The following is a 72,089-nucleotide window of genomic DNA, read 5'->3' as shown; positions in this document are numbered from 1 at the left end:
CATGTCCCTCTTCAAGGCCAATTCCACATGTCACTCCTTTGTCATTTCAGCCGGCACACTCCTCCTTTCTGCTGCGTCAATGGTTTTCCTCTGTGACTCATCGTTCCCACGAAAGCACACATGTCATAGTATCTTGTATCTTAGCAAACAAAAAGACTTGGACCAAATACCCCTTTCAACCTTATTCTATTTCTCTGCCTCCTTTAGGGCAAACTCCTTGAATAGTTTGTACCTGCCACCTCCAGTTCTTCTCTCCCCATTCTCCACAGTGGTCACATTTTGCCCCCAGAATGCCACTGAAACTCCCCTTGTCAAGGTCACCCTTAACCTCCCTGGTGCTAAATGCAATGCTCACATCTCTGTCTAGTCTTGTGGCACTATCTGGATACTTGACAGTTCATTTATGAAGACCTACAAGACCTTTTAGAACTAACACCCAAAAAAGATGTCCTTTTCATTATAGGGGACTGGAATGCAAAAGTAGGAAGTCAAGAAACACCTGGAGTAACAGGCACATTTGGCCTTGGAATGTGGAATGAAGCAGGGCAAAGACTAATAGAGTCTTGCCAAGAAAATGCACTGGTCATAGCAAACACCCTCTTCCAACAACATAAGAGAAGACTCTACACATGGACATCACCAGATGGTCAACACCGAAATCAGATTGATTATATTCTCTGCAGCAAAAGATGGAGAAGCTCTATACAGTCAACAAAAACAAGGCCAGGAGCTGACTGTGGCTCAGATCATGAACTCCTTATTACCAAATTCAGACTCAAATTGAAGAAAGCAGGGAAAACTGCTAGACCATTCAGGTATGACCTAAATCACATCCCTTATGATTATACAGTGGAAGTGAGAAATAGATTTAAGGGCCTAGATCTGATAGATAGAGTGCCTGAGGAACTATGGAATGAGGTTCGTGACACTGTACAGGAGACAGGGATCCAGACCATCCCCATGGAAAAGAAATGCAAAAAAGCAAAATGGCTGTCTGGGGAGGCCTACAAATAGCTGTGAAAAGAAGAGAAGCGAAAAGCAAAGGAGAAAAGGAAAGATATAAGCATCTGAATGCAGAGTTCCAAAGAATAGCAAGAGATAAGAAGGCCTTCTTCAGTGACCAATGCAAAGAAATAGAGGAAAAGAACAGAATGGGAAAGACTAGAGATCTGTTCAAGAAAATTAGAGATACCAAGGGAACATTTCATGCCAAGATGGGCTCGATAAAGGACAGAAATGGTATCGACCTAACAGAAGCAGAAGATATTAAAAAGAGGTGGCAAGAATACATGGAAGGACTATACAAAAAAGATCTTCACGACCCAGATAATCATGATGATGTGATCACTAATCTAGAGCCAGACATCTTGGAATATGAAGTCAAGTGGGCCTTAGAAAGCATCACTATGAACAAAGCTAGTGGAGGTGATGGAATTCCAGTGGAGCTGTTTCAAATCCTGAAAGATGATGCTGTGAAAGTGCTGCACTCAATATGCCAGCAAATTTGGAAAACTCAGCAGTGGCCACAGGACTGGAAAAGGTCAGTTTTCATTCCAATCCCAAAGAAAGGCAATGCCAAAGAACGCTCAAACTACCGCACAATTACACTCATCTCCCACGCTAGTAAAGTAATGCTCAAAATTCTCCAAGCCAGGCTTCAGCAATACGTGAACTATGAACTTCCTGATGTTCAAGCTGGTTTTAGAAAAGGCAGAGGAACCAGAGATCAAATTGCCAACATCCACTGGATCATGGAAAAAGCAAGAGAGTTCCAGAAAAACATCTATTTCTGCTTTATTGACTATGCCAAAGCCTTTGACTGTGTGGATCACAATAAACTGTGGAAAATTCTGAAAGAGATGGGAATCCCAGACCACCTAACCTGCCTCTTGAGAAATCTGTATGCAGGTCAGGAAGCAACAGTTCGAACTGGACATGGAACAACAGACTGGTTCCAAATAGGAAAAGGAGTACGTCAAGGCTGTATACTGTCACCCTGCTTATAACTTCTATGCAGAGTACACCATGAGAAACACTGGACTGGAAGAAACACAAGCTGGAATCAAGATTCCCAGGAGAAATATCAATAACCTCAGATATGCAGATGACACCACCCTTATGGCAGAAAGTGAAGAGGAGCTAAAAAGCCTCTTGATGAAAGTGAAAGAGGAGAGCGAGAAAGTTGGCTTAAAGCTCAACATTCAGAAAACGAAGCTCATGGCATCCGGTCCCATCACTTCATGGGAAATAGATGGGCAAACAGTGGAAACAGTGTCAGACTTTCTTTTTTTGGGCTCCAAAATCACTGCAGATGGTGACTGCAGCCATGAAACTAAAAGATGCTTACTCCTTGGAAGAAAAGTTATGACCAACCTAGACAGTATATTCAAAAGCAGAGACATTACTTTGCCGACTAAGGTCTGTCTAGTCAAGGCTATGGTTTTTCCTGTGGTCATGTATGGATGTGAGAGTTGGACTGTGAAGAAGGCTGAGCACCGAAGAATTGATGCTTTTGAACTGTGGTGTTGGAGAAGACTCTTGAGAGTCCTTTGGACTGCAAGGAGATCCAACCAGTCCATTCTGAAGGAGATCAGCCCTGGGATTTCTTTGGAAGGAATGATGCTAAAGCTGAAACTCCAGTACTTTGGCCACCTCATGGGAAGAGTTGACTCATTGGAAAAGACTCTGATGCTGGGAGGGATTGGGGGCAGGAGAAGAAGGGGACGACCGAGGATGAGATGGCTGGATGGCATCACGGATTCGATGGACGTGAGTCTGGGTGATCTCCGGGAGATGGTGATGGACAGGGAGGCGTGGTGTGCTGTGATTCATGGGGTCGCAAAGAGTTGGACACGACTGAGCGACTGAACTGAACTGAACTGACAGTTCCATCCTCCCTGACACGCATTCCTCACCTTTCTTTCAGACCACCACACCCTCCTGGTTTTCCCTTTCCTGTTTGGCTCTCCTCCTCAGCTCCTTTGCTAGTTTGTGAGTACAGTGGAAGGTCTGAATGATCAGAACCTCCTTCTTAATATCCCATTCAGTGGTACTAGGCAAGTCAAGTCAACATATCTGAAATGGAATCCTGATTTTTCCCCATCCGAAAGATGTTCCACCCACCTCGTCTTACTATACAGCACATATCTACCTGGTAATAGTGTGGGCTACCATCCTGGTTTGCCTGAAACTATCTGAGTTTTACTATAAAAATCCCACAACATGGGGATAAATTTATGCACTATTAAAACAGATATATAAACACTATAACGATAGATAGTATTTAGACTGGTAGCAGATGGGCCAATTTGACCCCAGTTAGTGTATTAAGTGCTATTCCCTTATTGATGCTACCCACATTCTTCCTTATGATATTCTTGCAAACACCAATATATACTTATGGCATGAAATGTCTATGGCCCCTCATTATTTACAGCACCCCTGCCTGGGGTGCACACTTTACCTACAGATGATCAGATGCCCTCCCCCTGCTGCCCCACGCTGCTCAGGCAGAAGCCTAGCAGCCCTGGTGCCTGACATCTCCCCACCCAAAGTTCTGCAGCCCTCACCACTTCAGAACTAAGCTGAATTGAAAAGTTGGGCCATAATCTTGGCACAGTTGTAATGATGACAGATATCAAACTTTCAGAAGAGAAAAGGCCTGGCATATTATTCAAAGAAAAAGCTCTCTGGGGTCCAGTGGGATCTCTTCAAGAGGTACAGGAAGTTCTGGGAGGATCTGAAGAGCAGCGAGGGAAGGAGATGGGGACAAACACGTCCTATTCCTGTGGGGAGCTCAGCCCTTAACAACAAAATCGAGCGGCTCAGAGGCAATTATAGAGAACACAGAGACTCCAACCAGAGAAAAGCCTGTGAGGACAGGACAGGGCAAGAACTGGGAGAGCAGGGATGGAGCTGGGCGCAGGCAGATGGCTGTTGTCTGTGTCCTCAGTGTGAAGTAAGCACCTGACAGTTTTGGGGATGGTAAGGTCACTTTCCTGTAAGGTGCAGACTGGTCAGATGCCACGTGCTGTGATGAGCATCCTATTTCAGGAATTGCCGGTGAGGTTCCTGGGCATTTATCTGGGGATCTGAGTATCTACTGTCTGCGAGCTATGTCTGTCCTGGTCATCTGGTCATTTCTCAGGTGCTTCATTCTTCCCTCCAGGTCTAGTCTTGCAGCTCCACCACCTGACCTAGACTTTGGGGGAAAAATTAGACAAATCCACTTCAACCTGCTTCAGTATCTCCCCATACTGAAGGGAAAAGCCCTCTGTCCTGGAAGCTTCTTACCTCCTCTCCTCCCTCCAGCTCTGCAGCATGCTGCAATCACTTGGGGACCTCTAAAATCTACTGATGACTGGGTTCCTTCCCCACTGGAGACTGTAAAAGTTGGGTTTATAGCCAGGGCTGTGGGGTTTTGAATAGAAGCCAGGGTAAGAAGCACTGCCTTAGTTCTTGAGCTGCAGGTGTCCTCCTTGACTTAAGTAATAAAAAGATATCTTTAGCAATAGACATCAAAATATCAAAATGAGTTTGTTTTTTAATACGAAAAACCCCAGACTTGATTTTTAAATATATCCCCAATTATTAACAGTCTTCCGTTCAGTTCAGTTCAGTTGCTCAGTCGTGTCCGACTCTTTGTGACCCCATGAATTGCAGCACACCAGGCCTCCCTGTCCATCACCAATTCCCAGAGTTCACTCAGATTCACGTCCATTGAGTCAGTGATGCCATCCAGCCATCTCATCCTCTGTCGTCCCCTTCTTCTCCTGCCCCCGATCCCTCCCAGCATCAGAGTCTTTTCCAATGAGTCAACTCTTCGCATGAGGTGGCCAAAGTACTGGAGTTTCAGCTTTAGCATCAGTCCTTCCAAAAAAGTCCCAGGGCTGATCTCCTGAATGGACTGGTTGGATCTCCTTGCAGTCCAAGGGACTCTCAAGAGTCTTCTCCAACACCACAGTTCAAACGCGTCAATTCTTCGGTGCTCAGCCTTCTTCACAGTCCAACTCTCACATCCATACATGACTACTGGAAAAAGCATAGCCTTGACTAGACGGACCTTAGTCGGCAAAGTAATGTCTCTGCTTTTGAATATGCTATCTAGGTTGGTCTCGCTTGCTAATAATGAGGGTTTCCTCTCCACATACCCAGACTCTCATGAATTCTCCATACATCTTGTTGTAGTAATTTCAGAAACTGCCAATCCCCATCCAGAGAAACCTGCTGTAGGAAATGAGGGGCCCAATTCCCAGAAAGTAGCTGAGACCTAGGAAAGTCATCAGATCACAATCAGTATTTCAGCACCACTCAAAAGAGCAATTGCTTAAGATACTGCTGTTCTTGTTCCTATAAATCCAAATGTCCTTTTACATCTTCTGATGTATGTAGGTGAGTCACACACACAAAATAATTAAAACAACAACACAAGTTAACATGAGGCTCTTCATAGCTCTATGAATGAAAAGTAGTTCAGATTCTATACCATACCACCTCCTTTTGATCTTAATAATTTCAGTCTGAATGGACTGTAATAGATGTCTACTCGACTCTTGCTGTGTTAAATGGTATCAGTGGTGTCAGATACAAATCAATCAGTCCCTCCGAGAATAGGAATGAAAATGAGGACAAGTGACCAGCTGACAGATTTGTGTGGCTGCCGAGTTTTGTCTGGAAACTTTGGATTTGAAAGCACCAGTGAATGGAATGGGTAGGTTTGAATTAATTTGTGGTTTTGGTGTCATCTTTTTAACTGTGAGAAATATGGTCTGCAAAGACAGTGTCCAAACAAAAGGCATCCATTTCTGTTTTTTGGGGTTTTTTCCAGAAAGGTTTTGGTTTAAGAAGAGAATCGTAAGTTAAACCTCATTAGACAAAATAAAACGAAGCATTGAGTAACGAGGCAGTGGGTCTGATCAGTGTCTCGACCAGAGTCTGAGTCTGGTGACATGGTTTTTCTGAAGAGCAGTGGCCCTCATACCCTTGCTGATGTAGATGGTGATAGAATGGTAAAGAGTGTGAATCTGGTGAGCAGCCAGGGGATTTGCTGTTGCTTATATCAGAGAACAAGCCTGGTAGCTTGATTTCAGGGGTGATGGTGAAAAGTTAATCAAAAGCTTGTTGAAAAGATTTTAGGAGTCCTATTGTAAGGTAATAACATTTGTATATCTTACTCCTGAATTCCATTCTGTTGGTGACTTAGTCTTGGGGCCAAAACTTACTCAACTGTCTGAGACAGTACAATGATGGTAATTTAGATAAGTTTTTGTGTGAATTATTTAAAGTGGATGTCAAAGCCCAAATCTGATAAACAAGATTTATTACTTAACTTTGAAGTAGCTGAAGTAATGTGGAAAAGTCGGTCAGGGTTTTCTTTTTGCCCTTAAAATGGAAAGTCTTTGTTAATGTCTATATAACAAAAACAAGTTTGGGAGTCTTAGGTCAAGAAGTCTTAATCTTATTATTGTTCTAATAACACTATGAGCAGTTGACTGATAGAATTTTTTACTGGACTGGGGACACATGCCTGCTATGAGGAATTTTCCCTGAAAACTACAAAACAGTCTGATATTTCTGAGAATTCTGTTAATCCAATTGTGTAGAGTGGTGGGGTTTCTATTAGAATTATCTGGATAATTATATGCTTTTAAAAAATTTTTTATTTTTTAAAATTAATTATTTTAATTGGAGGCTAATTACTTTACAATATTGTAGTGGTTTTTGTCATACATTGACATGAATCAGCCACGAGTGCACATGTGTTCCCCATCCAGAACTCCGCTCCCACCTCCCTCCCGTCTCATCCCAGTGCACCAGCCCTGAGCACCCTGTCTCATGCATTGAGCCTGCACATGTGATCTGCTTCACATATGATAACGTACACATTTCAACACTACCCTCTCAAATCATCCCACCCTTCCCCTCCCACAGAGTCCAAAAGACTGTTCTTTACATCTGTGTCTCTTTTGCTGTCTCGCATGTAGGGTCATCGTTACCATCTTTCTAAATTCCATATATATGTGTTAGTATACTGTATTGGTGTTTTTCTTCACTCTTTACTTCACTCTGTATATTAGGCTCCAGTTTCATCTACCTCATTGGAACTGATTCAAATGCATTCTTTTTCATGGCTGAGTAATATTCCATTGTGTATATGTACCACAGCTTTCTTATCCATTCATCTGCCGATTGATCCACAGAGCTTGTTGAAGATTCTTTCAGGGTGTGATGTTTCAAAGGATCCACAGTCCACAGTGGTTGCCATTTTTCTTCCACTGTCCAAGGCCTATCTAGCCCTTATGGTAGCCCCACCATCACCACCACACCCAAGAATAAAAGAAACTAAAGGGTGGGATGACAAGAAGGAATAAGTTCAAGAAGGGAGAGAGTGGAAGGCAAGGATGAGGCAAAGTGGGAGGGAGACAGGACAAAAGGCATTCCAGAGGCATTTTGACCTTCAAAGCAAAGGTGGAATGAATTTGAATCAGAAGAGCAATCCTGGAATTTTACCTTGTTTTATTCCATCTTAAACTTATTTTAAAGGATACTTCTACCAAGTATATTTTACCAAAACAAAATGCAAACTAGAAGGGATTATCTAAGATATTTTTAATGCTTTTACTTAACATGTACATAACATGTACATACATGTGATGATTGTTGTAGAAATACTCACCTGAGTTCATTTGCTAATATATTGTGGCTTCAACCATATCCTCAGGTTTACTCTTTGTCATTTTCAAAATTGTTTTACCCTCATGGACCAAAACCCCAAGAAAACATTCTCCTTAGATATAGAACTAAATGGCTATAATACCTGGTATTGAGGCTGTGTTTTTAGAGTTCCAAACAAACAGAAGAAAGCCAGTGAGCAGCAGGATTGCAATGCTGGCAACAGTCACACCCTTGGCCACCATGCCGGTGACATCATACTGCACTGAGTTCAGCACTTCCAAAACCATTTTAAGGTCCTTGATCTCAGGGGAAGCAATTTAAAGTCCTGTAGAAATCAAGGGGCAGGAAAATTAGAGAATCCCCCAAAGGTACATCTAGGACTTCTATTGCTTCAGAGGATGCTGTACTATTGAGATGGGTGCTTTGTTTGATAATGTGCTGGGACATTTAGACAAGACAAATTTGTGATTTCAAGTCAGAACAACCAATCCCAAGAGAGAGCTTTTGGTTTGAAGTGCGACATTCCTGACCTTTGCAAAGTATCAGGTTCTTTTAGATGCTTGTTCTAATAGAACCTTATCATCTTGCCCTTGAGTAGGTAGAGTGACTGAATGCTTAATTAAGAGCCAAATTTCTTACTGAAATACATGAAAATGTAACTTATTCCAGAGATGGAGTCATTCTGTGACTTCATCAGCATTTTGTTTAGGCAATCTTTTCTCTGGAGGCAACCTTTTTTTTTTTTTTTAAAGCAATCCCTCATCCCCTTCCTGCTGAAAATTACTTTCCCCAGAGTAAGCTTTTTACAGTAATGAGAACTTTTAATTTCTCACTCTTCATTCTTCTTCTGACTCTGATCATGTTTATGATCATTACCTCAAACTCTTCAGCATGTAGATTGCTTATTTCTACTTAATTATTTTTGGGGGAATTTATCTTATTCTTTGATTTGAAACAGATTTCTTTATAGCCTCATTTTGCCTAATTCACTGTTTTTATTCCTATGTATTTGGTATGTTGATTTTGCTTCTGATCTTGGAGATTTCTTTATGAGGAAATGTCCTGCGGGGCCCAGCAGTACACTGCCCTCTGGTCACCTGAGCAATATACTTTAGGGGTGCCCTCTGTGTTGGCTGCGTGAGTCTTTCTGTTGTGGCAGGCTGACTATTGTGGGTATGGTGATTGACGTGGCTGCACCAAGGTCAGGTTGGTTGGCAGGCCCTGCATTGTGCATAGACTGCCACCTGTAGTGGGCAGGTCCAGGTCATGAAGTGGCTTTGAAGTCCAGGAAAGGGGATCCTTGGGCTAATGCTGATCTGGTGGTGACAGAGCTCGGTCCTGGGGTGGCTGCTTGTGGGTCCAGGACTCCTAGAGTTGGGCCAGCCTGTTGATGGGTGAGACCATGGCTCAGAAGTGCTAGGCCTGATGTCCCCCTACTGGTGGGCAGGGCCAATTCCTCGCTTGGAATTGGGTGACTGTGCAGTCTGGGGTGACCCAGAGCTGGTGACAGGCCACTGGTGAATGCCCCAGATCCTAACACAGCTGGCTGCAGGGCATGGTTTTCCCAGGGCTAGTGTTCACCTACTGATGCATAAGGCAAGATCCCAGGTCTAGGGCTGGCCCACTGGTTGAGTGGATCTGCGTCTCTGGCTGGAAGGTCCTTAGATTTCCTTAGCTCCTTAGGTGTTAGCCTGCTGGTGGGCAGTGACAAGGCAGGGGGGGCTTTTCAAGACTAGTGCTGGCCCCCTGCTGGGCAGAGCTGGGTCCCAGGGTCTCTGGCAGCAGGGCCCTAGTTTGACACTCAGAATTTGTGTCAGCCGGAAAGGGTTAGGGCCTAATCCCTTGTGGGTGAGGCCAGATTTAGCGCTAATGGGCTCCAAAATCACTGCAGATGGTGACTGCAGCCATGAAATTAAAAGACGCTTACTCCTTGGAAGAAAAGTTATGACTAATCTAGATAGTATATTCAAAAGCAGAGACATTACTTTGCCGACTAAGGTCTGTCTAGTCAAGGCTATGGTTTTTCCTGTGGTCATGTATGGATGTGAGAGTTGGACTGTGAAGAAAGCTGAGCACCGAAGAATTGATGCTTTTGAACTGTGGTGTTGGACAAGACTCTTGGGAGTCCCCTGGACTGCAAGGAGATCCAACCAGTCCATTCTGAAGGAGATCAGCCCTGGGATTTCTTTGGAAGGAATGATGCTAAAGCTGAAGCTCCAGTATTTTGGCCACCTCATGAGAAGAGTTGACTCATTGGAAAAGACTCTGATGCTGGGAGGGATTGGGGGCAGGAGAAGAAGGGGACGACAGAGGATGAGATGGCTGGATGGCATCACGGACTCAATGGACGTGAGTCTGAGTGAACTCCGGGAGATGGTGATGGACAGGGAGGCCTGGTGTGCTGCGATTCATGGGGTCACAAAGAGTCGGACACAACTGAGTGACTGAACTGAACTGAACTGAACTGAACTGAGGCCTTCTGGTGGGTGGTCTGGGTCTGATGGCTAGCTTCAGAATCCTGGAGGTCCTGGGGCTTTGCTGGCCTGTTGGTAGGGAGGGCCAGTTCTTGGGCTGCTGGGTACAGAGGGTGTCCTACAGCAGCAGGCCTGCTGGCCAGTGGGACAGTATCCCCAACCAGCTGATTGCCTGTAGTGGGACTTCCTGTGACTGGGGCAGACTCGCAAGTGCGTAAGAGCAGGTCCCTGCACTGATCATCTAGGCAGAAAATTTCACAATGGTGATTACCAGCACCAGTGTTTCTTGGTAGGATGTTCTCTCATTAATGCCTGCTGCCAGCGTCTAAGTCCCTAGGCTGAGTTTCAGTTGCTTCCTGTGTCTCTGGGAGGCTCTCCAAGGTCAGCAAGTGGGTCTGACCCAGGCTCCTTTCAAATGATTGCTTCTATCTTTCGTCTGTGAGCTTGTGAGATTTTATGTCCATCCTTTATAACTGGATTCTCTACTTGCCACAGACCTCTGGCTCTCCCAAAAGTGGCCCTCAGTTCAGTTCAGTTGCTCAGTCGTGTCCGACTCTTTGCGACCCCATGAATCGCAGCACGCCAGGCCTCCCTGTCCATCACCAACTCCCGGGGTTCACTCAGACTCACGTCCATCGAGTCCGTGATGCCATCCCGCCATCTCATTCTCTGTCATCCCCTTCTCCTCCTGCCCCCAATCCCTCCCAGCATCAGAGTCTTTTCCAATGAGTCAACTCTTCCCATGAGATGGCCAAAGTACTGGAGTTTCAGCTTTAGCATCATTCCTTCCAAAGAAATCCCAAGGCTGATCTCCTTCAGAATGGAGTGGTTGGAACTCCTTGCAGTCCAGGGGACTCTCAAGTGCCTTCTCCAACACCACAGTTCAAAAGCATCAATTCTTCCGCACTCAGCCTTCTTCACAGTCCAACTCTCACATCCATACATGACTACTGGAAAAACCATAGCCTTGACTAGATGGACCTTAGTCAGCAAAGTAATGTCTCTGCTTTTGAATATGCTGTATAGGTTGGTCATAACTTTTCTTCCAAGGAGTAAGCATCTTTTAGTTTCATGGCTGCAGTCACCATCTGCAGTGATTTTGGAGCCCAAAAAAAGAAAGTCTGACAGTGTTTCCACTGTTTGCCCATCTATTTCCCATGAAGTGATGGGACCAGATGCCATGAGCTTCGTTTTCTGAATGTTGAGCTTTAAGCCAACTTTTTCGCTCTCCTCTTTCACTTTCATCAAGAGGCTTTTTAGCTCCTCTTCACTTTCTGCCATAAGGGTGGTGTCATCTGCATATCTGAGGTTATTGATATTTCTCCTGGGAATCTTGATTCCAGCTTGTGCTTCTTCCAGCCCAGCGTTTCTCATGGTGTACTCTGCATAGAAGTTATAAGCAGGGTGACAATATACAGCCTTGACGTACTCCTTTTCCTATTTGGAACCAGTCTGTTGGTCCATGTCCAGTTCGAACTGTTGCTTCCTGACCTGCATACAGATTTCTCAAGAGGCAGGTCAGGTGGTCTGGGATTCCCATCTCCTGAAGAATTTTCCACAGTTGATTGTGATCCACACAGTCAAAGGCTTTGGCATAGTCAATAAAGCAGAAATAGATGTTTTTCTGGAACTCTTCTGCTTTTTCCATGATCCAGCAGATGTTGGCAATTTGATCTCTGGTTCCTCTGCCTATTCCAAAACCAGCTTGAACATCAGGAAGTTCACGGTTCATGTATTGCTGAAGCCTGGCTTGGAGAATTTTGAGCATTACTTTACTAGCGTGTGAGATGAGTGCAATTGTGCGGTAATTTGAGCGTTCTTTGGCATTGCCTTTCTTTGGGATTGGAATGAAAACTGACCTTTTCCAGTCCTGTGGCCACTGCTGAGTTTTCCAAATTTGCTGGCATATTGAGTGCAGCACTTTCACAGCATCATCTTTCAGGATTTGAAACAGCTCCACTGGAATTCCATCACCTCCACTAGCTTTGTTCATAGTGATGCTTTCTAAGGCCTACTTGACTTCACATTCCAGGATGTCTGGCTCTAGGTGAGTGATCACACTATCGTGATGATCCAGGTCATGAAGATATTTTTTGTACAGTTCTTCCGTGTATTCTTGCCACCTCTTTTTAATATCTTCTGCTTCTGTTTGGTCCATACCATTTCTGTCCTTTATTGAACCCATCTTTGCATGAAATATTCCCTTGGTATCTCTAATTTTCTTGAACAGATCTCTAGTCTTTCCCATTCTGTTGTTTTCCTCTATTTCTTTGCATTGGTCGCTGAAGAAGGCCTTCTTATCTCTTGCTATTCTTTGGAACTCTGCATTCAGATGCTTATATCTTTCCTTTTCTCCTTTGCTCTTCGCTTCTCTTCTTTTCACAGCTATTTGTAGGCCTCCCCAGACAGCCATTTTGCTTTTTTGCATTTCTTTTCCATGGGGATGGTCTGGATCCCTGTCTCCTGTACAATGTCACGAACCTCATTCCATAGTTCCTCAGGCACTCTATCTATCAGATCTAGGCCCTTAAATCTATTTCTCACTTCCACTGTATAATCATAAGGGATGTGATTTAGGTCATACCTGAATGGTCTAGCGGTTTCCCTGCTTTCTTCAATTTGAGTCTGAATTTGGTAATAAGGAGTTCATGATCTGAGCCACAGTCAGCTCCTGGCCTTGTTTTTGTTGACTGTATAGAGCTTCTCCATCTTTTGCTGCAGAGAATATAATCAATCTGATTTCGGTGTTGACCATCTGGTGATGTCCATGTGTAGAGTCTTCTCTTATGTTGTTGGAAGAGGGTGTTTGCTATGACCAGTGCATTTTCTTGGCAAGACTCTATTAGTCTTTGCCCTGCTTCATTCCACATTCCAAGGCCAAATGTGCCTGTTACTCCAGGTGTTTCTTGACTTCCTACTTTTGCATTCCAGTCCCCTATAATGAAAAGGACATCTTTTTTGGGTGTTAGTTCTAAAAGGTCTTGTAGGTCTTCATAGAACCGTTCAACTTCAGCTTCTTCAGCATTTCTGGTTGGGGCATAGACTTGGATTACTGTGATATTGAATGGGTTGCCTTGGAGACGAACAGAGATCATTCTGTCGTTTTTGAGATTGCATCCAAGTACTGCATTTCAGACTCTTTTGTTGACCATGATCGCTACTCCATTTCTTCTGAGGGATTCCTGCCCACAGTCGTAGATATAATGGTCATCTTAGTTAAATTCACCCATTCCAGTCCATTTTAGTTGGCTGATTCCTAGAATGTTGATGTTCACTCTTGCCATCTCCTGTTTGACCACTTCCAATTTGCCTTGATTCATGGACCTGACATTCCAGGTTCCTATGCAGTATTGCTCTTTAGCATCGGACCTTGCTTCTATCACCAGTCACATCCACATCTGGGTATTGTTTTTGCTTTGGCTCCATCTCTTCATTCTTTCTGGAGTTATTTCTCCACTGACCTCCAGTAGCATATTGGGCACCTACTGACCTGGGGAGTACCTCTTTCAGTATCCTACCATTTTGCCTTTTCATACTGTTCATGGGGTTCTCAAGGCAAGAATACTGAAGTGGTTTGCCATTCCCTTCTCCAGTGGACCACATTCTGTCAGACCTCTCCACCATGACCCGCCTGTCTTGGGTTGACCTGCGGGCGTGGCTTAGTTTCATTGAGTTAGACAAGGCTGTGGTCCTAGTCTGATTAGAATGACTAGTTTTCTGTGAGTATGGCTTCAGTGTGTCTGCCCTCTGATGCCCTCTTACAATACCTACCATCTTACTTGGGTTTCTCTTACCTTGGGCGTGGGGTATCTCTTCACGGCTGCTCCAGCAAAGCGCAGATGCTGCTCCTTACTTTGGATGAGGGGTATCTCCTCCTGTCGCCCTTCCTGACCTTCAACGTGGGATGGCTCCTCTAGGCCCTCCTGCGCCCGCACAGACACCACTCCTTGGGCGTGGGATTGCTTCTCCCGGTCGCCGCCCTGTCCTCGGGCGTGGGGTTGCTCCTCCTGGCCTCTGTCCCTGGCCTCGGGTGCCACCCCTGGCCTTGGACGCCGGGTAGCTCTCGCTTGCGCTTAGTGCACCGGCTGGCCGCTGCCGCCGCCGCCTGTGCTTAGTGCACCGCAGGACCGCCGCTGCCTGCCACCGCCACCTGCTGCCACCTGCCGCCGCCTGCGCTGAGTCGGCGGCCGCCGCCTGCGCTTAGTGCGCTGCCACCGCCGCCTGCACTTAGTGGGACCTAACTGAACTTAAAAAGTTTTTACACAGCAAGTGAAGTGAAGTCGCTCAGTGATGTCCAACTCTTTGGGACCCCATGGACTGTAGCCTACAAGGCTCCTCTATCCATGGAATTTTCCAGGCAAGAGTACTAGAGTGGGTTGCCATTTTCTTCTCCAGAGGATCTTCCCAACTCAGGGATCAAACTTGGGTCTCCCGCATTGCAGGCAGACACTTTACCATCTGAGCCACCAGGGAAGCCTCACATAGCAAAGGAAACGAAAAACAGAACAAAAAACCATTTATGGAATGAGAGTAATATTTGCAAACGATGTGACTAACAGATTAATTTCTAAAATATGCAAACAGCTCATGCAGCTCAATTTTAAAAAACTAAACAACCCAATCAAAAAATAGGCAAAAGATCTAAATAGACATGTCTCCCAAGAAGATGGACAGATAGCCAATAGGCACACGAAAAAAATTCTCAATATTGCTAATTATTAGAGAAACGCAATGAGGTATCACCTCACTCCAGTCAGAGTGGCTATCACAAAGAAGTCTGCAAATGATAAATGATGGACAGGGTGTGGAGAAAAAGAAACCCTCTTACACTGTTTTTGGTGGGAATGTGAATTGGTGTAGCTCTTGTGGAAAGCAGTATGGAGATTCCTTTAAAAACTAAAAATAGAGGTACCATATCGTACAGCAGTCCTCTGGACATAAGCCCCAGAGGAAACTATAATTCAAAAATATACATACACCCCTAGAGAAGGCAATGGCAACCCACTCCAGTACGCTTGCCTGGAAAATCCCATGGATGGAGGAGCCTGGTAGGCTGCAGTCCTTGGGGTCGCTGAGTCAGACATGACTGAGCGACTTCACTTTCACTTTTCACTTTCATGCATTGGAGAAGGAAATGGCAACCCACTCCAGTGTTCTTGCCTGGAGAATCCCAGGGACGGCGGAGCCTGGTAGGCTGCCGTCTATGGGGTCACACAGAGTCGGACACGACTGAAGCGACTTAGCAGCAGCAGCAGCATACGTGCACCCCAGTGTTCATAACAGCACTATTTAGAATAGCCAAGACATGGAAGTATGCATGAAGAAGTGTGGATAAAGAAAATATGGTATATATACTCAATATTGCTCAGTGATAAAAAGAATGAAATAATGCCATTTGTAGCAAGTGGATGAACCCAGAGATTATCATACTAAGTTAAGTAAACCAGACAAAGACAAATACCATGTGATATTGCTTTTATATGTGGAACTGAAAAAAAAAAAAGATACAGATGAACTTATTTATAACACAGAAACAGGATGATAGACATACAAAACAAACTTATGGTTTTCAGAGGGGAAAGCAAGGGAGGGATCAATCCCAAAGGGGAGTTTGGGATTAAAATATATACATTATTATATATAAAATAGATGATCAACAAGGACCTACTTTAAAGCCCAGGGAGTTATACTCAATATCATGTAATAACCTATAATTGAAAGGAATCTTAAAAAGTATGTATGTATATTTATTTGTAAAACTGTAACTGAATCACTATGCTTTACACCTGAAACTAACAACATTATAAATCAACTATTTCAATAAAAGTTAAATGGATTTTAGCTATTAAAAACCTACAAAAGTGCATGGGGCTCATCTTCCCTGTACAGAATGACTGGCTGAGGAGTCCAGTGTGGGGTTCAGATCCCTGACTCATAGGGGAGCACCTCAGCAATTATAATTATCTTCTCATTAGTAGATTGCCCACCCAGCGTGTAGGAATCTTAACCAAGTCTCCTGTCGCTCCTACCTGTCTTGTTGTGGTTCCTTCTGTATATCTTTAGTTGTAGAAGATCCTTTCTGCTAGTCTTCAGATCTTTCTCATCAGTAGTTGCCTGTAAATAGTTGTAATTTTGGTGTGCCTGTGGAAGAAAGTGATTCTGGGTCTACTTGGCTACACCCTCCATCCTATGAGATTGAAGGACTGTGTATGGCTTCTGTAGGCATTCCTCTTGCTAATTTCACTGTGGGCTCTGGGACTGGCAGCCCTAAGCAGCCTGAGGGCCACTGGGAAGAACGCAAGAATGTGCAGGATTCAGGCAGAGATGTACAAAGTGTGAGTGAAAAGTATGTTGTACTCATATCCTCAAATTTTGTTCTTTTCAAAAATCTTAAATTATGGCATATGTGTGCACACACATGCAGAATATTTTGCCAACCATGGATACCCTTCCTATTTGCTGCTTTAGAATACCTACCTGTAACTTTAGAGAACTAGAACTGTACAAATAAGTTCCCAAGTCCTCACCTTCTCTTCTATCTGCCGAAGTGTCTGCATTCCAGAACCCAGTGCTCATCCCTGCGTGCATGGTTTCTAGTGTGCCCCCGTCCTCTGTGGGCACTCTGATAGGAGTGTCCATAATCAGAGCCTGTGGCACTGCAGAGGGAGACAAGGTGGACACACAGGTTTAGAGACACGTGCTTCTGAGTAGGAACAGTTGCTTAGGACAAGGGAGCCTTGGGGAGCTCTAGCACCTGAGAACATGAGGAAGAAGCAAAGAGGTCTTGAGGGCTGGTGCTGGGTGCAGCTAGGGCTGTGGAATAGCTACAGATGGATGGATTGCAAGGATGGATTATCCCAGAAACGTGCTGGGAGGTTGTGGTATGACCCCCTCCTGTGACCCATGGCCATCAGGAAAATGGCAAAGATAGTGAAATGCCTTAAACCAGTGAAGGGTCAGCAGTGTGCGTGTGCTGGTTGGTGTGGGTGGTCAAAGGTATGGGGAGGGGTACTGTGGGCTTCTGGGACTGAACTGTAGAGGGTAAGACTTGCACATGTGTGCAATAATTAGACAGTTCAGTTCAGTTCATTCACTCAGTCATGTCCAACTCTGCAACCCCATGGACTGCAGCATGCCAGGCCTCCCTGTCTATCACCAACTCCTGGAGTTTACTCAAACTCATGCCCACTGAGTTGGTGATGCCATCCAACCATCTCATCCTCTGTCGTCCCCTTCTTTTCCTGCCTTCACTCTTTCCTGGCATCAGGGTCTTTTCAAATGAGTCATCTCTTCACATCAGGTAGCCAAAGTATTGGAGTTTCAGCATCAATATCAGTCCTTCCAAAGAATATTCAGGACTGATTTCCTTTAGGATGGACTGGTTGGATCTCCTTGTTGTCCAAGGGACTCTCAAGTCTTCTCCAATACCACAGTTCAAAAGCATCAATTCTTCAGTGCTCAGCTTTAGTCCAACTCTCACATCCATACATGACCACTGGAAAAACCATAACCTTGACTAGATGGACTTTTGTTGGCAAAGTAATGTCTCTGCTTTTTAATAAACTGTTTAGGTTATTCATAACTTTTCTTCCAAGGAGCAAACATCTTTTAATTTCATGGCTGCAGTCACCATCTGCAGTGATTTTGGAGCCCAAAATATAAAGTCTGTCACTGTTTCTACTGTTTCCTCATCTATTTGCCATGAAGTGATGGGACCAGATGCCATGATCTTAGTTTTCTGAATGTTGAGACAGCTACCCAATTATTCCATTTTATTGACATTTTAAAGACACCAACACTGTGTCAGGCACTGGGAAGGGTACAGAGGTGATTAGTTCAGTGTTTCTTGCACCAGGAGACTCACAGTGTTTGGAGACACAGGCTTGGGTCCCAGCCCCAGTCATAGTCTTCTATGAGACAGAGATCCAGGCCAGCATGAAGGACCATAAATGTGTACAAGGTTCCAGCTGATGAGGTGAGAAGAGCTTCCTCCAGGAGGGGCATTGAGATAGGAGAAGGCTTCCTTGGGTAAAAGTTGGCTTTTTTTTTTTCTTTTTAAAATTAATTAATTAATTTTAATTGGAGGCTAGTTACTTTCAATATTGTAGTGGTTTTTGCCATACATTGACATAAATCAGCCATAGCTTTTAAGCGAGAGTCAGAGGAGCACAGACAGGAGGGTTGAAAGGTACGTGGAGGAGAGTGAGTGAGAGGTAAGCTGGAAAGGAGCGGCTTTGGTGACAGAAATAGCCAGTGGGCTCTTCTTGGAGTCCCCCACCCTTAGGGGCTCCTGTAGACTTCTTCCTTGTGTTATGTGGGGTGAGAGGCAATTGCAGTCCTCAGCAGCCTGAGGAGACCAGGAGACCCCACTGATAGGAACACATGGATTTTACTACTGATTCACATCCCTGCTGGCCCACAGGTTCTCAGCAGCAATTTTATGTTTCCCTCTTCCCTCAAAGATTTCTGGACATCCTGGGCGTATCTGATGTGAACCCAGGCCTTTGCTGATCCAAAATGAGGATCCCTTCATGCTTCTCCCTATCCCTTCCCACTGAACCCCAGTTTGGCTGTCAGTCAGAACCTCAGCTATGTACGTAGTTAAAGTTTCTTCTCATAAGGTCTTCAGATTAATGTTTTTCAGGAGATGCAACTAGCTGCTGGGATGCTCCACCTCACATCATCCATGACTAGTTTCCAAATCTGCCTGTGGTCCCAGCTGGAGCTCCTGATGTAGAGGGAGAGAGGGAGGGTGGGCAGGACACAACCTTGATGAGCACGTGCTCTAATGGCAGGATCGCTGAGCCTCTCAGGCATCTTATCTCACTTCATCTTTTAGGTGGGGAGACTCTATTTAGGTGGGGAGACTCTATTTCCATGGCAGCAAAATTTGCACAGCTGGAAAGCAGCAGATCTGGCCAGTCTGTCTGGCTCAGAAGCCCCTTCCATCAAGCCATCTTCCCTTTCTTTGCTTACCTCCCAGTGTTGTAGAGAAGGAAGTACAGCTGGCAGTAGGGTCCCACTCAGGTTCTGAGCCAAAACTGGTATTTGGGGGACTTGTCTACTAGCAAGCCTTGGTTCTTCTCCCAACTCGCCACAGCCCTTCGCTGCGCCTTGGGTCGCTTATCTGTAGAATGGAAGTGTTGTTCTCATCTCCATGGTCCTTTCAGCAGTGACAGTTCATGATTTATGCTCTGAACCCCTGACCCTCATCAAGGATGGTCAAGAGACCCTTGAAAAGAGGTCTCCTTTGGTCTTTATTTGAACCAGGTTTGATAAGCATTTCATGACCAGTTTGTTCCAAGGTGCCAGGAAGCTTTATTCCCATGTCAAGGGTGGATTTTATTATTACTTATTACTGGAGTAGGCCTTTGGACTGCCTGTTTTACTAGCCTGTTATGGTCCAGGAAATAGTTTCCTCTTGGTGCTTCTTCCCATATCCAGAGCTTCATTGTTAAGATGGTTGATCTTATAAGACTATATATTTGATAATAGTTTCAGGTTGCCTAATCATCATTCATTTTGTCTTAGGTTCAGATACACATCTAGTAATACCAGGAACAATAATCTTGTAAATTTATGTGTGCACAGTCACTTTAGTCATGTCCAACTCTTTGTGACCCCATGAACTGTAGCCCATCAGGCTTCTCTGTCCTTGGGATTCTTGAAGCAACAATACTTGAGTGAGTTGCCATGCCCTCCTCCAGGGGATCTTCCTGACTCAGGGATCCAACCCAAGTCTCTTATATCTCTTGCATTGGCAGGTGGATTCTTTACCTCTAGCACAACATGGGAAGCCCAATCTTGTAAATAGGCAGATACAAGTCACATAGCTAATAACATTGGTGAAATCATAAATAATTATTTAAATTCTTATTTAAAGAATTTCCATTAGGTTTGGTCCATTATCCCCAAAGGCTGTCTGACCAGTGTGACCTGCACCAACCACTATGATTAAGGGAAATTATATGTTGGCATTGTATATAAAGATCACCAAAGATGTCTACATCTACATGGTGAGTTATGGGTCTTTGTGTCCATTATGGGATTAAGAGAAACTGTTATCTTCTAAGGAGCTACCTGATTGGTGTCAGAAGGAGAAAAATTGATCTTTATGGCTAAGCAGGAATTTCTTCCTTTGAGGGGTGGTTTGGTTAACGTAAATACAGATGCACAGTGCACAGTAGACAGGAGGAAAAAGGCCAAAGAGAAAAAGCTATATGTTTAAATTTTTCTGGTGTTTCCTTAAAAATTGAATTTTTATTTTTATCTGCATCACTCAGTTTACTGTTGAGGTTTTGAAGTGAACTCAGAAAGCAGTTATCAGTGAAACTATCTCCTTTATTCCAAGGAAATTACTTTTACAAATCTTGCTTTAATATACCAACTACATGTCCTTACAGGAGGGCCTTAGTCATGTTTCATTCCTTGGGAAATTCTCAATTCTTTTCCTTTCCTTTGCTTGTGAAAAATCTCTTCAACCTCCAATCAGTCATCTCCCCTGACATTTGAGGTAAAAGAGGTCTGTTTCCTAGTGAGTTTGGTCTGAGAAGGGGCTACATGGGGAAAGCAGAACTGTTTCTGTGTTCCCTCTGAACTAAGTCTAGAGACTTTTGAAAGTCTAGCTGACATATCATAAGAAGCAGTGGATTGTCTGTCCACTGAGACACCCCCAGAAGGTCATTGCCATGGTGGACTGACCATCAGCCAAGCTTTAGGCTCTGCTTTATGGGCTTGCAATATGTCTCCCTCACCATCTCGGCATCAATAAACCCACCCAGGCTGATGGAGTTTGTGGAGACAAGCTCCAAGCCTGAAAGTCAATGTGCTGATGAAAATAAGAAATTGTAACTGCCAGATGGACTGCACATTCAGGACTCTCTGTCTGCAAGTGCACAGAAAGGCAGATGAGAATCCCAGTATCTATTGCTCAGCATGAGAACTGGGAGAGAGGATTTAATTACAGGATGTGGGTTCATTTAATGGCACCAAATCTCGGCAACCCTCTGTCCCCAGGAGGGAAGCATCCTTCCAGGTGGAACAGAGCTGGTGAGGCCTTAACAAGGCTCCTTCTCCCAGCACAGAGCTTGGGTGAACCTCTCTAGGCTTTCCATGGCTGACCAACTTCCTTCAGATCAGTACAGTCTTTCTGAAACTATTTAATACCATCTGGTTTGTTTGCATTGGAACCAAGTCACCTAGGGTATCTGTTGTGGATCAGGTTCTCTGGAAAGCAGACTCACAGGCAGAGATGTACGTGCACTGGGGGTACTCTTGGGATGAACACCTATGGGGGTATGAAGACAGCAGGGAGGGAAGAGGGAGTTGAAGTGCCATGCAGATGCGACAGAGGTCAGCCAATCCCACGGGAGGCCCTGGAGCTGGAACGGCCCTTTCAAGTTGTTCTGTATAAAGGTAGGAGGCCCAGGCTTTGTTCCCTGCATCCATCACTGGATGTGGGTTATCTGTGGGAAGGGGTCATGACTTTGAATGAGGCTGTTCTCTTCAACTGAGAGTACATCCGAGAGGAAAACTCATCTGAGCCGTCAGATGGCAGCACTCCTGCAACTGCTCATCGATGCCTCAGTCTAGTACGTACACCAGCTCAGTCCACACTGTGACTTGTGAATATGAGCCTTGATCCCAGAGCCTGATTCTCAGTGACTGCTGAGCCCCATACAAGCCCAGCCATATCGGTGCAGTGGCGTGTGAAATGAGTCAGAAGTGGCTGCATGGGATTTCATTCATTTGAAACCTTATTATTAGTTGTTATTGCCTCAGGCACCCTCAGGAATGATAAATCTGCCCGGTGGAGGGAACATATGGCCATCATGACCATTCTGAGGTGGTCAGAATCTGGGTCATTACCCCACTAACTGTGCACCTCCTCTCCCACCATGGAGAGGGACTGCAGTTACAGACCCCTCCGTTTGTTCTGTGTCTTTCCACTTGCAGCTCCCTTTGCCTGGGATGCTCTCTGCCTAGCCTTCCCCCACGTCTAGCTGTAACCTCCTCATCTTTCAGGGTCCAGTGTGAATGTCATCTTCTCCTGGAAAACAAGGCCCCCCCAGTCCAGCTCTTTCTAGTGCCTAGCAGAACTCCTTATGCCCTCTCTGGGTCCCTAGAGCACCTGTTATCCCTGCCTCAGACAGCTCCGTACTTGTGGTTCTGTTGGTCTTTCTCCTTCTGAACTCCTTAAGGCCAGGGACTGGATTTCACCCCATCTGTATCTCTGAGCACAGAGCGAGACAGATTCGGTGGATGAGCTGCCTGGATGAAGGAGGGAACCTGAAAGCTTTGACTCAGGAATGAAAGAGAGCAGTCAGGCTGAAGAGAAGTTATGGTGGATTCAATTAGAAAGAGTTCATGTCAAGAAGCTCAGCAGGGAAGCTCCTCATCCTTCTCGACTTGCACAGTTTCACCTGAAACCCTCTGTGAATAAGCCCTCTCCCCGGTCCGTAGGTGGTGCTGCCTCCTGTCCCTACCCCCTGCCCAGTGTGTGGCTGAATATACCAGCAGTCAGTGCCTGGCCAAAATGTGTTGAATAAATGAGAATCTAGAATTCAGGGATAAAGGCCAGGACTGGGATGTTGCAGTAGGAAGGAAGTGTTAATTTAAAAATAGTTTAAATGTAGAAATGATAGCCTTGGATGACAGGCTGTAGAATCTGGAGAACAAGGAGGGCTTGTGCCAGAGCAGAAGGCAGTTTTGAAGGTGGAAGAGTCAAGTAAGTAAGGTTTGAACTTTGCGTTATGGTCAGCTCACATGGTCCATCCACTGAATATGAATACTTAAGTCAAAAAAGCAGGACTCTGGATAAGAGAAAATGTGAAAATTATATTGTATAGCAGAAGAGAAGCATGGTACATAGGTCAGGTCAGAGCTCCTGTTCTGTTTGTGATGCTTCACTTTAAATACTTTGAGCAGTTTTTCAAGATTTTTCCATTCAGAAATGACAACTATGGGTTTCCTGTCTAGACTTCTCTATCCTCTCAGTGGCTGTCAAATGGAACCTTCCTTTGCTGTTTCCCATTCAGAAATGTTTCCTAAGTCATGAGAGAGACTCACTTGCCTCCCTGCAGTTGTTCTTGAGTCCCTCAGTCACATCCAACTCTTTGCAACCCCGTGGACTGCAGCACACCAGGCTTTCCTGTTCTTCACCATCTTCTGGAGTTTGCTCAGTCTCACGTCCATTGAGTCAGTGATGCCATCCAGCCATCTCACCCTCTGTTGTTCCCTTTTCCTCCTGCCCTCAATCTTCCCCAGCATCAGGGTCTTTTCCAGTGAGTTAGCTCTTCGCATCAGGTGGCCAAAGTATTGGAGCTTCAGCTTCAGCATCAGTCCTTCCAATGAATATTCAGGGTTGATTTCCTTTAGGAGTGATCCTGATCTCCTTGCTGTCCAAGGGACTCCCTGCAGAACACTTGCTTTTTGATAAACTACAAAATTAGCCTCATTGTATTTCAGCTCCATAAAAACAAATTTCTCTTTGTAAAATACCACTGAAAGCTTCATTATATACAACAGTGGAAAATTTATCAAAGATGTATTTAAGGATTGTAAAACCATCCAGAATAAACCTACAAATAAATGTAATGACCATTTTTCTCTAACCAGGCATTATCCACTATCCTGCCTGACTTTCCTGAGGAACTCATTCATATAGGAGTTCTAGGTGGCTCTTTTCCTGAGTTCTGCCCATCTATCTCAGCCTCTTTTCTAGGATTTTATGAAGTTTATCTCTGCCTCTTCTAAGGCTTGAAAGAAACTACTTTTTTTCCTTTTCTTCCTATATAGGTTTCCACACACAGTAGGGACCAAGCCTTGTGATAGTGGTTACTTGATGAACCAGCTGGAGACAGACAGAGAAATTTGTTGAAGCTGACTGAGCAGAAGCATTGACTTTGTAGAGGTCAAGGAAGCCATACAACTGTGCTGATTTTATATTTTTTGAAAAGTTAGAGTTATCATAATATCTCCCTCATGAGGTCGTTTGAAGAATGGATAAGAAGAGGACAAAAAGTGGTCTTCTGCTTTTGTGTGGAGCCCTAGATTCATTTCCTACTTAGTGTGTTGGTGATTGATGTTGAAAGAAATAATATGCTCTTCCATTAAGTGATACAAACTTATGAAATGTATAAACTCTTGAAGTACTTATAAACACTCAACTATATAGAAGCTGCAATTAGAAGATAGGGTGGGAAAAAATAATTCACTTATAAAAGTGAGAAGCAGATAAAATATTCCCCAAATAAATGTTATCATGAAAGTAATATATTTCTGGATTAATTTAGGGAGACTTTACATCTTTTCACACAGATGTATCAGTATCAAAGTCTTTTCAAATCCATAGAAGTTCAAACATATCAGACCTTTCTACTGCTCAAGACTTTTATGGTATCCTCTTTGGTGTGGCTTAACATAGCATTCTAAATGTGTTTTTGATGTATATCTGTTTATATGATTAAATTCATATTTTTCTGCATATAACCTGAATCTAAGTTCACATGAAAAAAAAGCATAGTCTTAGAAAAATTATAATGAAAAGATACTGGAGAGACCAAATATTAAAAATTATAAATATGATAATTAAAACATGACTATATCACTAATATAGACTAAAAAGTAAGGTAGACATATGCTGGAATTTATTACATTATAAAAGTTGTATCAGGTAGGGAAAAGGTAAATTATTCATTTAATGATGTTCAGACAACTATTAAATACATCATTATATGAAAAGAGAAGTTGGATCTCTAACTTACTTTTAACAACAAATTCCAGATAGACCAAAAAAAAATTCATAAAGAATAAAATAATAAATGTAATATGTGAAAATATGAGTGATTTAACTAATAATAGCAGAATGTGAAGTAATCTTTTAATAAACTACATACATACAAATTAGTAAGTTCTACTACATAGAAATAACAAAAACAAGTGTGCATGAGAAAGAATTTTCAAGCAAAATTAAAAGAGAAAGGGCAAACACAAAGCTGAGAAAAATACTTGCCACCTGTGTAACTGATAAAGGGCTATCTTTCATAATATATTTTTATATAATAATTACTTCTGCTTATATAAAAGTGAGTGAAAGTCACTCAGTTGTGACTGACTCTTTGCAACCCCATTGACTGTATAGTCCATGGAATTCTCCAGGCCAGAATACTGGAGTGGGTAGCCTTTCCCTTCTCCAGGGGATCTTCCAAACCCAGGGATCAAACCCAGGTCTCCCGCGTTGCAGGTGGATTCTTTATTAGCTGAGCCACAACAGAAGCCCAAGAGTCCTAGAGTGGGTAGCCTATCCCTTCTCTAGTGGATCTTCCTGATCCAGCTATCGAACCAGGGTCTCCTGCATTGCAGGTGGCTTCTTTACCAACTGAGCTATCAGGGAAGCCCATATATAAAAAGCATCCTGCAAGTTCACATGAAATGGAAAAATGATATGAACAGTTATCAAAAGGGAAATATAAATGGTTCAAATATGAAAAGATGCTCAACTTCGGTGTATAATAATAGAAGTGTAATTAAATGTATAATGAGATATCATTTTTGGTAGCCTATTGGATTAACAAAGATTGTCAAACTAGAAAAACAAGAGGCTTTATCAATGATGAAGTTTTGTGAGCAAGAGGGATTCTATGTCTCCGAGATTTAACCTGTAATCTGTTTGGATTTTGAGCTTCTTGAAGAAATGTAGTTGTCTGTGAAGTGAACTGGCATTTAAAAATAGAGTTTGCAACAATAGTACATGAATTACTGTAGGCATATATCATCAGTAGATGCTAAAAGTAATGAAAAAGTTATGATTGAGATACAGAGTTTTTATTCAGTCTCATACTATCTCCCTATAAGCTACTTAGTAATAACAAAGTGAGAAGAAGTAACTGTATAGTAGTTAACCCAGGCAGCCACCATCCTGTGAGGAAGCCCACTGGCCACATGTATGGGATCTGAGGCTTCCAGGGGCAGATGTATGTGGCGTATGTGAGTAAAGGAGCCTTCAGAAGATTTTAGCCTTTGGGCTTCAAGTTTTTCAGCTACCTCCAACAACATCATGGAGCAGAGACAAGCCATTCTTGATGTACCTTGTCTAAATTCCTAAACCCCAGAATCCATGAGCATAATAAATGACTGACTGATGGTGGTGAGTTTGGGGATAATTTGCACAATAAAGGACAGAGATGGTATGGACCTACAGAAGTAGAAGAGATTAGGAAGAGGTGGCAAGAATACACAGAAAAGCTGTTAAAAAAAAAAAAGTCTTTATGAGCCAGATTACCACAATAATGTGGTTACTCACCTGGAGCCAGACATCCTGGAGTGTGAAGTCAAGTGGGCCATATGGAAGCATTACTATGAACAAAGTTAATGAAGGTGATAGAATTCCAGCTGACCTATTTAATATCCTAAAAGATAATGCTGTTAAAGTGCTGTGCTCAATATGCTAGCAAATTCAGAAAACTCATCAGTGGCCACAGGACTGGAAAGGGTCAGTTTTCATTCCATTCCCAAAGAAAGACATTGCCAAAGAATGTTCAAACTACCATGCAATTGCACTCATTTCACATGGTAGCAAGATTATGCTCAAAATCCTTCAAGCTAGGCTTGCACAGTACACGAACTGAGAACTTCCAGATGTACAAGCTGGATTTAGAAAAGTCAGAGGAACCAGAGATCAAACTACCAAAATCCACTGGATCATAGAAAACACAAGAGAATTTCAGAAGAACATTAAATTCTGTTTCACTGATTTCACAGTCTTTGACTGTGTGGATCACAGCAAACTTTGAAAAATTCTTAAAGATATAGAAATAACAGACCAATGTCAAGGCTGTATTTTGTCACCCTGCTTATTTAACTTACATGCAGAGTACATAATGAGAAATGCCGGGCTGAATCTCATCCTGATTCCAGGATGAATCACAAACTGGAATCAAGGTTGCCAGGACAAACATCAACAACCTCAGATACGCAGGTAATACCCTAGTGGCAGAAAGTGAGGAGGAACTAAAGAGCCTCTTCAGGAAGGTGAAAGAGGAGAGTGAAACAGCTGGCTTAAAACTCCACATTCAGAAAACTAAGATCATGGCATCTGGTCCCATCATGGCAAATAGATGGGGGGAAAATGGAAACCATGAGAGACTTATTTTCTTGGGTTCCAATATCACTGTGGATGGTGACCACAGCCACGAAATTAAAAAATGCTTGCTCCTTGGAAGAAAAGCCATGACAAACCTACTGCTGCTGCTGCTGAGTTGCTTCAGTCGTGTCCGACTCTGTGCGACCCCACAGACGGCAGCCTACTAGGCTCCCCCGTGCCTGGGATTCTCCAGGCAAGAACACTGGAGTGGGTTACCATTTCCTTCTCCAATGCATGAAAGTGAAAAGCGAAAGTGAAGTCGCTCAGTCATGCCCGACTCTTCGCGACCCCATGGACTGCAGCCTACCAGGCTCCTCCATCCATGGGATTTTCCAGGCAAGAGTGCTGGAGTGGGGTGCCATTGCCTTCTCCATGACAAACCTAGACAGCATTTAAAAAGCAGAGGCATAACTTTGCAACAATGGTCCGTATAGTCAAAGCTATGATTTTTTCAGTAGTCATGTATGGATGTGAGAGTTGGACCATAAAGAAGGCTGAGCACTGAAGTATTGGTGGTTTTGAACTGTGGTGTTGGAGAAGACTCTTGAGAGTCCCTTGGACTGTAAGGAGATCAAATGAGTCAATCCTAAAGGAAATCAACTCTGAATATTCATTGGGAGGACTGATACTGATGCTGAAACTCCAGTACTTTGGCCACCTGATGCAAAAAGCCAAATCATTGGAAAAGACCATGATGCTGGGAAAGATTGAGAGAAGGAAGAGACGGGGACAACAGAGGATGAGATGATTGGGTGGCATCACCGACTCAATGAACATGAATTTGAGCAAACTCCAGGAATAGTGAAGGTCAGGGAAACCTGGTGTGCTGCAGTCCATGGGGTTGCAAAGAATCGGATATGTCTTAACTGATTGAACAACAACAACGAGTAGTAAACGCATGCAGCTATGTTTGTGGAAGGTGGTAAGCTTGCCTGAGGGAAAGTGTTGATGGTCAGGGAAAGTGTTAATTTCCCATGGGAAGGGAGGTACTAGTGAGCCGGTCTAGGTCATGGATGACTTGGTTTGGTTGACACTGTATTTCAGAATGTTGAACCTCTGTTCAGTGCCTGCAGGTGAGACATGCTCCTTTTTCCCCACAAGCTCTACTTACAGATCATAAGTGCCTTGCTCCTCTAGACATTCTGACTGGGGAACCCTTGTAACCTAGACTGTACAGGTAGGACCAGCCTCATCTTTAGGTAAAGGAAATGCTGTTGTTTTAGGGGTATCTGGAAGGCAGAACCTCCTTTCCTTCCACAAGTCCTGCTTGCTGATGCTTATAATTTTCTTAAGCAATTCTTTGGGAAAATAGCTATGTTTGAAAGGAGGAAAAGATTTTGGATTTATGTATGTTTTATAACTGAGGTAGATAAGTTCAGCAGATCAAGAAAAACTGGAGGGGGCAGGTGTTGATAAGAGAACCTGAGACACGGAGAATGTATGCTGAAGTTTGTATGGGGAGGTTTGAGAAACTCTATGAAGCAAGCATTTCAACATGTAAAGAATCTGCCTGCGGTGCAGAAGACCCCATTTCGATTCCTGGGTCAGGAAGTTCCCCTGGAGAAGAGATAGGCTATTCACTCCAGTATTCTTGGGCTTCCCTCGTGGCACAGACAGTGAAGAATTTGCCTGCAATGCAGGAGACCTGGGTTTGATCCCTGGTTTGGGAAGATCCCCTATAGAAGGCCAAGGCAATCCATTCCAATATTCTTGCCTGGATAATCCCCATGGACAGAGGAGCCTGGCAGGGTCCTGTCTATGACATCACAAAGAGTCAGACACAACTGAGTGACTAAGCACAGCGAACAGCTAACAAAGCTAGTAGCAAGATTTTAATGGCTGAAAGGGCAGAATTAATCTGTAAAATGGGGGAGATATCTGCTTTGTAGTATTGTTAGAAGAATTAAATGAAATAATTTTGTAAAGGGCTGAATACAATAAGAAAGTGCCTACAGTTATGATTGCTTTCTTGGTGTGAAAAAACACACTTCACAATAAATTGAAATAAGAAAGGCTGAAGAATGACGTGTTCTCAGCTCCTAATCTATCCAAGCTGAACTAGGCTAGAAGAGGAAACCCCCATGCCTATGTCTGGCTGGGTTAAATATCTGGATATTTGGAAATAACCAGATGAGGAACTGTTTCATTCATATCTGACATCTTTGCCAAAAGAAGAGTTTGCCTGATATCTGTCTCCATCATAATGGGTTTCTTCATTTCAGTTCAGCTCAGTCGCTCAGTCATGTCCGACTCATATGACCCCATGAATCACAGCACGGCAGGCCTCCCTGTCCATCACCAAATCCCAGAGTCCACCCAAACTCATGTGCATCAAGTTGGTGATGCCATCTAGCTATCTCATCTTCTGTCGTCCCCTTCTCCTCCTGCCCCCAATCCCTCCCACCATCAGGGTCTTTTCCAGTGAGTCAACTCTTCGCATGAGATGGCCAAAGTATTGGAGTTTCAGTCTCAGCATCAGTCCTTCCAATGAACACCCAGGACTGGTCTCCTTTAGGATGGACTGGTTGGATCTCCTTGCAGTCCAAGGGACTCACAAGAGTCTTCTCCAACACCAAAGTTCAAAAGCATCAATTCTTCAGCGCTCAGCTTTCTTCACAGTCCAACTCTCACATCCATACACGTCCACTGGAAAAACCATAGCCTTGACTAGATGGACCTTTGTTCGCAAAGTAATGTCTCTGCTTTTCAATATGCTATCTAGGTTGACCATAACTTTCCTTCCAAGGAGTAAGCGTCTTTTAATTTCATGGCTGCAATCACCATCTGCAGTGATTTTGGAGCCCAAAAAAATAGAGTCAGCCACTGTTTCCACTGTTTCCCCATCTATTTGCCATGAAGTGATGGGACCAGATGCCATGATCTTCATTTTCTGAATGTTGAGCTTTAAGCCAACTTTTTCACTCTCCTCTTTCACTTTCATCAAGAGGCTTTTTAGCTCCTCTTCACTCTCTGCCATAAGGGTGGTGTCATCTGCATATCTGATTCCAGCAATCTTGATTCCAGCTTGTGCTTCTTCCAGCCCAGCATTTCTCATGATGTACTCTACATATAAGTTCAATAAGCAGGGTGACAATATACAGCCTTGACATACTCTTTTCCTATTTGGAACCAGTCTGTTGTTCCATGTCCAGTTCTAACTGTTGCTTCCTGACCTGCATATAGGTTTCTAAAGAGGCAGGTCAGGTGGTCTGGTATACCCATTTCTTGAAGAATTTTCCACAGTTTATTGTGATCCACACAGTCAAAGGCTTTGGCATAAAGCAGAAATAGATGTTTTTCTGGAACTTTCTTGCTTTTTCCATGATCCAACAGATGTTGGCAATTTGATCTCTGGTTCCTCTGCCTTTTCTAAAACCAGCTTGAACATCAGGAAGTTCACAGTTCACGTATTGCTGAAGCCTGGCTTGGAGAATTTTGAGCATTACTTTACTAGCGTGTGAGATGAGTGCAATTGTGTGGTAGTTTGAGCATTCTTTGGCATTGCCTTTCTTTGGGATTGGAATGAAAAGTGACCTTTTCCAGTCCTGTGGCCGCTGCTGAGTTTTCCAAATTTGCTGGCATATTGAGTGCAGCACTTTCACAGCATCATCTTTCAGGATTTGAAACAGCTCCACTGGAATTCCATCACCTCCACTAGCTTTGTTTGTAGTGATGCTTTCTAAGGCCCACTTGATTTCACATGGGTTTCTTAGCATTTCTCAATTTGGCCAAAATAGAGAGGATTTTATGGCCATCTTGAGGTTTGGTTTTCCCTCTGATAATAGTAAATTACTACTTTTTTCCTCCACTCTTTTTCTTGCAATACCACATGAATTGAGATTATGCAAAACTAAGAATGTTCCTGATGGTTAGGTAATAGCTTAATGGAATCTGATAATTTCCAGCTGAGGCAGCTGGTGCAATCCACATGTTAATACCATCACCTTATACTAAGTGAAGTTTTACAGCACTTTCCCATGAAATACCTATCTTGAGCATGAGCCTCCAAGCATTAATGGGAAGTGAGTAAGGCAGGTAGAATCATCCAAATTTTATGGATGAAGAAACCAAGATATTTCCTGACTTATTTTCTTTGGGTAATGAGATGAACATGAGGTGAAATGAGACTTGAAAAGGGTTTACCCAGCATCACATGGGTGAGAGCCCAGAACCTGGGACTAGACTCCTCAGCCTTCCAGCAGTGAGTCCTGCTGCAGAGAGGCAGCATGATGGAGGGGCTGAGGGTTTGGAATGAGAAATGGGCAAGAATCTAACTCCTTTACTGGCTGAGTCCTTATGGGCACGTCTCCCTTGTCTTGTCATCAATACAGTGTGGGCCTTCCCAGGCAATCATACTAATGTGAGAGTTGTCAGGAAATTTAAAGTGAGATCATGAATGCAGAAGCATCTGGCACATCTTCTGCCCCCCCTACTGCATGAAAAGAGGTTTCAAGTGTCATCATCAGTCTAACTACTGAGCATCCCCATTATCAGGTGCAAGGCTTACTGAGAGGTTGCCGTATACCAGACACTGTGCTGAGAGCGGCACCTAAATTATCCCTTGTAACTGCCACATCAACCTTCTGAGGAATTTATTATTCCTATTGGATTGATGAGAAAACTGAGATATGAGAAAGTAAATAAACATTTGACCCACGTATACATTTGTAAAAAGGCTGGACCCAGAGTCAAGGCTTTACTGCCTCCTTATTTGTAGATTTGTAGGTAAAGAAACATTAAAAAACACTTGGACTGCAGGCTCAGCTTCCAGGTCTTGTGACTTACAATTTTTATTACAAGAAATGTTTTATCAATAAGTTAAAATGCTAAAGTCTGTGAAAAATTTGCTTTAGGCTGTAAGTACAGTGCATTTAAGATTATTCTTGCAGTAATCATTCATAAGAACTTTAATTTAACTTTAATTAACTTTAACATAAAAACTCTCATAAGAATTTTAATTTGTTTTGTAGTCTGTAATGTTTTTTCTTTTCATTTTTTTATTTAAGAATAATTGCTTTACAGAATTTTGTTGTTTTCTGTCAAACCTCAACATGAATCAGCCATAGGTATACATATATCCCCTCCTTTTTGAACCTCCCTCCTATCTCCCTCCCATCCCACCCCTCTAGGTTGATACAGAGCCCCTGTTTGGGTTTCCTGTAATGCTTTATGTTCTTGATGGAACATAAAAGAGGCATGTATGCCTGATGGGCTGGGTTTGATGACCAGATTGCCTTATCCATATGCATTCCTTTTGTCTTGTTGACCTGGTGGAAATGGTATGGCAGTGACTCCCTAGACATAGGTCAAAACCTGCTAAAAACTTCAGTAAGAGAATGACTAATATCTTGAGATGAGCCACGGAGAGTTTGTCTTTGCCCTTAGCTCTTGACTTTGTTTTTGAGCTGAGTTAAAGTACCACAAATTCCATTCAACTCCATACTTTGACAAAGTTTAATTTAGCCAGTCTTTTTGCAAATACAGATGAGAAATTCAGTTCCAGAGATCAACTAATACAGGAGATTGAGGAGGGCCCAGCTAGCACTCTTTCCAGTGGACCAGTTCCCCACACTTCTGTGGAATATTAGCACCATGAATGGTGAGGGGTGCTGCTTAGAAATAAAAAGAGACAGCTTCCAACTGGCATTTCCCATTATGTGGAGTCTTTCTAAATGAGATGATTTTCCATTTGGGGGAGGGAAAAGTAAGAGGTCAATGAAGGCAGAGGCAGGTGTCTGGAACTTCCAAAGATGGGAAACTACAATTTTCCTCATAGGTTGAAAATGATAGAGCCCTCATGTGTATGCATTTCACTAATAATTTATACATTCCAGTTCTTTGAGAGTTGGTGAAGACAGAATACACAGCACATTCAGAGTCACAATTAAGTACTTAACAATAAGGCAAAATTCTGAAGCGAAAACAGGAGTTTCAAATATATGTTCATCAACCCAGTGTAAAGTCAATGACATTCCATATCCTTAAGTCAAGTCTGTACATACTTATGAGGTTTGTCAATACCGGGAAAAGAGTGACAAGCTGAACAGTTACCCAGATAACTTGTTTCTAGGAGAGTTTGCTTAGATAATGCTAACCAATATTTTCCTTCTCCCCTTGCCCCCACCCCACCCCAGATTTCCCCAAGCATATTTTTGTATCTGCATTATCTATATACAACTATATTCACCTTCCATTTCACTTTGTATAGGCAGAGTATGACCTTGGCTGCATATATGTATATTAAATACAGTAGGTGTCCAAGAGAATTAGATGGATGAAGTACAGGGATCCAAAGTCTGTTTTGCTCTACTATGTAGCTCCAGCCAGCCAAAGTAAACCATTAATAATCACCAAGTGAATTAATGAGGATACATTAAGTCTAAAATTCTTTTCTTTCAGGCTTTTGAAGTGTTTGGATACTCATCTAGGCCTGGCTGCTTCCCTTGTGGCTCAACTGATAAAGAATTAGCCTGCAATGCGGGAGACCTGGGTTCGATCCCTGGGATCCCTGGGAAGATGCCCTGGAGAAGGGAAAGAATACCCACTCCAGTATTCTGGTCTGGAGAATTCCATGGACTGTATAGGACTGTATAGAATTCCATAGGGTCACAAAGAGTTGGACATGACTGAGCAACTTTCACTTTCTAGACCTGACTACACAGATATATGCAGATACACAGATATATTTCTGCATATGTTTATGTCATATAGATGATCTAGATAATTTCAATTTCAAATATTTGCTTTATTAATGCCCATCTTTTAATTTTTAGGATACCTGCTTCTCCTTTACTTGATTTCTGGGTCAATTAGAATATCTCTGGGCCAGAGTGTCAATTCAGTATTGATCTTGAAAACAAATATGGGGAGTAAGAATAAGGGACAGGCATGGATTACAAAAGAAAAGAGCTTCCACTCTCAGGAGCTTACATTCTCATTTTATACTCAGCTATTGCCCTACTGCCAAACAGCAGGATGAGAAGAATATTCAGGTTGACTCAATGGCAAACATTTACATGTTTGTAAATGAATTTAGTTTTTTAGTTTTTATGTGGCATTCAGCAGATACACTTGTAAGGTCATATCAATAATACACAAGGAAAGTACTGTTATTACTTGGAAAATTCACTCATCTGTTTGATTTGGCACTAATTCCAAGATGTGCATTTTTCCACAGTTACATATAGTGGTGATTCAGTAAACCAGGTTAACTGTTAAATCTCATAGGTAACTGTTAAATTGGAGCTAGGATAAAATGTGATTGTAGGGGTCCTACCCTGGCTGTATTCTCTCCTGATATGCTTGTTGCTCTTGGCTTGGGGTCATGGAAAGAAAGAGGAGGGAAGAAATGGTGAGAGAGAAGGATAATGGTAGAAGGAGCATTCCTTAGAAGTTTGAACCCACTGGGTTGTAGATTTAGCTATACACTCAAGAGTCTTACCCTCACTGAAAATCACAGAAGCTTCAGTAAGAGTTAATAGGTGGCATTATCTAAATTTATCTCTTGGTTACTACACTCCTGGAGCTAAGCAACTATGCAGACATGAAAAGAGGAATTTTATTTAATTTAAAATGCATTGTGTGAATTTTTTAGTATGGCAGATGAATGGTACTAATTATATCTTATTCAGGCTATTAATAAGTTACTTTGTATTCATATACCTGAATCTACACCTGTTGTATCAGAGGTAAGAGATGAATAAATTGAGAAATTGGGAAAGGATAGTCTTCAATTTAACTTTTTCCACAGACAAGTCACATGTAGATAAACAAGAGTTAATTGAATATAGTTTGTAGGAAAAATCAAATGCTGAATTTGTAAGCATTTCTCCAAGGGTATGGATGTTGTAGTCCCCACCCCACCAAAAAGCAAATGAAAACTCTTTGATCCAAGGTACGCAGATGTTGGCCTGGCCTTTGTAATCAAATTGAGTGCTTCTGCCCCAGATGTTAAAAAGCTCCCAATTCAGTGCAGGACAGTAAGGAGCTGGAGTAAGTTTTGCTGGTGACTTGTCTTTTCCAACGGAGAAGGCAATGGCAACCCACTCCAGTACTCTTGCCTGGAAAATCCCATGGACGGAGGAGGCTGATAGGCTGCAGTCCATGAGGTCGCTAAGAGTCAGACACGACTGAGCGATTTCACTTTCACTTTTCACTGTTTTGTGGAATTGGGTCTTTGGGGCTGCCATTTCTGGTACAAACTCTTGGCCTCTGTTTTCTCTTGCAGTCTGCTGTCTGGTTTGGATCTGGTCAGGTGAACCGTGTCTCCTGGCTAGCTGACAACCCACAGGAGGTAAGCCTATAAAATGGCACAGGCCATGGTTGTTCATGTGAGGAGGACCACCTGGCAAAGATGGGTGGTTCCCATGTGGAATTCTGTTGAGCAGTGCTCTGGGGCAGGGACTGACCAAACTTCTTTAGCGCTCGAGGCACTTGTCTGAATTTCTCGGGATGAAAATCATTTCCAGCCGGTCGCTGGTCTCGTCTGGATGCAAGGATAAGTCATTTTTCTTCTGCATCTTCTCAACACACCGACCTTGCAAAGTCTGCACGTGGAAGCGTCTCAGAAGGGTGACCAGGATGACCTTCATCATCACCATGGCGATGTACTTTCCCGCACAGGCCCGGGGCCCAAAGCCAAATGGCTGAAAGTACCTGTAAGGAACCTGGGAAAGAGATCAGACATTAGCCAGAGTAGTAAAGCTGAGAGTCATGCACCTCCATTTGATTCACCCTGAAACCAGTCAGTCAGAATGCTCGGTTTTGGTGATTTAGCCATACTGCTTCTTCACAGACAGGAGTGGCTATGACTCAGATAAGACTTTCTCCTTCCAGTTTGATTCACCCTTTGTGATACAGACACAACCTCAACAATCCCCAGTTACGTTTTCATGTAAAGTACCTGGCTAGCTCTGTGGGAAGGCCACATCTTTACTACTGTTCTGCCAGTCACTGAGGCAAAGACTATTGTTGTGCCAGGCCATATAACCTGATGACAAGGACAAATTTAGGCAAAAGTGTGGATTCCTGTCCTTTTAATGCCAAGAATCTAAATATTTTTTGTTATACAAATATTTAAAGGGACACACCTCTCTGTCTTGTCCCCATTTGGATTCTGGCACCTAATAGATGCTTAGTTATTTTAGACCAATTGGCAACATGGCATGGGTTGCTTATATAGAAGCAGAACAAATTAGAGAACTGGTTTAACTTAGATCATATCTCTTCCCTATATGGCAATGGAAAAGGGGGCACAGAGGGAACTATATAGATAATTCAGATTTTTTAAAAAATTGCCTAGAATTTGATATAACAGAGGCAGAATCTCTAGTACACCTCAATTAAGAACAAGGTGGGAGTTCTTCTGATTACCAAGTCCTGTTTAGAATAGAGACTAGTACTTGTGAGGCCATTTGAAGAACCAAAGGCAGACTGCAAAAAACAAATCATTTCTTCTCATTTATTTCCATCTGATCATCATTGATGATGCTTCAGCTGAATCTACATGATGGCAAGGTGATAAGTTTAAATGGAAAAGTGGGTTGGTTAAACAAACTTCATCTCATTTTAGGCAAATTAAGGGCCTGAATTGTTCACACTTTGATCTCTCTTGTGCCCTCCATGAAGACATTTCCAAGAGCTGGAGAGCCAGCCTCCTTGGCTTGAGGACAGAACTGGTGGCCATGTTCTGGTCAGGGGAAATGTATTATACCTGGTGAGGCTGGAGGGGATAAGTAAATAAAATGAAATGTACAAACACAAATACAGAGGGGATTTAACAGTTGACGCTTTCAAGGGTGGCACACTCAGTTTTAAGGAAGGACTCTTACATTCTTGGCAAAATTTTCAAGAGTAAATTCATTAGGCTTTGGGAAAAACTCGAGTCTGTGCATTCTTCCAAGATTCAGGATAATGTTAGTCCCCTTTTTCACCGGGTAGCCATCAATGACATCATCCTCTAAGGCTTTGCGCATGACCAGGTCCACAACAGGCTGGTACCGCATGCTCTCATTAATAAAGTTTTCTACCACTTTTAGCTTTTGCATATCATCAATCCTTATGTCTCTTTCACCTGTAGAATAAGATTAAAAAGACACAGCTCATGTTAGTTTCAATATATGGTCAGTGTTTAAAATCATACATTTTCCACAAAACAGTTTGCTCTCCAGTACTCTTGCCTGGAAAATCCCATGGATGGAGAAGCCTGGTAGGCTGCAGTCCAGGCAGCCTATAATGTATATCTATAATTCTAAAAAAATGTATATTATAATTATAATATAAAATGTATGTATAAAATGTATATCTATAATTCTAATGTAAACCAGTAACTGGAGTAAAATATCCTGTGCTTGTTCCATAGAATGTCTTATGAAAATTTTGATTTGAATTTTATTATCTTTACACCTACGGGTTTCATGCTGCTGCTGCTGCTGCTGCTAAGTCGCTTCAGTCGTGTCCGACTCTGTGCAACCCCATAGATGGGAGGCCACCAGGCTCCCCCGTCCCTGGGATTCTCCAGGCAAGAACACTGGAGTGGGTTGCCATTTCCTTCTCCAATGCATGAAAGTGAAAAGCGAAAGTGAAGTCGCTCAGTCGAGTCCAACTCTTAGCGACCCCATGGACTGCAGCCTACCAGGCTCCTCCATCCATGGGATTTTTCAGGCAAGAGTACTGGAGTGGGTTTCATAGTTAAGTCTAAATTTCTAGAAAACAAAAACAAAAAACATTGGATCCACATCCCACATGGCCGCAGTTGGCTGAGGCTGTGTCTGAGGAGCCCTATAGAGAAACTCCTCTCTGCAGCATGATGAAGACCTACCCAGTCTACTTCAAACACTTATCTGCCACTTCTGTGGTTCTTGAGTTTGGTTCCCTACTCTAAATTCTAGAAGATGTTAATTTCTTCTTTAGTCAAAGTGAGATAGTAAATTCAATCATGTTCAAGGAAATGTTCTCTTCTGGTACCCTGTGCAGTCATCTGTCAGAAAATGTCTTAGATCATCCCTCCTCCCCATCTCATCCAGGACAATCTGGTGTGGTAGGGTGCCAAGAACTCCCTATCCTCACCACACAAAGTAACCCCTAGGTGAGCTGGGGATTGATGGACACCTCTACAGCCTCAGCATGGCCCAACACTGGTCAGACAGGCTCAGATAACTCTCAGAATTGGCAAAACTTTAAAGCATTCTCAAATGGAGTATCACTTCTGTAGAATGAAAATCAACCCAGAGTCCCGAGGCAGGTCTGTCTCTTGTATAACTGTGCTATCCAGGAGAGGTCTTACTTGGTCAGAGAACTCTACTGACCCAGCCCTTCATGTACTGCTCTTTGTGTTTGTCTGGGGTGGGGAGGTAGAGGGCAGATGATGGGGAAGGTAATCCAAGTCATTTCCTAGGAATGACCAGGTGTGTGGGTCTAGAGGGAGCACGTGTGCACGCAGTAGTGTTTACCCCGGTTTTATGTTTCAAGAGGACTGTTTTGTCAGGGAGGCATCATGGAGCACAAGCCCTTTTCACCTCTCAAGGAAACTGTATTAAAGGCTTATGATCTCAAGAGCAATTTCCTCCTTGTTGCCTGCAGTCTGTCATTCTATGGGTCTCCTTCTCGCTCCAGCGAGCCTGCTTGTCGAGTTCTCTTTTTCTCATGATACTGAGAGCCCCAGGACTGCAGAGATGGTGCTGGCTTGTTCACCACGGTGCCCCGCACCTGGCACAGAACCCATAACCTGAAATGGGTGCTCGAGAAAATATTCCAGAACTGAAGCCTGGAGGTTATTGTGGTTCCTCGCTATCTACCTTCCCAGGCAGCTTTCCTTCTACAACAACACGTCTGCAGAAACCTTCTTTCGCATATTTAATACTTGTATGAAATTTCACCTTATTGTCAACTATTTCAAGCGGCACTCAATTGTTTTAAAGGTAATAAGATAAAAAAATTTTTTTAATGTATTGCCTTTCATCAACAAAATAGGTTGTTTCACAGGGACTCTTTAAAGTCAACAAAGAAAAGTCTATCATTACAGATATCTCTTCACATGTGTCTGAAATGTACTCCTAAAGAGATTACTTATGTGAAGCATGTTCCAAATAAAGCATTTCATTTTCTCCCAGAAAGCAATTCTGACTTGAATGTGGCAGTATTTCTAGGGGAAGGCGGGGATATCAGAAGCAGTGCAAGAATGATGTGAAGCAGAGGCAGAACAGGAGGAGATGGAGTTGGGAAGAGCTGAGCAGGGACCTGAGGGCTCCCCTGCAGAGGAGGAGAGGGTAGGGGGAGGAAGGGCCTGGCAGCCCAGGACTGTGGGGGAGGGAAACTGATTACTCCCCTGTCTTTGCTATCACCCTCTCTTCCTCCCTCTGCTCCCAACTGGAAGAAAGGACTGCTTGAAACCCGGAAACACTGCCTTAAATAATAGCCATTTCCCTAAGTGGACCTTCAAAAGCCTTTGGTACTGACAAGGTAGCAAATCCTTGTGGATGATCTCATGTGTTTTAAACACAGACATATAAAACCACATGCATGTGCTTATGTGGCGCTTTAAAAAGACCTTGAAGAATACACAAAATAATAACAGTGATTCCCTCTGGGAATTGGGATGAGGCTGAGGAGAAGAGTGGTTGGGTTCAGGTGACATTATTTTCTGCTTTATACATCTCTCCATTATTTGGATTTTTTCAATGAGTATGTGCTATTTTAAAATTAGGAAAACACAGGAAGAACTATCATTTTAACCTGTCTGGCATAATGAAAATACAACCCAATGACTTGCCTTATTGTTCTCTGAGCAGATTTTAACAGAGTTTTTGACATAAAAATTTTAGGACATAGAAGCTAATATCAAGAAATTGTTTTCTGAGCTCTATTGTTTGTTTGATAAATTCTTACCAACAACAGTCTGGATTTCCCTCATTATTGCCTCTTCAACCTGGGGATGCTTTGCAATGAGAAATAGCATGAAGAACACAGAAACAGACATGGTGTCTGGCGCTGCGATCAGCATTTCCAATATGCACTGGTTTACATTCTCTCTTGTAAGTTCACCACGTTTCTGAAGAATAGGAAGGGAGAGAAATATTGGGAAAGTGAGTGAGGTTCAGAACAGGAAGGGAGGTGGCACTCAAGGATCAATCACCTCAACAAAATGAAATCGTAGAAATTACAAGTCTCTGGAATTGACAATGGACATTTTTATTAATAATCTTCAGCTCAAAGCTGAACAATTTAGACTTTATCTATGTATTTAATGTCTTTGCACTCCCTGGTTTTCATGTTTTGTATTGTACAGACACAGAGATGTTTAAATCTTAAGGGTCAGTCCAATCAGATTGTCTAATACTGAGCTATTTAGTTTGGGTATTATATAAACACTAAAGCAAACACTTAAAAGCAGAAACATGCACCAGTTAACAAGGGGGAATTTTTAGATACCTATACATAACCATACATGCTTCCCAGGTGGCTCAGTGGTAAGGAACCTGTCTGTAATGCAGGAGACTTGGGTTCAATCCCTGGGTCAGGAAGATCCTCTGGAGGAGCAAATGGCAACTTACTCCAGTATTCTTGCCTGGAGAATTCCATGGACAGAGGAACCTGGTAGGCTACAGTCCATAGCGTTACAAAGAGTAGCACATGACTGAACGACTGAGTACGCTTGCATACAGTCATATACATACATTGTGTGGGAATTATGGTTAGTGTAGGTCTGTACCTCGGCAAAAATCAACTCAGTGGCGAAATCTATGCAGTCTTCCAGCTTCTCTGCTGTTGAAATCCTGTGTCTTTTTTCTTCTATGAGAATTTCCATGGCATCTTTCAAGTCCTTGCTGGAAATAAAAGTGAAAATATAATCTACCTGTACTCAGTTAAGACACCAAAAAATGGATTTATTTGCCGTTTAAATAAAATGAAATGCTGTAGATGAAGCTATTAGTACTCATGAATAACCAAATTTATACTTAATTATTTGCAAATATCCTTAAATTATGTATACATTACAATTCATATTAAGGAACCAGAGTTATCCACATATCTAGCTACTGGTAGCAAAATCAAGGTTATAACCTATAGTTAAATGTTGAGAACTGTTACCAAAAGGCTAAATCCAATGTATTTTTTCAAGTATTGGCATGATAGAGAAAATACATACTGGCTTTCTCACTTGTATGTGGAATCTTTCTACTTTAATTCTATTTATTCATTTTGGCTGGGCTGGGTCTTCACTGCTGCCTGGGCTTTTCTCAACCTGCAGTGAGTGGGGGCTACTTCCTCGTTGCGGTGTGGGCTTCTCATTGTGATGAGCACAGCCTTGCGACTCTGGGGCATGCAGGCTCCAGTAGTTGCAGCACTTGGATTCAGTAGCTTTGGCTCCCAGGCTCTAGAGCACAGGCTCAATGGTTGTGGCCCACCGGCTTAGTTGCTTTGGCTCCTGTGGAGTCATTCTGGACCAGAATCAAACCTGTGCTCCTACATTGGCAGGCAGATTCTTGACGACTGAGCCACCAGGGAAGCCTCATGTGAAATCTTTTTAAAAGGGATGGCAAAACCAGTAGAATATTGTAGAGTAAAATAAATAAATTAATTAATTTAAAAATAATAATAAAGGTGGGAGTTCATAGACACATAGAGCAGATTGTTGTTTACCAAGGCATGAAGTTGAGGGTGAGGGCAAACTGGTGGTGGTGATTATCAAAAGATACAAACTTTGGGTTATAATAAGTCACTGAGATGTCATGAACAGTATGTGTTCGTATTACTGTGTTGTATATTTGTGAGTTGCTAAGAGGGATCTTTCGGAGAAAGTGATGATGGCATCCCACTCCAATACTCTTGCCTGGAAAATCCCATGGACGGAAAAGCCTGGTAGGCTACAGTCCATGGGGTCGCGAAGAGTTGGACACGACTGAGCAACCTCACTTTCACTTTTCACTTTTATGCATTGGAGAAGGAAATGGCAACCCACTCCAGTGTTCTTGCTTGGAGAATCTCAGGGATGGCAGAGCCTGGTGGGCTGTTGTCTATGGGGTCGCACAGAGTCGGACACAACTGAAGCTACTTAGCAGTAGCAGCAGCAGCAAGAGGGATCTTTAAAGTTCTCATCACAAGAAAAATTTTCTGTGTGTGGTGACAGACACTAGACTTACTATGATGATAATTTTGCTGAATATACAAATATTAAATCATTATATTGTATAACTGAAACATAACTGTATATGTTATTGATATCTTAACAAAAAACTAATATTGGCATATTGCAAGGGCATATCGGGAAGAAGACTAAAAAATTTCTCTAGATCTTTACTGCTCCCAGTCATAGTAGATGTTAACCTAGTTCGCTATCCATTAGCAAATTTTATATATCGAGAGACTTGCTGAGCTAATTTTAAAGAAAACAAAGAGGAACTGTTATACAGTCTCATGTGATAAGTTTCTGTGGGCCTGCTGACAATAGTGAAGATAAAATAGTGACCAAATGTAGCTGCAGACCAGTATGACTCTTTAGCCCACCACAAAATCTGACCAGAGTGAAGAGATGAATAATTGACCTTATTGATTCAAGTCACACTAAGCTCTGGTTGAGACGAAAAGAAGTGTTTAAAGGACCACGTGTCCAACTCATCTACCTGATACTCATCGACCAGTTGAGAACATGTAAGAGCAACATGAAGCTGACTTCCTCCTTGGAGACTAATATTATTGAATTTCAAAATGTGCAAATGGATGAAGTTAGCTGTTCAACCAAGTTTGGGAACTTTAAGAGTTGGAGAATTTAAGACAGTCTGGACATCTGGGTAAGATATGAACAGAGGTATGAAGAGAGCTAACATGTTTATTGTCTCCTATGTGTCATATGCTGTGCTAATTGCCCTACATAGAGGATCTCTTTAACTCCTATCCCACCCTGTAAAGTAGGTTATATTTTATTTTAAAGAACTTCCCAAGACCATTTGGTTACTAAGTGGTAGAGATAGGATACAAATCAGGTCTGTCTACCTCTAAATCCCCTGGGTTTTCCATTGGTGGTTAGAGGTGGCATGTTTAGTGGCTGGCAACTTACACACTGGAGCTTCCCTGGTGGCTCAATGGTAAAGAATCTGCCTGCCAAGCAGGAGACACAGGTTTGATCCCTGGGTCAAGAAGATCCCCTGGAGTAGGAAACGGCAACTCACTCCAGTATTCTTGCCTGGGAAATCCCATGGACAGAGGATCCTGGTGGGCTATAATCCATGGGGTTGCAAAAGAGTTTGACATGACTTAGTGACTAAACAACAATAACACTTGCTCCCTGAAAACCCAATGATTATCCAGTAGGCCATTGGGCATTTGTCCAGTCTTCTGCTAGACTAGTCTGAGACCAAGGCAAAGCCATTTAATGAAAATTTTAGGATTCCCCAAGACATAAGATGTATAATTAAACAAACAAACAAACAAAAAACACACCTTATAAAAGTTCATCATGAAAAAATTCTTCTGTGACTACTGTCAATTCTTACAAATTGCATTAAATTAAATTGTTTCAATGTAATACAATAAATGATTTCATGTTTCCATTTTTCTAGACATGCAAAGAAAATTTTGACAAATAATAATGATAGGTTCAGCCAACCCTGTTGTCTTCAACTCAAAACACACTGCCGTGTCCTAGTTCTAGATTTGGGGTTCTTAGCTTCCTAGATGAAACGCATCCCTGGGCAAAAGGCTGCCTTTCCACTGTGGTCTGGTCACATGTGCCCAAAGCGCTGTAAGAAGTACTTCACCAGCATCTTAATCAACAGCTCCCTGTGGTTCTGGGGGCGAGAAAGCTTGCCAAAGAGGCCAGAAATATCTGAGACACACACAAATCAGTCTCATCAATAATTATTCCAAAATGTGTTACTTACACAGACTTTTCATACTTTCTGCACAGCCAAGAAATCTTAAAGAAGATGTCTGGTTTGAGAAGGAGAGCTTGCCATGCATCAAAATACCCCTGGATTTTAACCACGATGGCACTTTCTGGAAAAACATCAGAGCAGATGAGCAAAAATATGAGTCCAAGAAGGGTATGCCAGTGAAAGATCCCCTGTAGACTCTCCTAGCGTCTTGGACTCTAAGCAGGACAAGGTTCTTTCTTCAGTGGGTGTTACAGCCACATGAATGTCACCAAAGAAATCAACACTAATTCATTCTACCTTAGCACCTAAATGGCCAAGTTAACCAGAGATTTGGCAGTTTTCATGTTTATGGTAGAGCTCCAGCTTAGAATCTCACATGTTTCTCCTTGGCTGAGCATCCAACACCTTCTGTTTTCCTGACCATGGAAAATAAAAAGTAATTAATGCTATTATGGCCTCAATTTGGCACCAAAGGCAAAAAGCCTTACCATTCTTCTGTTTATATTTCAGTTCAGAGTGTAGCATTTATCTTGTAGTCTTCAATGCCTTATCCTAAGTCTCCTGAACAGTCAGTTCTTAAATGATTTTCTTGAATTACATTGAATACTAGAGAAAAGAAAAACACTGCTTTTCTCAAATTATACACAAGGGAAGGGAAGAGACATGTATTTTCAACTGCTAAACACCAGGCGCAGGGTAAGGTGCTTTACAAAGAAACTTCATTTCGTCCTTAGAGTCTCGCGAAGAGAGAGAGAGTGTCCTCATTGTGCAGGTGCAGAAGCTGCAATTCATAGGAATGAAGAAGGTTGCCCAGCGCCATACAGCCAGTGTGGCTGGCAGCCCCGAGGCTGCAGCCCAGTCCTATCTGACCTCAGAGCCATGTCCTTTCCTCTTTGGTGCACCGTGTCCCCCAGGCCCATTGACAGTTTACCAAGGACCCAGTGAGCAGGTAGAAGTACGCATAACTCTGTATGGATTATGCAGGTTCTTAGCAACAAAATCTGCATCCATAAGTTAACAGAGAGTTGTACAGTGCACTTTTCTTTACCCCTCCTAAGATTCAAGGCTGTTTGGGAATCAGGGAGAAGGGACTTCTAAAATAGGTACCTGTCAAACCTTAGGAGTGTGGAACAGGCAAATAGGACTTTTACAGTGCCTGTCTGAAAGGAGTGCAGACAAGAGGCTGTGACTAAGGTCCTCAGAGTGAATGAGACACCCATCCTGATGTCAATCAGACTGTAATGTCCTCTTGAAAGAAATAATTAAAGAGTGGGGACAGGAGGCGAGGAGAGTGTTTGCTTGTCCAAATGTGGTCGATCAGGGAGCAGGTGTGACAGCTCAGTTGGTGTGGGCAAGAGTGAAAATCATGCCTTGTTCTTATTCCTGTGATGTTCTTCCCTCAGATTTTCAGGGGGTTCAGGGCTAAGCTTCATCTGGGGCTTTGTTCAGATGTCCATTCCACATCAGAGGATCAAAGACCTTCCCTGATCACCCCTTCTATAGTTTTGGCTTCTCTCCAACTGCCCCCCTTCACTGTCTAGCCCTTTGCCCTACTTTTTTTTTTTCAAGGCACTTATTATTGCCTAAAATATTACTAGATAGTAACTTGTTTACTGTTTATATGTCCACTGGGATATAAACTCTTTGAAGGCAAAGACTTTATCTAGTTCATTGCTGTAACCCCAGAACCTAAACCTGCCGTAAAATAGGCAATTGATAAATATTAGTTGAATAAATGATGAATCAGTGAACACTGTTAGAAATCAAATCGGGAGAAATTTCTTTAAGCTGACAACAGCAGAATGGAATGAATCCATGTGATTAATGTTTGTATTTTTTTTGTTGGTGGTAGAGTTAAATGGATGTGTTTAATATTTGTTTCTATAATATAATAAGGAAAGCATCTTCTTGAGTGAGATATCTTGCCAGGATTGTTATACATGCTAAATCACAAGCTTTATGAGAAGCAATTTCTTATACTACTTGGCACATTGTAGACACTAAATTTACAGTAGTTATCATCATCATTTTCAGCAGCATCAACTTGAAGTTTTCATACTTAGTGGCTTTGAGGGAGAGGTGTATGCATGTATTTATGTGTATGTGTTTGTATATATACATGGAAACTTAAATAGATTGAATGTGGCTATGGGTTTGTATGTGTGTATGCATATATCATGTGCAAAAGAATGGTTGGTAATGGCTGAATACATAGGTTTGGTGGTAGGATATATTTATGACCAAATGAAATGATCACATCTATTAAGTTTCAGCTGTGGGTAGAATTATCCTATTTCCTAGAGCAATGAGAAGAGATACAAAAGAAACAGAAGATGGCTCTTGCTATGAATATTTAAGAGCTTATAAGTGAAGAATGCAGACACACTAGGAAAACACTTTAGGAATACTTAGAAAGATTTAAAGAAGAACAGTGTACAAAAGAGGGTATCTTTCCATGAGTTCATTATCCTTCTCATACCCTGTTTAGTAAAGGGCTGAATGTCAAGTCATGAGAATGAAAATTTCAGTACCATCCAAGGGGATCCCCAGGAAGAGCACGTTAGAGGTGTCCAGCATGATGCGCCGCATGAGGGTCAACACGTCCACATAGCCCAAGTCATTGCAGACCTCCTCCAACCTGTCCAGATGCTTGGTAATGGAATCGGCACAGATGGTCACCATGCGCACCAGGCCAGGGCCGGACAAAGCTGAAGGGGACAACATCAGAGTGAGCTACCTCCAACTCCAAGGCACACAAGCAATCAGGCAATTTTGGCTTTTTATGTTCAGAGTTTAACTGACCACAGATTTTTATTCAATAAGTGGGTGGAAATTTTCATTTTCTTCTTTATACTTTTTCTGTATTCTCTTAATTTGCTACAGCAGGTCATCACATTTATGGTTTAAAATGAAAAAATAAATATTTTAAAAACAGACTATTCAAAATTATACTTTTCTTTATATGATAACAAATCATTTGTGAGATTGCAAATGAACTATGTAATACTTGTGGTTATAAATCACAAATCTGTGATTTTCCATGTTTATTATATACCCTTCTAAAGAAGATTTGTGGGATATTTTATGTTTCATTGGGTGGCAGAATATTGCTACTGCTACTGCTAAGTCACTTCAGTCGTGTCCGACTCTGTGCGACCCCATCGATGGAAGCCCACCAGGCTCCCCCGTCCCTGGGATTCTGCAGGCAAGAACACCGGAGTGGGTTGCCATTTCCTTCTCCAATGTATGAAATTGAAAAGTGAAAGTGAAGTCGCTGAGTCGTGTTCGACTCTTTGCGACCCCATGGACTGCAGCCCACCAGACTCCTCCATCCATGGGATTTTCTAGGCAAGAGTACTGGAGTGGGGTGCCATTGCTACAGAACTATTCAAATTGGATCTTACTGTTTTGATCTAAGGTGCTTACTGTTTAATTATAGATTGGGCTTCCCTAGTGGCTCAGATGGTGAAGTGTCTGTCTGCAATGCAGGAGACGCAGGTTTGATCCCTGGGTTGGGAAGATCCCCTGGAGGAGGAAATGGCAGCCCACTGCAGTATTCTTGCCTGGAAAATCCCACGGAGCCTGGTAGGCTACTGTCTATGGGGTTGCAGCTAATTTTCTACATTACCAAATGTTTTTGTTGTTGTTTAGTCGCTAGGTCATGTCTGACTCTGCAACACCATGGACTATTGCCAACCAGGCTCCTCTGTCCCAGGCAAGAATACTGGAGTGGGTTGCCATTTCCTTCTCCAGGGGATCTTCCTGACCGAGGGGTCGAACCTGCGTCTCCTGCTTCGCAGGTGGATTCTTTACCACTGAGTCAATTGGGAAGCCCTTACCAAATATAACCTTCTCTTAATCTTAGTTTCTCTTCAAACTACAATCATTTATTGTACTCAATCAATAACAACAAAACAAATCCTTGTTTGAGCAGTCTTTCTCAGAGAACTGGGCACTCTTTCAGGGCAATGATAACCTATTAGCTTTGTACTTCAAGTCCATAGTACATGGTGGCTCTCCAAATGTATTTGTCAGATAGAGGAATGAATGAAACCTGGTAGAGTTAACTAGCTCTTTTCTCTCCCTTTGCCCTGCTCCTGACTGTCTTAGCAGCTAGTGGGTCATGATGGTAGATGGTCTAACTTGAGAGTTTAACTCTTAAAATTATTTCTCTCCTTGTTCTAAGTTTCTCTGAGTTTTCTTTAGGAGTAATTGCTTTTTTATGTCTTTGATTATTCAGATTTGCTGTTAAATTCAGAGTGCGCAAACAAAGCAAATCAGCTGTGCTGCAGAGCCCCTGAAGACACACTTTACAAATAAGAAAGAGACCTGTAAGTGGTTCTAGACTCTAAGCATTTCCACCCATGTATAAAAAGGAAGCTTGGGCTGGCAGCATACTTTCTGACTTAAGGAAGGAGTTGGAGATATGGAAGGTGGGGATGCTGTTTTCTGGGTGACTGTCACATCCACAAGTAGGACAACTAATTCCTTCATGAATCAATCCTTTGCATGAAAGGACTGGCCTTGAATATCAGTTCCAGGCTGATGTCTGATTTTCCTCTAAGCTCAAGAGTTTGAAGCCACATTTCAAATGTATAAACAGAATGTAATATCACTGATAGGGCCATGGGCCAAAGAATGTGGGCAGCCTCTAGAAGCTGGAAGGGGCAAAGAAACATTTTCTCCCTAGATCCTCCAGAAAGGAATAAGAGTTTTCCCAGTATCTTGATTGGAGAAGGAAATGGCAACCCACTCCAGTATTCTTGCCTGGAGAATCCCATGGACGGAGGAGCCTGGTGGGCTGCTATCTATGGAGTCGCACAGAGTCAGACACGACTGAAGTGACTTAGCAGCAGCAGCAGCAGCAGCAGCAGTATCTTGATTATTGCCCTGTGAGACCCACATCAGACTTTTGACCCATAAAACTATAAGAAAGACTTCAATTCCAGTGGCAGATGGTAAAGAGGGAAATCACTAGATAAAGATGTTTGGAATCTAGTTTTTGCTATTCCATATCTGGCTATGTTGCCTTGGGGAAAAGTCACAAGCTCTCTAAAAATGTATTTACTTAAGTAAAAAACTCAGAGCCTGGAAGAAATGACATACATAGCCACTCACAGTTTTAAAAGTCTCTAAGTTATCTGCAAATTGTTTTCTGTTAAAACATGTGGGACGTCAACCAATGGTTCAGCAAACATGTTGGCTATGCTAAATATGGCTGACACACTAAATTCTTAATTGAAGTGACATTAAGTGTATAGAGAGCCATTCTTTTTAAATCCATGAGATGGATGTAGAAACAGGAAGAACCAGATCAAAGTGGTTAAATATGTAGGCTCTGGGGTTGTCTTCTGTGCTACCATTTACTAATGGTGGAAATTGGGCAAGATAGTTAACCTCTTTATGCCTCAGTTTTCTCACTTGCAAAATGTAGGTGATATTATTATTTACTACATGGGGTTGCTGTGGAATTAAGAATTAAGTGTTTAAAATAGTGCCTACTATATAATACATGTGTAATGAATGTTAGCTGTAACCATTTTAAGACTATGAAGCAGAAGTTAAAAATGATTTCAAAACAGACATGTTCATAGACAAAGCAGCAGAATGTACCCGGCACCTGAATACCTTTTGTAAAGAAAGGTCGAACAGCTTTCCAGAGTGCTGGATTATTGTTAAATATGATGCCTTTCTCGTGCATGCCGATGAACTGCAACCCAAGTTTACTGCCAAATCGGGATATGTAGTGACTGTGCTTCATTACATGGAACATACTTGAGGATCTGCAGCAAAAGCAAAACTTGGTGTTGATTTTTAAGGGTCAAGAACTCAAAATGATGAGTTTGACTACCTGTTGGCTCTTGTAGCAAATGCACTTGATCTAGACAAAAATGCATGATTTCTAGTGTTCAGATTAAATAAGTATTTGTGTTAGCACAATAACCTCCTCCTCCAGTTAAAACATTTCTACCTACTAGCTCTCTGTTTGGGCATCACTAAAGATCAACAAACAACACACACAGAGTTATTTGTTATTTGCCCTTCTTCTCTAACACCAAGTCTCTAAAATATTACCCACTAATGTGGTCAAAGCTGCAAGGCTGTAAGAAACTGCACCCTCCACACCACCATGTTTCCAAGAGCCTCCAGCCCTGAAGCAGCCTCACTCCAGATGGTGCCCTTCTCTCCCCTCCCCACCACCCGCCACAGAAGTGAATCTCAGAAATGGAAGATGCTGGAATATTTGAAGTCTCATTACTTCAGTCTGGAAGCGGCAGTTCTGCCTTGTACCACCTATTCCCCAGAGTCTCTAATCAGGCCTGGTCCCTCCAGGGGTATCACTCTGGGACTGAAGGATATACCTGGGTACCTCTACCTTGAGCTTGACTGACTTGGGTGGACCTGGAAGGCTCTCTGTGGTGGTGACAGCAGTTCTCTTGGGGCTCTGCTTCCATCATGAATCACCAGGGTCTAGAGGGTCACAGAATTCTCCCAAGATGTAGGATATGTTGATCCATTAGATAGCCCTTGATGTGGCATCCCTGGGACTTTGCCAATAGGCTAGGCTTCCTTCAACTTCTCAGTTCTTCTTCCACTACTCTGCCCTCTACCCTCGCTCCTGGACCAGTTCTTACAGCCTAGTCTCAGCCTTTAGAACAAGTAGGTAGGAAGGAGGCAGCCCCCTCCCCACAGATCTCCTCCAGGGCTTGCTTCCTACCTCCAATCTCAGTAGAATAAGGCATGATAAGACATTGAGTATTATAGAATTTTTTAAAATTCTAGCTGAACGCATCATGGGGCCTCCACATGTGAGGAGAATATTGTCTTCATAGGACAGCGGTACAGAATTCTTCTGCAGAGAGGTTCACTTTGGTGAGAAGCTCTTTTATTAAGGCTGCTTATAAGTTAGGCTATGGCACTGGAAGTATAGATAAATCATTTAAATAATTTAATAATTGAAGGATAGGGTTTTCTATGTAATATCATGTGATCTCCAAAAGTGACAGTTTTACTTCTTTTCCAATTTGAATTTATTTCTTTTTCTTCTCTGATTGCTGTGGCTAGGACTTCCAAAACTATGGCAAATGAAAATGGCAAGTGTGGGCATCCTTGTCTTTTTCTTAGAGAAAAAGCTTTCAGCTTTTCACCATTGAGTATGATGTTTGCTGTGGTTTTTCATACATGGCTTTTATTGTGTTGACATAGATTCCGTCTATGCCCACTTTCTGGTGAGTTTTTATTATCAATCTTTTTCTGCATCTATTGAGAGGATCACATGGTTTTTACTCTTCAGTGTGTTGATGTGGTGTATCACACTGATTGATTTGTGGATATTGCAAAAATATACAAACAATGAAAGATCAGAAAGAGAAATTGAGAAAACACTAACATTTACAATTACATCAATGAAAATAGGATACCTAGGAATAAACTTACTTAAGGAGCCAAAAGACCTGTACTCTGAAAACTAAAGACACTGATGAACTGAATTGAAGACAACACAGATGGAAAGATATACCCATGTACTTGGATTGGAAGATTGAATATTGTTAAAATGATTATACTACCCAAGGCAATCTACAGATTCAGCATAATCCCTATCAAATTACCAATGACATTTTTCACAGAACTAGAACTAGAAATTTTTTAATTTGGAAACACAAAATACCTTGAGTAATTAAAGCAATCTAGAGAAAGAAAAATGGAGCTGGAGTAAGCAGGTTTCCTGACTTCAGAGTATACTACAAAGCTACAGTAGTCAAAATAGTGTGATACTGGGACAAAAGTCATATGGATCAATGGAGCAGGAGAGAAAGCCCAGAAATAAACCCATACACCTATGGTCAATTAGCTTATGACAAAGGAGGCAAGAATATACAGTGGAGAAAAGACAGTCTCTTTAATTAAAGTTGTGCTGGGACAAGTGAAGAGCTACATGTAGAGGGATGAATTAAAACCTTCTCTATACTATATAAGCAACTTCCCTGGTGGCTCAGATGGTAAAAGCATCTGCCTACACTGTGGGAGGCCCAGGTTTGATCCCTGGGTTGGGAAGATCCCCTGGAGAAGGAATTGGCAACCCACTCCAGTACTCTTGGCTGGAAAATCCCATGGACGGAGAAACCTGGTAGGCTACAGTCCATGGGGTCACAAAGAGTTGGACATGACTGAGCAACTTCACTTTCTTTCTATATAAAAAATAAACTAAAAATGGATTAAACACTTAAATGTATGACCAGACACTGTTGGTATAAAACTCCTAGAGGGAAACATAGGAAGGTCACTTTTTGCCATAAATCATAGCAATATCTTTTTGGATGTGTTTGCTAGAGCAATGGAAATAAAAACAAATATAAATAGGGCCTAACTGAATTTAAAACTTTTGCACAGCAGAGGATACCGTAAACAAAACAAAAAGACAAACTACCAATGGGAGAGAATATTTGCAAGTGGTGAGATCAACAAGGGATTGATTTCTAAAATACACGAATAGCTTATACAATTCAATATTTTAAAAAATCAAAGAACCCAATTAAAAAATGGGCAGAAGAGGTAAATAAACATTTCTCCAAAGAAGACATACAGATGGTCAACAAGCACATGAAGAGGTGTTCAACATTGCTAATTATTAGAGAAATGCAAATCAGAACTACAGTGGGGTATCACCTCACTCCAGTCAGAATGGCTATCATGAAAAAGTCTATAAATAATAAATGCTGGAAAGTATGTGGAGAAAAAGGAAACCTTCTACATTGTTGGTGGGAATGTATTAAATAAGTTGGTGCAGCCACTATGGAAAACAGTACGGAGGTTCCTTTAAAAACTAAAAATGGAGCTTCATTATGATCGAATGATCCCATTCCTATTCATATGTCCAGAGAAAAACATAATTCAGAAAGATACATGCACTGCAGTTTTCACAGCAGCACTGTTTACAATAGCTAAGACGTGGAAGCAACCTAAATGCCCACTGTTGGATGGATGGATAAAGAAGATGCAGTACATATACACAGTGGAATATTACTCAGAAATAAGAAAGAGTGAAATAATGCCACTTGCAGCAACATGGAAGGACCTATATCCAACAGTCCAATAGAAGCTCCAATACTTTGGCTACTTGATGCAAAGAACTGACTCATTGGAAAAGACCTTGATGCTGGAAAAGACTGAAGGCAGGAGGAGAAGGGGACGGCAGAGGATGAGATGGTTGGATGCCATCACCAACTCGATGGACATGAGTTTGAGCAAGCTCAGGGAGTTGGTGATGGACAGGGAAGCCTGGCGTGCTGCAGTCCATGGGGTCACAAAGAGTCGGACACAACCGAGTGACTGAACTGAACTGGAAGGACCTAGAGATTATCATAGTAAGTAAACCAGACAAAGAAAAATATCATGGTATCACTCATATGTGGAATCTAAAGGGAAAAAAAGGATAAAAATGAACTTGTTTACAAAACAGAAAGAGATTCACAGATCTAGAAAACAAACTTAACATTACCAAAGGTGAAAGGGGGTTGAGATGAACATGTACACAATACTATATGTGAAATAGATAACCCTCAAGGACCTAATCTATAGCATAGGGAACTATCTTCAATATTTTTTAATAATGTATAAGGAAAACTGGGCTTCCCTAGTGGCTCAGTGCTAAAGAATTTGCCTGCCAATGCAGGGGACCCAGATTCGATCCCTGAGTCAGGAAAATCCCCTGGAAAAGGAAATCGCAACCCACTCCAGTATTCTTGTCTGGGAAATCCTACAGACAGAGGAGTGTCTGGGCTATAGTCCATGGAGTCATAAACAGTCATAAACAACAACAAATAAGAAAACAGAATCTGAAAAAGTATATATATGTATATATATATAACTGAATCATTGTGCTGTATACCTGATACTAACAAAACATTGTAAATCAACTATACTTCAATAAAAAATTTTAGGAGGACAAGATGGCAGAGGAGTAGGTGCACGTGGAGTACATCTCTCTTCATGGATACATCAGGAATACACCTTCAGACACAGAAATGCATGCAGAACACCAGCTGAGAGCAGACAAGAGTACCTGACCAGCAAAAAATAATATATAGAACCATGCAAAACTCGCATCCACAGCTGAACAATAGAGAGGCTGGCCCATCAAACACCTGATGTACTGAACTGCAGAGTAGGACCCCATCCAGGCTGCCCCTTTAAGTGCTTGACATGCCGATCTACAGATAGGACCCCAGCCATGTCTATGTGCCTGACGTGTGGAACAACTGAGGAGGACCCCAGGCAAGGGAGTCCTCTAAGTGCCTGAATGGGCAGAGCTATGGAGAAAGACTGGCCAAAGATGCCTTCCGATTGCCAGTTACAAGAGGCTCAAAAAAAGACTCTGATAGGGCCAGAACTCCTGCGGTGGAAGCAGTCTGTGTCCCTGCACATTTGGTGCTGCCAGGGTCCCCACAAGCCAAGCAGCTGCGCCACCTTCACGCCCCACCCTTACTGGGGCAGAGCTGCCACAGGCAAAAAAAAAGTCTTGCGTCTAAGCATGTAAGGTTGCTTCGGTCATGTCCAGCTCTTTGCGACCCTGTGGACTGTGGCCTGCCAGACTTCTCTTTCAGGGGGGTTCTCCAGGCAAGAATACTGGAGTGTATTGGCCAATACTGGTTGCAATACCCTTCTAGAGCTCTATATTTCCTGTTGTCCTAGCTGCCAACTCCCCTGAGTACCTGGTGCTGCCAGAACCCCTGCAACCCAAGCAGCTGCACCACCTCCACACTTGGCCCTCACAGAGACAGACCCAAGTCCTCAGGAGCAAACCCCAATGGATGACTCACATGCAGAGCTGGAAATAGAACCACAGTTGAAGCCCAGGGGCAGTGTGGCTAAGGAAGGAGACCCAAAACCTTCCCACCAGCTGTACAAGCTGCAGATTAAATCCACACGATCAACCAGGCAGACTCTGTGTCTATGGAATATATAAAAGGACATTGAGAGCTCCCACAAAAGAAAACACACTAGTTCTGATAGCTGTGGACATTGGAGGAAAGAACACACAGGAATCGGACCAAATTAGACTCTGACCTGCCCCACAGCAGGTTCAGAGAACAGCACAGTTTTGGAGGGCATCCTAGGGAGGTGAGGTGGACTGTACTCCCAGAGAGGGAAAGGACTCTGACAGCAGTGACTCAAGAAAAACATTTATTATTCTTATGTTTTGACTTGTTCTGTAGATTCTTTGGATTTTTTTTTCTTTTTTTTCCCTTCCCACCCCCCTCTGTTGTAGTTGTTAATTTTATGAACACTATGAAATCTAACTAAGCTTTTGAGCTTTTTTTTTTCTCAGTCACATTTTTTATTGTTGTTATAAACCTCTGCCTCTCCATTGGGTTTTTGCAGTTCAATGGAGTTTGCCTTTTTATCCCCCTTCTTCCTTTTTTTTCCTCTTTTATTAATTTTAATTTTTTAAACCTATTATTATTTTTTCTACATTTATCCCTTTATTTGCTTTTCCTACTGTTCTTTTCCCCTTGCGGTTAATCTTTAATGTATATAATTCTTCTTTATCTACCTCTATTTAACGTTGCATACCTATTCTTTCTTTCCTTTCTTCCCAATGTATTTGTTAGTTTTGTTTCCATTGTTTTATTCCCCACTTGGCACCGTGCTTTAGTTTTGTTTTCCAGCTTGTGCTTTAGTTAGTTTTGTTCTTAACTGGTAGATATAATTATTTCCTTTGTTCACCAGATCAATCTACTGTACTTTATTTTTGTTGGACTGTTTTGATTTTGCTTATGGGTGTGTATGTATATGTATATCCCATTATCATAATTATTATTTGCCTGATTTTGTACTGCCATTTGTCTGGGATTCATCTTTGGTTTCTCGTTTGGAGGTATTTATTTTAATCTCACTTAATGCCATAACAAACCACTTGTGGAGTCTTCGTTCCTGACCAGCGATCAAGCCCTAAGCCTTTGGAGTGGGAGCACTGACTTCCAAGACCCTAGACTAAAGAGAACTAACCCTAGGGAGTATCAAATAGTGAGAACTCACACAAAGGAAACCACTTGAATACGAAACCCGGCATCACTCAACCACCAGTAGCGCCTTGTGCAGGACACCTCATCTAAACAACAAACAAAGCAAAAATACAAACCCAGTCATCAGCAGACAGGGTTACCACCTCACTCAGCCTTGCCCATCAGAGGAGAAAAAAAAAAAACCCTCAGCATAAATCTCACCCTATACAAAGCTTACACAAACTGCTGGACCAACCTTAGGTCTCATGTACCACCTTCCACCTCCCTGTGTTAGCACAGCTGTTCCAAGCTTGTTACCCAGACCCCTCTGTAGGGCAGGACAACAGGCTCTTCAGATTACAGAGTTTATGTCACAGTATTCAGTATTTATATGTGGATCACGTGGCCAAGTGTAAATCCATCTTAGTAACACATAAGCATAGCAGAGTGACTTTCCTCCCTATATGTTTCTGAAACTTCAAAAAATTTCCACTTGAGTATCTTCAAATTGACAGCCATTTTATCACAGAGATAATCAGAAAAAAAGAAGCAGAGTTTGGGAATTAAAAAGAGGGAAAGAGTGGTGAGCAGAGAAGTAGAGGTTTTTTGCAGCGCAGCTGCTGGAGACATGAAGAAAGTCAGTGCAGGGTGAACCGATATTAGTCTCAGCAGTATTTACAAGACAGGAGCCAGAATGCGTATAAAAGATGCCCACTTTGTGTGCTTCAGTGAGGAGCTGCCATAGGCAGAGCTAAAATGATATAACCCTTAAATTTGGGGCTCAAGAGCCAACCTGCTCAACTCTGCTGCTGCTGCTACTAAGTCACTTCAGTCGTGTCCAACTCTGTGCGACCCCATAAATGGAAGCCCGCCAGGCTCCCCTGTCCCTGGGATTCTCCAAGCAAGAACACTGGAGTGGGTTGCCATTTCCTTCTCCAGTGCATGAAAGTGAAAAGTGAAAGGGAAGTCGCTCAGTCGTGTCCGACTCTTAGCGCTAGGGAAGTTAAAATAGACCTTCCAAAGCTTTCCCACTATTTCATGTGTCCAAGGCCAGAATGGAGTTCAGAAGAGACACAGATCATGACATCAGAAAGGGATCAAACATTTGAGCAAAGGAATAAAGGAAAATATGCACATTATAACAGGAAAGTAAATATATTTTTAAACAAAAAAATTTTTTTTGATGTGGACCATTTTTAAAGTCCTTATTGAATTTGTTACAATACTGTATCTGTTTTATGTTGTGATTCTTTTGGCTGCAAGGCCTGTGGGATCTTAGCTCCCCCGTCAAGGATGGAACCCACACCACAGGCATTGGAAGGTGAAGTCTTAACCACTGGACTGCCAGAAATCCCTAGGATATATTTATAAACATCTTTTTGACATTGCAAAAGAGGGAGAATCTGGACTTTTCCTGGTGTGCAGGGGATAGAAGTTGGAAAGAATCACACAGTGCTCAATTGTGCAAATTCTGGATGCATAACGTATTTCTGATGTTAGCTTTACTTTAGATGTTATTTTCTCCCTTATTTTGGTGTGCTTGATATTGTACAGATTTTCATGTACTCACTACTACTTGGGCTCTTCCTTCCTTCTATACTAAAATTCTGTTTCTCAACTGCAAATTCTCCTACTATGGCTGTTTTCTGAACAGACAACACTCAAAGATTGGGAGTGGCTACTATACCCTATGCATTTATTCTTCCAGTGGGCTAGGGTGGTCATCTCATTAGCGCCTCTCTCTCCAAGTTGCAGTTGGCTCCTAAAAGGATGATTTAGCTCTAATGAGGTTGTTCAGTGAATGCCTGTGAGAACACATTGCCGTAGAAGACCCTGGGCCAAAGGAGCTCAGCTCCAGCTGAGTCGATTAGGTGGTGGGCTAAGTACTAGCCAAACCCGCACATCTGTGATAGATTTCAAGTTCCCACTTAAACTTTAAAAGAAAACCCGTGAAATAATGGCAGTACTATGAAATGAAAACAGAATTATCATATGAATGAATTTACTTGATATACATTTTAGGAACAAAATCTTATTTTCAAACCAAAGTACTCTCTAAGTCACATATATTCTTGATTTAATCCCAGATAATATTAACCAAATTATCCTAAGTTTTGGGTAAGTTTTTCTCTTCCTAGCAACTATAAAAGCAAAAAAACAAATATCCAGATGCTTCTATTTGTGTTTCAGGGAATTAGTTTGACCAACTAGCCAAACTTTGTCCTGTGTGGAAATATCATGCTATAGAAAGGACTGAAACTCTTATTAATTAAAAGATTTTAGGCCTCTAGCTTTCTCACCTTCCCCCTCCTCATTCTATAATTAAAGCAAGTAATCTATTTCCTTATTATTCACAAACCAGTATTCACATTTTAATTAGGAAACAGAACAGTATTTTTCTACTCTGACTCCTAGAGCTTTGGCATATTTCATAAAAGATATTGGTCTTTCCATGTTTTGAGAAACTACCTCATCAGTTTAAAAAAAGAGAATAAGAAATCCCAAATTAATCCAACTAAATGCTGGTTAATAAAGAGCTACCATTTAAAGGCAATATGTTCTTTAAGGGGCACCAATATCTTACTTATGCTGAGACAGAGGCTCTAACTTGGCAAAGAATGCTTCCCAGGTAGTGTTAGTGGTAAATAACCCACCTGTCAATGCAGGAGGTACAAGTGATCCCTGGGTTGGGAAGATCCCCTCAGGGAGGGCATGGCAACCCACTCCAGTATCCTTGCCTGGAGAATCCCATGGACCGAGGAACATGGCGGGCTACAGTCTATAAGGGTCGCAAAGAGTCAGACACGACTGAGCAACTTAGCATGCACGCACAGGCAAGACAGAGGTGATACACACAGCAAGGAAAGTGTGGCTAAAGACAAGCAGTTTAAAATAAGATCACTTTGCAGAAGTAGGCTGGTTTTATCTAACCAGAGTAAATCAGGAGAGCGAAGAAGGGAAGGTTGGTGAGGCACTCAGGACATCAGCCCAGAGCTCTCCTGACATTTAGGAGGACAGAGGAGACCTCCTTCCCATAATTGTACCGGCTATAACACTAGGTAAGGGGGATGTTACATTGATTGACTGACTGAGAGAGTGAGGGTCTCTCACCACTGAGAAGAGACCAGAGTCCCCAGGCTCAGAAAGGATACTGGGTAGTTTAAGATGCCTGGTCCCTGGAGTTATTATTCTTCTCAAAACATGACTGAAGTCAAAAGCTATCTCCAAAGAAGGCAAATCTTTTGTCTCTTCAGAATGAAAAGTAGCCAGGAAGTCAGTTTAGGTGGTAAAAAAGAAGTTTAGGTGGTAAAACAACAACAACAACAAAAAAAACTCTACTGAGTTTAAAGAACTCACAGACCCATGGTGAGGTTCAAGACTGATGAGTACTAGAAATATGGGGAGACAATCAATGGAACAACTGGTACCAAACATTCAAAAACACTTGCTTCCTGTAGACCTGTTCTGTGCCTGTCACTCACACTCCATCAATCCTATCACATTTTTTCTGTCCTTTGCCCTCTAATATTCTTATGTAGCTGTAATACTGAGGTCACTGCAAGAGAAAATGAATATAACAGAGACCTGACTGCAACCACCCTAAGCTGATCAGATTTAGTATTCATAATATGGGACTACCTTCCCTGGGCTCTTGATTATGATGTAACATGAAGTATCTAAGACTAAACAGGAAAATATTCTTACAAAACAGTTAATCTGAATTGAATTGAGCTTATAAACCTAGTGTTCAGTTTATAAGCAATACCAGGAATAGAAGAGTATGTTCAATGACACCATAATGAGACAATGAAAGAAATATGGAATGTGGGGCATCCTGTAAGACAATTGACATGGTCTCTTCAGAAGGTCAAGGTCAGGGGGCAAAAAGTAGGGAGACTGTTCTCCTAACTTTTTTGTTCATTTGAAATTTTCTTACTAGAAAGGTGGAAAAATATTTCTTCTTTGTCATCAAAGTCTCTCCCTGTCATGCATCCTCACCTCCTTGAACCTCTGCTTACTTTGTCCTGGATCCCTGGTAAAATCTCAGCCCTGCTAAAGTCAACTCTTAGATTACTCTGCTTGCATCTGGCAGCTGAATGGGGCCAGGGTAAAACCATACATGCACAAAGACACACACACACACACACACAGGGGGAAGTCGCAGTTAAATTCAAATGGGCCCATGGTGCAGTTGCCCATTCTAGTACATTTTCTGAGTCCAATAATGCTCTTGTCTCCTCTATGACTGTTATATCCTGCCTCCTCTCTTCTCCACTGTTCTACTTCCTCACCTTTAATCTCAGCTACAGACTTGATGGGTCAGGAAGATCCCCTGGAGAAGGGAATGGCTGCACATTCCAGTATTCTTGCCTGAAGAATCCCATGGACAGAGGAGCCTAGCAGGCTATAGTCTATGGGGTTGCAAAGAGTTGGACACAACTAACACAGAGAGAGAGACTTGATTTCCTATTTTAATGAGAAAATAGAAGCGACTAAAACCTCTGCAAGTCCAACCATCAGGATCAGTGCCCATACGTTCAGCCTTCACTTCTGTTACTGGGGATGAACTTCCAGGTCCCTATTCAAGGCCAGTTCCACCTGTCACCTGAACCTCTTTGTCGTCTTACCTGGCACATTCCTCCTTTCTGCTGCATCGATGGTTTTCCTCTGTGACTCATCATTACCATCAAAGCACACATGTCATAGTATCGTGTATCTTAGCAAACAAAAAGACTTGGACCAAATACCCCTTTCAGCCTTGATCTATTTCTCTGCCTCCTTTAGGGCAAACTCCTTGAAGAGTTTATACCTGCCACCTCCAATTTTTCTCTCCCCATTTTCCAGAGTGGTCACATTTTGCCCCCAGAATGCCACTGAAACTCCTCTTGTCAAGGCCACCCTTAACCTCCCTGGTGCTAAATGCAATGCTCACATCTCTGTCTAGCCTTGTGGCACTATCTGAATACTTGACAGTTCCATCCTCCCTGATGTGCATTGCTGTCAGACCACCACACTCTCCTGGTTTTCCCTTTCCTGTTTGGCTCTCCTCCTCAGCTCCTTTGCTAGTTTGTGAGTACAGTGGAAGGTCTGAATGGTCAGAACCTCCTTCTTAATATCCCATTCAGTGGTACTAGGCAAGTCAAGTCAACATATCTGAAATGGAATCCTGATTTTTCCCCATCCGAAAGATGTTCCACCCACCTCGTCTTCTATACAGCACATATCTACCTGGTAATAGTGTGGGCTACCATCCTGGTTTGCCTGGAACTATCTGAGTTTTACTATAAAAATCCCACAACATGGGGATAAATTTATGCACTATTAAAACAGATATATAAACACTATAACGATAGATAGTATTTAGACTGGTAGCAGATGGGCCAATTTGACCCCAGTTAGTGTATTAAGTGCTATTCCCTTATTGATGCTACCCACATTCTTCCTTATGATATTCTTGCAAACACCAATATATACTTATGGCATGAAATGTCTATGGCCCCTCATTATTTACAGCACCCCTGCCTGGGGAATTGTGCACACTTTACCTACAGATGATCAGATGCCCTCCCCCTGCCGCCCCACGCTGCTCAGGCAGAAGACCAGCAGCCCTGGTGCCTGACATCTCCCCACCCAAAGTTCTGCAGCCCTCACCACTTCAGAACTAAGCTGAATTGAAAAGTTGGGCCATAAACTCGGCACAGTTGTAATGATGACAGATATCAAACTTTCAGAAGAGAAAAGGCCTGGCATATTATTCAAAGAAAAAGCTCTCTGGGGTCCAGTGGGGTCTCTTCAAGAGGTACAGGAAGTTCTGGGAGGATCTGAAGAGCAGCGAGGGAAGGAGATGGGGACAAACACGTCCTATTCCTGTGGGGAGCTCAGCCCTTAACAACAAAATCGAGCGGCTCAGAGGCAATTATAGAGAACACAGAGACTCCAACCAGAGAAAAGCCTGTGAGGACAGGACAGGGCAAGAACTGGGAGAGCAGGGATGGAGCTGGGCGCAGGCAGATGGCTGTTGTCTGTGTCCTCAGTGTGAAGTAAGCACCTGACAGTTTTGGGGATGGTAAGGTCACTTTCCTGTAAGGTGCAGACTGGTCAGATGCCACGTGCTGTGATGAGCATCCTATTTCAGGAATTGCCGGTGAGGTTCCTGGGCATTTATCTGGGGATCTGAGTATCTACTGTCTGCGAGCTATGTCTGTCCTGGTCATCTGGTCATTTCTCAGGTGCTTCATTCTTCCCTCCAGGTCTAGTCTTGCAGCTCCACCACCTGACCTAGACTTTGGGGGAAAAATTAGACAAATCCACTTCAACCTGCTTCAGTATCTCCCCATACTGAAGGGAAAAGCCCTCTGTCCTGGAAGCTTCTTACCTCCTCTCCTCCCTCCAGCTCTGCAGCATATTGGAATTTAGAGCCCTGGAGGGCTCTAAATACCATCAATGCCTGGGTCCCCCCATCAAGAGATTATAAAAAGTTGGGATGTGACCTCGGCATTGGGATGTTGAACAGCCCCCTGCGTGACTTTGATGTGAAGCCAGGGCAAGAAGCACTGCTCTAGATCCCGAGCTGCAGGTGTCATGCTTTTGGATAACTATCCTGTGGGTCCCTTCATCTGTATCTGAGGGACAGGCAGGTGCTGACTTGAGGAGGGCTGGAAGGCAGCTTGCTGCCCTGGGAGATCAAAGAGCAGGAGGCAGTGTCCCAGTCCCCCAGTTCAATTGTCATCTGTTCCAGGACAATTTTGAGACTCAAAATTGGCTGCAAAAATGAGTGAAGTACTGATTCTGAAAATGAGAACATGTCAAATTCACTTAAGTTTGGCTGAGCAGAGCTCAATACACCAAGAGGAGTAAAACCCAAGGGCACTTATATTCTCACTATTAGAGCAGTGAGTCTCAAACTGGAGTGTGCCTCAGAATGACCTGGAGGGCTCATGGTCGAAGATCCCTGGGCCCCGACCCCACATTTTCTTATTTAGAGTGTCAGGGAGGGACCAAGGATGGAAAGCCAGATGTGGCTACTGCTGGTCAGGGGACCACAGTCTGAGAACCACTGTACTGGGGTGTTTGATTTTAACCCAGTGAAATGACATTTCCACCCAAAATTTCATTTCCACTGAAGCTGTATAAACATGTTTAGTTATATAAACATGGTCTGTCTTAGTTACTGTTAAGACTCTTACAATACCAAACTGAATGAAATGGGAAAACACCCAGGCAACAATTGAGGAATTAGTTTGGTTCAAAATAACATTCTTGGATAGGTAGAAATATTTGAAAGGATAACATCTTTTTCTCCCCTCCTCCCTTCTTTCAAGTATTTGGTTCAGAGTATTCAGGCTTTATGTTTACCATGGTATTTTCAGAAATGATATATAATATCATGGCATGAAAAAAACCAATGTAGTTTCCAGAAATGCTTCACTTATTTCTGGGCAATAGTCTATGTATCTGAAGAAACAATTCTAATACATAAGTAAACACCCTGGTCAGTCTTAGTTTCTGAGTAAATCTTTGTCAGGGATTATAAATATAAAATCTCATTAATGAGACATTCTGGCAGTTAGCTTTGCTAAAATTGTAGCAAAGTAGCTGAACATCTATGTGCTTTATTTTAAACTCTTCATTTTCTATGATCAGTCAGTAAGAAAACTAATATTTCACAAAGCTAGTTCTTTAGTTGACCCATATTTTGTTAACACTGGAGTGAACTCAATCTACCAAAGTTATCTGGAAAATGTAACGGAGCAGGAGAATACCATTGCTTTTACTGGGGCACTGACAGACAGTCACCTTAGGATAGCAGCATTCGGTAAAGAGAAGAATACTTTCTTCGTCTGCTGTCTACCCTTCTGTTGGCATTAGAAACACGTCAGCAAGTTGATGCAATCAGAATTCCGCTCTCCTCAGGTATTTGTTTTTTATTACTATTGTTTGTTCATTTGTTTTCATGCTTACTTCTACAGTTAAGACCAAAATTTTAGGGAAGTATAAAAGATAACACCTTTCCTTCAAGTGTTTTGTCAAAACCAAATCATCTGTATTCTGTTTCCACATTCCCTGCTCAGAGATATTTTGAATAATTTCCAGAATTCATTATATACAGCTCAAGTTTCAAGCAAAACCCAATTATTCTGTTTGTCTCAAGTGTTAGATTTTTACCTGGAAATCACTCACCTTTTTTAAGTAGTAAAAACATTGGAAACAAAGATGGCAAAATATCAAAATAAGTTTGCTGTTTAATAGAAAATATCCCAACCTTGATTTTTAAGGTATTTCTCCAATTATTGAGACTTACTTGCTAATAATAAGGGTTTCCTCTCCACATACCCAGACTCTCATGAATTCTCCATACATCTTGTTGTAGTAATTGCAGGCACTGCCGATCCCCATCCAGAGGAACCTGCAGTGGGAAATGAGGGGCCCAATTCCCAGAAAGTAGCTGGGACCTAGGAAAGTCATCAGATCACAATCAGTATTTCAGTACCACTCAAAAGAGCAATTGCTTAAGATATTGCTGTTCTTGTTTCTATAAATCCAAATGTCCTTTTACATTTCTAATGTATACAGGTGAGTCATACATACAAAATAATTAAAACAACAACACAAGTTAACATGAGGCTCTTCACAGCTCTACAAGTAAAACAGTAGTCCACACCACACCAATTCCTTTCGGTCTCAATCATTTCAGTCTGAATGGACTGGTTTAAGAAGAGAATCTTAAGCTAAACCTCATTAGACAAAATAAACCTGTGCACATGAATGTTCATAGCAGACTGGTTCACAATAGCCCCAAAATGAAGAGACCCCAAAAGTCCATTAACAGTAGAATAGGTGACTAAACACTGAGATCTTCATGTAACTGCATACTATATGAACTGCAGCTGCATGCCACAACCAGAATGAAACCCACAGGTAAAAATGTAAGGCAAGAACCGAGACAGAAGAGTAAGCAATATAGGATTCCTATTGCCAAAACATGCAAGAGCAGATAATTGTTTAGAGAAGGATATTGTTTAGAATATGAAATTAGGTGCAAAATCTATCAGAAAGCAGGGGAGTGATCATTATAGAATAGAAGGCTATTTGCTTCTGGGGTGACAGAGGGTATAACTGGAAAGGCACAAGAGGAGTTTCTGGGATCCTGCTAGCATCCTCCTTCTTGTTCTGATCTGTGGTCGCATGTTTATTTGTGCATTTTATGTAGAACAGATTTTTAACGGGCAAAAGGAGACTGTATCACCATGCCTTTTTTTCCAGTGCTCCTATAAAGAATGTGGTGCACAGGGCAGAGAGAGGGTCCGGGGAAGAGGGCCCATGTGCAAGGTTAGACATCACCCTGTAACCTTGGGGGAGGGAGAGCTGCCAGGCGCCAGGTAACCGTAGTCTTGTCAGAGATCAGCGAACTGGCGCAGTTTCCCCAAATTGAAGCTTGCAAATCACCAAGTAGGATTGATTCTTTCCTCGCCAACCCTCACGGCCCTCCCTGGCACTGTGTCCTCTGCCTGTGTGTGTCACCTCTGCACACTCCTGGACCCCCTGTCCCCATGACCTGATAATACAGGGCCTCTTAGTAAATGTGGGTTTAGGAAGCTTAGATTTGAGTCCCAGCTTCAGCATCTACTAGTTGTGGACCGCTGGCCTCTTTATGTCTCAGTTTCTTCATCTGCAAAGTAGGGATCAACACACTTACCTCACCAGAGTGCCCAGAGGTTCACAAGAGAAAGTGGGTGTGAAACTGCTTTGAAAATTGTTAAGTTGAGGAATTGGGCTCACTGTACCTTCTCAACTCTTTGGCTCCACTGACCCTGAGATTCCCCATATGCATAAAACTCAGAGTCCAGAGAGCTGGTGATTGGAGAGATCTGGCCTAGAGGGTTCTAGAACTAGAGCGTTCTAAACAGACCTCACCTTTCCCCAGGGAAAGCATGGAACTATTCAATAGAAGCTCCCTAGTAGCAAAATGAACATCCACCTGGGATTTAGGACTTCCTGGTGGTTCCCCTGCTCCCCCTATTCGCACTTTCCTTCCAGCTGAGATGCTGGCAAGCCTTTTCTCTTCTGGGGCTTTAACCCCTCACCTATGAACAGAAGAGATTGGCTCCGCACTTACTCATACCACCTGGACCAGGCAGAGGCCCTCTCTGGTGCTCACTTTCCCTTTCTATCAAATGAAAGGGTTGGGCTCCATTCTGTGGCTCTCAACCCTGACTGCTCAGGAAAACCACCTGGGAAAATGAGAAGTCCACATGAGGATCCACATCAGGCAGGGCTGAGAACGGCAGCACTATGTGGTAGTGTCATAGACTGTCAGTGTGTGACAGCCTCATGTCCCCAGCCCAGAGGTGGTAGACAGAGGAGCTGCCACTTTTGGGCTCCTGGTCCAGAGCTTCAGGGATGCTCATTCTGTGCTTGCCTCCCCCAACCTCCCCAAAGCTCCAAGGGAGTTCTACCATCACCTGCAATGCAAACCTCTGGGGCGACTTGTTAAAAATAGCCCCTCCCTCACCTCTACCATTCATGGACCCTGACTTGGGTGCCCACTGGGGGAAGACAATCCAGTGAGAAAGGAGCAGTGATGGAGAAGGGGTTCAATGAGCTAAAGACCGTGGCACAGTCTTCCTTCAGACTCCTATCAGGGAGTAGAGAAGAAAACCAACTAAGCATTCCATTACATTGGGCATTTAAAGTAACCTAAAATACCAGGCTGAATCAAACAAGAGAGACAGGCCGTTCTCTCAAAAATGATAAAGAAACCAGGCCCAGGGCATTTTGCAGCAGCCCTACACTCCCACTCTCCATCACTGTGCAAAGAGGCCCACACTTGAAGGTGTGTAATGAGTATGCTCTTGAAATAAAGCCTTATCAAGTATCTTATGGGACTGGAGACAGATGCTTGCTATGAGGAATTTTCCCTGAAAATTAAAAAGTAGTCTGATATTTCTGAGAATTCTGAGCTAGTATGACAGTGTAGAGTGATGGTGTTTCTACTGGAATTATCTGGATAACTATATTATACTCTACTTTTGATTGGTCCACAGAGCTTGTTGAAGATGTTTTTAGGTTTTCAAGACAATGATAGTGGTCCCCCATTTTTCTTCCACTATCCAGGACCCATCCAGCTCTTATGTTGGCATCAACATCACCACCTTATCCAAGAATAAAAGAAAATAAAGAATAGGATAAAGAGAAGGAATAAGTTTGAGAAGGGAGAGGGCAGGGGACATGGCTGAGGCAAAGTGGGAGTGAGACAGAAAGGGGAACAGAAGGCATTCCAGAAACATTTTCACCTTCAGAGCAAAGTCGGAATGTTTGAATCAAAAGAAAAATAAGTTCCTGGGATTTTACTTTGCTGTCCCCATCTTAAACTTATTTTAAAGGATACTTGTGCCAAGTCAATTTTACCAAAGCAAAGTGTAGCCTGGAAGAGATTATCTGAGGTATTGTTTTAATGTTTTCATTAAACATGTGCAGATAATTGGCTAAACATTTTTTCACCTGAGTCCTCATTTACTTACATGCTGTGGACTTCAGCCAGCTCCCCAGGTTTACTCTTTGTCGTTTTGTAGAATTGCCTTTACCCTCATGTATCAAAAGCCCAAGGAAACAATCTCCTTAGATGCTGAAATAGATGACTGCCTTACCTGGTATTGAGGATGTGTCCTCATAATTCCAAACCAAGAGAAGAAATCCAGTGAGCAGCAGGATTGCAATGCTGGCAATAGGCACAACTTCGGACACCATGCTGGTGACATTGTAATGCCTTGGGTTCAGCACTTCCAAAAGCATTTTGTGTTACTTGATCTCAGGGGAAGTAATTTAAAGTCCTGTGGAGATCAGAAGAGTGGAAAAATTAGAAAATCCCCAAAATGTACGTTTAGGACTCCTGTTGCTTCAGAGGATGCTGTACCGTAGAGATTGGCGCTTTGTTTTATAATATGATTGGACACTTAGACAAGACAAATTTATAGTTACGAGTCAAAACAAGCAAGCCCAAGAGAGATCTTTTGGCTTGAAGTGCAGCATTTCTGACCTTGGTAGAGTCTCAGGTTCGTTTAGACGCTTGGTCTGATAGAACCTTATCACCTTGCCCTTGAGTGGGTAGAGTGACTGAGTTCTGAATTAAGAGCCAAATTTCTTACCAAAATATATGAAAATGAAGCTCATTCCAGAGGTGGAGTCATTCTGTGATTTCATCAGCAGTTTCTGTTTAGGCAATATTTTTCCCCCTGAAGCCAAATACATTTTTTAAAGTGCAATCCCCAACTACCTTTCTTGCTTGGGATTACTTCCCCCAAGGGTAGGCTTCTCCAGTCAGAAGGTATTTCACAGGCATCACTGAGGCATTCTCAGAGCCTCCCATAGTCTATTGAATTCAACTTGACTCACTCAGGACAATCTTTTCCTATTGGCTTTAATGAAGCTTAAAAACCTCTTGCACCATGTGCTGGTTGAAGCAGTACACATTGGACTATGACAGAGGTAGTAGGAAAGAAGAAAAGGAGAGAAAGAATAAAAAGAGAGGAGGAAAAAGAGAAGTGGGGAAGCAGGAAGAAAAGAGATGACTTGGTTGATACCACCAGCAGAAGGCTCAGAAGGTCTCACCCAGCCACCAAGCTCTCCACAGCAGCTAATCTCCTGAACAGGATAATTTTCAGTTTGATTTTCTGGTTCTGATGTGGTTTTCTCTTTCCTTTTTCCTCTTGGAGAGCATTTTTTTTTTTTTCTGCTTTATTGAGTTGTAATTGACATACAGCAGTATATAATTTTAAGGTGTACAGTATGATGATTCGACTTACATGCATCCTGGAATGATTATAAAATGAGTTTAGTGCTGATCTATCATCTTATACAGATACAACGTTGAAGAAATAGAAAAATAATAGTTTTCCTTGTGATGAGAACACTTTGGATTTAGTCTCTTAATAAATCGTATATAAGAGGCAGCCGTGTTGATTATCTTTATCATATTGTACTTTATCTTACCTAGTACTTACTACTGCAAAGTGAAAGTGGCTCAGTCATGTTCGACTCATTGCAACCCCATGGACTATATAGTCCGTGGAATTCTCCAGGTCAGAATACTGGAGTGGGTAGCCTTTCTCTTCTCCAGGGGATCTCCCCAACCCAGGAATTGAACCCAGGTCTTCCGCATTGCAGGAGAATTTTTTTACCAGCTGAGCCACAAGGGAAGCACTTATTTATCTTATTACTGGAAGTTTGTACCTTTTGACCACCTTCCTTTAATCCCCGCCCCCACTTCCACCCCCTGTCTCTGGCAACCACATATTTGATTTCCTTTTCTATGAGTTTGTTTTTGAGGTTTAATTGAAGTATACCACCATTTTGGTTTCTGGTACACACGGCATAGTGATTTGGTATTTCTATACATTTCAGAATAATCACCACAATAAGTCTAGTTGTTATCTGTCACCACAGAAAGATATTATGTAGTTATTACTGTGTTCCAACACTGTCAAGTTCATACCCATGACTAGCTTATTTTGTGACTAAAAGTTTGTACCTCTTAATCTCCTTCAACTATTTCCCTCCCCCAAACCCCTCCCCTCTGGCAACCACCTATTTGTTCTCTGTATTTATGAGTTTGTTTACTTATGGTTGTTCATTTGTTTTGGTTTTTAGGTTCCACATATGAGTGAAATCATATAGTATTTGCCTTTCTCTGTCAGACTTAGTTCATTTAGCATAATACCCTTTAGGTTCATCTATGTTGATACAAATCATAATATATCACTCCTCTTTATATCTGAGTAGTATTTCATTTTATACACACACCCCACATCATCTTTATCCATTCATCTGTTTACGAGCTCTTAGATTGCTTCCATATCTTGGTTATTGTGAATAATTCAGCAAAAAACATAGGGGTTCATGTATCTTTTTGAATTAGTGTTTTCATCTTTTCCCATAAATACCCAGAAGTGGAATTGCCGGATCATAGGTAGTTCTATTTTTAATTTTTTGAGGAAACTTTGTACTTTTTTCCAGAGTGGCTACAGCAATCAACATTCCCACCAATAGTGCACAAGTGTTCCCTTTTCCCCACATCCCCACCAAAACTTATTTGTTCTGTCTTTGATAATAGCCATTCTGACTGGTATAAAGTGATATCTCATTGCGATTTTGATTTGCATTTCCCTGGATAATTAGTGATGTTGAACATGTTTTTATGTGACTGTTGGCCATCTGTGTATCTTTGGAAAAATGTCTATTCAAGTCCTCTGCCCATTTTTAAATTGGGGTTTTTTTTGATATTGAATTATATGAGTTCATTATATATTTTGGACATTAACACTTTGTTGTACATATCATCCTCTCCCATTTCATAGATGATCATTTTGTTTTGTTGGTAGTTTCCTTAGCTGTACAAAAGATTGTTTTTTTTTTCCACTGTATTCCCATTTATTCTATTTTTGTTTTCCTTGCCTGAGGAGAAATATCTCCCAAAATATTGCTAAAACTGGTGTCAAAATCTGTATTTTCTTCTAAAATTTTCAGGTCTTACATTGAAGTTTTTAATCTAGTTTTAATTTTCTTTCGTATATGGTCTAAGTGGTCTAGTTTGATTCTTTTGTGTGTAGCTGTCCAGTTTTCTCAGTACCATTTATTGAAGAGGTTGTCTTTTCCTCATTGTTGTAGATTAGTTGCCCATATCAGTGTGAGTCATTTCTGCACTTCCCACTCTGTTCCTTTGATCCGTGTGTCTGATTTTGTGCCAGAAGTATACTATTTGGATGATTATAGCTTTGTTTCAAATCATGGAGTGTGATACCTCATGTTCTTCTTTCTTATGATAGTCTTTGCTAATGGGGGTCTTTTTCGTTTCCATACAAATTTTAGAATTACTTGTTTAGTTCTTTGAAGAGTATTATGTTTTGATAGGTATTTTATTGAATCTGTAGATTGCCTTGGGTAGTATGATCATTTAACAATATTAGTTCTTCCAATCCATGAGCACATTATATCGTTCCATCTGTTTGTGTCATCTTCAATTTCTTTCATCAATGTCTTTATAGTTTTCCAAGTATAGGTCTTTTACCTCCTTGGTTAGATTTATTCTAAGGTATTTTATTCTTTTTGATGTTATTGTGAATGGGATTATTTTTAAAATTTTCTCTAGTAGTGCACCTTTTATTGTATATAAACACAATATTATTAAATACTAATATTAATAAATATTAATGTATAGAAAGATTCTTGCATGTTAATTTTGTCTCCTGCAACTTCACTGAATTCACTGATGAGTTCTAGTAAATTTTTTTTGGTGGGGTCTTTAGGATTTTCTATGTGTATTATCAAGTCATTAGCAAACAGTGACAGTCTTACTTCTTCTATTCTAATCTGGATTCCTTTTATATCATTTCCTTCTCTGTTGGCTGTGGCTAGGACTTCCAAAACCATGTTGAATAAAAGTGGTAAGAGTGGGCATCCTTGCTCCTGAACTTAAAGAATATTTCAGCTTTTCAACATTGAGTATGATGTTAACTGTGAGCTTGTCATATATGGCTTTAGTGTGTTATGTTCCCTCTATTCTCACTTTGTTGAGAGTTGTTTTTTTTAAAATCATAGATGGATATTGTATTTTGTCAAAAGATTTTCTGCATCTATTGAGATGATCTTATGATTTTTATTCTTCAGTTTGGTAATGTGAATCACATGGACTGATTTGCAGATATGAAACCATCTTTGCATCCCTGGTATAAATCCCACTTATGTATGATGTATAATCCTTTTAATGTATTGTCAAGTTTGGCTTTCCAATATTTTGTTGAAGATTTTTGCATCTATGTTCATCAGTGATATTGGTCTGTAATATTCTTTTTGTGTGTTATCTTAATCTAGTTTTGGTATCAGGGTGATGCTGGCCTTGTAGAATTAGTTTGGAAGTATTTCTTCC

General features: G+C 42.1%; 2 protein-coding genes across 2 annotated transcripts in view; both read right to left on the bottom strand.

Moving 5' to 3' along the window:
- LOC128054322 (aromatase-like) overlaps positions 1–7,961 on the bottom strand; it is a 25,028-nt gene extending 17,067 nt beyond the window's left edge. The window contains 2 exon segments of the mRNA XM_052646940.1: positions 5,119–5,269; positions 7,817–7,961. Coding sequence (XP_052502900.1) covers positions 5,119–5,269; positions 7,817–7,961 — 296 coding nt within the window.
- A 27,747-nt stretch (positions 7,962–35,708) lies between these two features.
- On the bottom strand, positions 35,709–67,960 carry LOC128054328 (aromatase). Its single transcript, XM_052646947.1, has 9 exons — positions 67,816–67,960; positions 64,470–64,620; positions 49,791–49,945; positions 46,694–46,870; positions 44,169–44,283; positions 41,000–41,114; positions 40,177–40,339; positions 37,122–37,363; positions 35,709–35,957 (listed from the first exon to the last, which is right to left on the bottom strand). Exons 1-9 carry the CDS (start codon positions 67,958–67,960, stop codon positions 35,709–35,711), a joined length of 1,512 nt encoding a protein of 503 aa, XP_052502907.1.
- Positions 67,961–72,089: the final 4,129 nt, after the last annotated feature.

Source organism: Budorcas taxicolor, chromosome 10 (assembly GCF_023091745.1).
Source record: "Budorcas taxicolor isolate Tak-1 chromosome 10, Takin1.1, whole genome shotgun sequence".
NCBI classification, from domain to species: domain Eukaryota; kingdom Metazoa; phylum Chordata; class Mammalia; order Artiodactyla; family Bovidae; genus Budorcas; species Budorcas taxicolor.
This window is presented reverse-complemented; position numbering and strand designations above follow the sequence as displayed.

What these genes read in the sequence shown, in the direction of transcription:
- LOC128054328 (XM_052646947.1), bottom strand. Translation starts at nt 67,960, where the DNA reads ATGCTTTTGGAAGTGCTGAACCCAAGGCATTACAATGTCACCAGCATG. An exon ending in AGAAAGTATGAAAAGTCTGT is followed by an intron (nt 41,115 to 44,168) that starts GTAAGTAACACA and finishes TTTTATTTCCAG; the next exon opens with CAAGGACTTGAAAGATGCCA. An exon ending in GGAAATCCAGACTGTTGTTG is followed by an intron (nt 37,364 to 40,176) that starts GTAAGAATTTAT and finishes CTTATTCTACAG; the next exon opens with GTGAAAGAGACATAAGGATT.